The sequence below is a fragment of the Vicia villosa genome, unplaced genomic scaffold (genome assembly GCF_029867415.1).
Source record: "Vicia villosa cultivar HV-30 ecotype Madison, WI unplaced genomic scaffold, Vvil1.0 ctg.002739F_1_1, whole genome shotgun sequence".
Lineage (NCBI taxonomy): Eukaryota > Viridiplantae > Streptophyta > Magnoliopsida > Fabales > Fabaceae > Vicia > Vicia villosa.
In genome coordinates, this window is record NW_026706015.1 from 219,050 (window position 1) to 291,138 (window position 72,089).

At 35.6% G+C, this 72,089-nt stretch overlaps 3 protein-coding genes across 3 annotated transcripts; all 3 read right to left on the bottom strand.

Annotated features, from left to right (window-relative positions):
* Positions 1-7,527: 7,527 nt before the first annotated feature.
* LOC131639676 (probable 2-isopropylmalate synthase) lies at positions 7,528-30,913 on the bottom strand. The gene is made up of 10 exons (XM_058910152.1): positions 30,248-30,913; positions 28,041-28,254; positions 27,856-27,936; positions 20,589-20,681; positions 20,427-20,513; positions 20,237-20,337; positions 11,556-11,589; positions 11,397-11,471; positions 8,066-8,150; positions 7,528-7,970 (listed from the first exon to the last, which is right to left on the bottom strand). Exons 1-9 carry the CDS (start codon positions 30,790-30,792, stop codon positions 8,073-8,075), a joined length of 1,308 nt encoding a protein of 435 aa, XP_058766135.1. The 5' UTR covers positions 30,793-30,913; the 3' UTR covers positions 7,528-7,970; positions 8,066-8,072.
* A 6,445-nt stretch (positions 30,914-37,358) lies between these two features.
* On the bottom strand, positions 37,359-38,545 carry LOC131639675 (uncharacterized). Its single transcript, XM_058910151.1, has 4 exons — positions 38,503-38,545; positions 38,273-38,421; positions 37,720-38,063; positions 37,359-37,590 (listed from the first exon to the last, which is right to left on the bottom strand). The coding sequence occupies exons 1-4, from the start codon at positions 38,543-38,545 to the stop codon at positions 37,359-37,361; spliced, it is 768 nt and encodes a 255-aa protein (XP_058766134.1).
* An 871-nt stretch (positions 38,546-39,416) lies between these two features.
* Positions 39,417-42,170, bottom strand: LOC131639673 (uncharacterized). Its single transcript, XM_058910150.1, has 5 exons — positions 41,818-42,170; positions 41,589-41,686; positions 40,198-40,536; positions 39,924-39,972; positions 39,417-39,804 (listed from the first exon to the last, which is right to left on the bottom strand). The coding sequence occupies exons 1-5, from the start codon at positions 42,051-42,053 to the stop codon at positions 39,723-39,725; spliced, it is 804 nt and encodes a 267-aa protein (XP_058766133.1). The 5' UTR covers positions 42,054-42,170; the 3' UTR covers positions 39,417-39,722.
* Between the last annotated feature and the right edge of the window lie 29,919 nt (positions 42,171-72,089).

Below are 72,089 nucleotides of genomic sequence, written 5' to 3' on the forward strand. Positions count from 1 at the left end.
CTTGGATGCATGCCCCTGATTGTTTGGCATTCTTGAGAGATTCTTGGAATCTTGACCTGATTTCCCCAGATTGATTGGACAAAGCATGTCGTGCCCCTTGTACACATTGATTTTTTAACCAACTGAGTTAGGAGTATTGCTTCTGAAGTGATTTCGTCTGTCAGATAACTTTTAGTCATTACCTATACCCTGTGCAGATTTTTCTTGATGCTAACATTTGATATTATGTAGCAGAATATGTTTAATAATGAATTCATGAGATGTAATGCATATGTCTATCTTGAGTTTTTGAAAAACATTAAAATAGGAGATGTAAAAGTGTGATATTTGTAAAAACGTGATGTTTGTAAAAACAAAATATCAACTCAGCATTTGTGGTAAACCTTAAGGAGTCAGGATACCTTTTTGGTGACAGTATGCTTTCGAACTAACCATGCTTCAATTAGGACTTTCAAGGGTTGTAACGTGGCTTGGTTCACGGTTTTAAGAAACAAAGGATAATGGATCAAAGTTTATTTGTACCCATCCCAATATTTGTGATATTCTTCGATTTTATGCTCAGTTAACTTTGCATTTAAGTTCTAACAGGTCTTGAAGTCATACCACTAACATTTGATGATGGTTAAGGCGTTGTAAGTTTATTTGGACAGGCAGTCATCCTTTTTTTGTAATTTTTTTTTTGCCGAGGATTTATAACAACCTCTTTTGGTTTTTTGACTTTATTATCCCTAACTTTTGCCTAAACTATTTATTTTGAGATTACAATCAGCGGGATGTTTTGATTTTTGATAAGTCTCCTTCATAGGTTTTGACTTAACATCTTTTTCTTTTTGGTGGATATTGACTGCCTGACTTAATGGTTGCGGGGACCCATCATTATTTGTGTAAACAACAACTAGTATAATTGAGTTAACTAAGTAACTACCCTGCCCCGGGTTATGATTAAAGGGTTTCAATTTGCACGTGAAAGAAAACTGCTACACCTTAGGCTCAAAGGGGTTGACGAGGGATTAACATCCTTATATCTCCACTTTTTAGGAATTGAAACAATGCCTATACATCGTCAGCATAGTCTGTTTGAAAGCATATTGTATGAGGTTGCGGTATCATTTTCGTCATCCTCTCTCAAAAGGCATACAACTTTGCAGGAGATGAATATCACAAAACAAAGACAAAGTAAAGACAAAGTTTAAATGAGTGACAGCGAAATAATTTATTCAAGACAAACATATGCAATGCACTGATGATGATTATTAAAATAGATAATGTCTATCATGAGCCGAATGTTTAAACAAGCATGAAAGAAAATTGCAAATGAAAGCAAAGCTAATGACCCAATAGTCCATCCTTCTAAACCTTAGTCAGTCTTGTCGTGATTAGGCATGAGAGTAGTGATCACATTAGGAGTCTCAAGAGGGTTGAATTTAATTTCGCCATCATCGATCATATCTTGAATCTTATTCTTCAATGTCCAGCAATTGTTAGTGTCATGTCCAGGACTGTTGGAATGGTATGCGCACCTCGCATTGGGTTTATAGCCAGGAGTGGAGGTGTCAGGATTCTTAGGAAGATCCCTTAGAGTAATTAATTTGATCTTCAACAGATGTTGTGATGCTTGAGCCGGCGACATATTGATCTTTGTGAATTGTCTTTTGGGCGTGCCCTGTTTACGTTGTTGTTGTGGTGTCGGCGTGGAGATCAGAACCCCCTCCCCCACAGATTGGTTGCGTATACGCAACATCAGTCATCTGAGGCTCCTCAGGTGAGTTGAAATCAATGATCTTGTCATCAATTAAGTCTTGAATCATATTCTTCAATGGTCCACAATCTTCGGTATCATGACCAGGACTGTTCGAATGATAAGCACATCTTGCATTATACTTGTACCCAGGAGCAGGATTGGCAGGAACTTGACCGCCTTGCTGCCTATGTTGATCCTTCTCCTTCTTGATCATAAGTGCCTTCAATTCTTCTTGCCCCTTGGCCAAGTTAAGGAGCATCTCTTGGAACTGGTCATTTTGAGCCTGAAGATTTTTGACTGATTGCTCGAGATTCATGATGTTGAAATAAACAGCGAGAGAGAATGAAAAACCTGTTGTGGAAATTTGTTATGCGATGTTATGAATGCAAATGCAAAATTTTCAAGGATCTATAGGAATTTAGTTAGCAACTTTAGAGAGTGATTTGGTCGCATCTTTGTTCGAAGAAATTTGATTCTTGGATGTTCTTCTATGGGAATCAAGCTCACATCTCCAGTGGGTCATAGCCTCTGATTCGGGATGCCTCTGAATTTGAAGGTACATGGCTAGAGGAAAATAAATCCTCTTGCCCCTTGATAGGTACTGTGTCTTTGAATTGGAAGCCATATGGCTAGAGGAAAATAAATCCCCTTGTCCGTTGATAGGAAATCAATCCTCGATAAGAGCACTTGAAATTGTGCGCCCTAAATCCCTAAGATCCTTGAAAGGGTTAGTTAATATGTTATGTTATGATGTCATGATGTTATGCGAATGTGTGCATCAGGAAAAGTGTAAAATAGTAAGGACAAACACGTCCTACAACAAAACCTACAAGGAAATCAAAGGGTTAGCAGCACATACAAGCAAGTCACACAAGTGTCCTTAGGTTTGAAGGCTCGCATGAAGTTCGTAGGTAAGTACCCTCCCCACTGAAGTTAAGTTGGTTCAACCTGCCCTAGATAAAGATCGGGTTCTAGGTAGCTCATATCATTAACCTTTCTCGAAGGCAGTATTTCATTTCAGCAATCGAATCACCGACCGAAAACATCCTGAAAGTCCAGTCCATATGAGTGTAGCTTCGAGTATCAACCAACTTCAGTCGGAACCAAAGTCACCCATCTCGCTACTTTCTAATAGGACAAAGTCAAGTTCACCTAGGGTTCTAAGGGCAAATTAGTACTTAATGACACCACACAGCAGCCAAGTGTTTCCTCAAGTTGAATCCCAAGGAACACCAGGACAAACCAATGTGTCACACTAACGATGGCCACCATATCAACCGCAGCAGTATATGCCGTGCAGTCTCCTTGGTCTCATGCCATTTACCTAAGGTACTCAGATCCGGGTTAGGATCTTTCACACAAGTAAACCCAAACAGGCCCACAAATATAAAGCAAACAATAAAAACAATTGAAAACATTTAAAGTGAATCCTAAAATTTAAGGTAACCCCTCTTTTTATTCGAATGTGTCCCCAGCAGAGTCGCCAGTTCTGTAATACGGTGGGAGAACTGACTTTTTTAAAATATTGCGGATAGCAAGAGTCGCCACCGACTTTTATTTTATCCAATATATAGAAAGGCTAAAAGAACAGGAAAAGACCTTTTAAAAAGTTTTTGAATTTGGGGGGTAAGTTATACAAAGGGAAGGTGTAAGCACCTTCTGTATCCATGGTTATCCATGGGCTCTTAATTGCTTACCTCACTTGTTTGTTTTCAAAATGTTTGAAGTGTAGTGTGTGAATAGTAAAAACTTTGTTAAGGACTTTTGCTTGTAAATAAGTGTAGCCTTGTTTTTGAAAGTATTTGAAAATAAGTGGGAAAAAGAGTTTTGAATTTGAAAAGAGTAAGCAATCAGGAGCACCTACCCTAAGTTAGAAAAATTGTTCTTTTAGCTTTTCGGTTTGAAAAGGCTATCCATACCATAAGAGGGCAGGTAGTCCTTTCATTCGATGTGAAAAGGGTCATCGAAATTATCGTTTGCCATAAGACTTTCCCTACCATAAAGAGGGTAGGTAGTCTTTAGGGAAGGATAGAATAGTCATTTAGGCAACAGGCGAGGATACCTTAGCAATAGGACAATCATCTTTATTTCCGAGGCAGCATGGAGGGACAAAATCTTATGATGATTTCAATGAACTAAGGCAGCATTTGCTTTAAGTATCCTCGGAATCGAGAGACTTGACTATTTGATCGTAATTAAAGGCCAACAGGCAACAAGAGAGGTTACCCCAAAGGTGTGTGTTTGTGGCACAATCACGTGGTTAAATTCAAATATTTATCTTGTAAATTAGTGATGCTACTTCAATTAACAGGCTTGCACTCCCTAGGATTACTAACCACGCAGAAAATAAAACAGAATTAAATGTCCTAAACTATTACAATAAAAACCTGCGGGGAAGGGGAATTACAATAAAAACATGTAGGGGAATGTAGAAATTAAAAGGCGAAAATAAAATGCAGAAATTAAAGGCAGGAATATAAACCCTAGTTACTATTACAAGAAAACTTATTACGACCTATACATAATTTCTATAATTGAAATGGCGGAAAATAATAATTAAAAGCATGCGACATACACAGAGTATGGGATGAGAAGAGAATTCGCGCATAAAAGAAATTTAATGTTTGAAGATAAAGGTAAACTAAACCTACAGTTAATGGGCAACGCCTACCTTAAGGTTTCTAGGGTTATCTATGGTTTGTGAAGTTGAATGCGAAACCTAATTGTAAACCTAAAATTAAAATCTAAACCTATTTAAATAAAAAATTTAATTCTAATTATTTAACCTAAAAAATTAGCCTAATTAAATTAATCTTAATTATTTAACCTATTTTAATTAATTAACCCTGGTTTAAATTAATTACCTAATTTAATTAATTAACCTAAATTAAATTACTTAACTATTTACCTTAAAATCAATTACTAAATTATTAAACTAAAACAATTAACTAAATTAATTTCTTAAATCAAAACCCTAAAAAAAAAAATTCCTAAATAATAAAAAAAACTATGTGAAAAAAAAACAAGAAGAAAAAACAAACAAAAGTAAAAAAACAACAAACGGCAAGAAAAGAAAGAAAAACCAGGCGTGGATCCTGTGTGGTGATGATGAGTGGGACGGTTCTGGCGACTTGCAGGCTTGAGTAAGGAGTGGGATTGACTCCTGGTATCCTTTAGATGATGATGATGTGCTTGAGATTCATTTAAAACGGCTGCCAAGAAGATTCACACTTGCCCTAGTTTTATGAGTTTTTAAAAGTTTGAAACCTTAATCTTACTTCCACAAATCTCGTCCCCTGAGCATTGGCTTATGTTCTGTACTTATAGTAGAAGGATTAGGGCAACAAAAACTGACTTGAATCCTCATGAAATCATAGATTGATATTTGATTGAAATTGATTTTCAATCTTTCTAATTTTTGTGCAATTCCAATCCAACCCTATTAATCTTATTTGCACGAAATTGAGTGAAAAATATGATGAGTATTTGATTGGATTTGATTGGAAATTAGAGCCAAAACAAATCCCTTTCTTAATCCATTAATTATTTGATTTTAATCACCTTTTAAATGAATAAAAATTCAAATAAAATCAAAATTTTATCACAATTTCGTGGCAGTTAGATTTGATTCTTTGGACAACTTTAGCATCAAGATTGAATCTTAAAAACTTGGGCCCATTTGCAAGAAAGTCCATTTTGAAACTTATTTGCTTCACATTTTTCATCCAAAATTGTCCAACTTTGACAAGGCATATCTCCCTCAATTTTTAATATATGAGAGATTTCTAGGACTTTTTGGAAAGCTCAAGATGTCCTCTACAAGCCACTTTGGAACCTTTTTTCCATTTGGAGATTTTATCTTGGTGATATGGGCTTTGACAAAAAACTGCTTTTGGTTGACATTCAAAAATGACCTATAATCGTTTGATCCATATCTCTCAAATGAAGCATTTTTAGCCTTGGCATGTGAGAGACAAAGTTGTAGAGAATTCAATTTCTTTCAAAATGAACTTTGGATGGGAAATTTCTGATGTTCCATGTGAAAGGTATGGCTGGTCAAAGTTCAGTTGACTTTTAGGTCAAAAACCCTAATTTATGAGGCTTGATGCCTTGAGACTTGAGATTATATGTGGATGAATGAGACATATTGATCTTTTTGATACAGTGAGCATCATTTCAATCATTGATTGATCCTTTGCCTAAATCTCTTGAAGCCTTAAACCCTAATTTGAAGACTTGGTGAACAAGCAACTGCCCTGGGTATCAGCTTTGAGCTGATGATGTATATGAGATGATATATGATTTGAAATCTTAAGGGGGTAAAAATTTGGGTATGACAATCCTGACCAATTTACGGACTAACTTACTGCTAGGTTATAAAGAACTCTACAATATATCTTATAAAATTGTTGAATGGATTGATTTAATTGACTCTTGCAGGGACTAATAATCTTCTAAAAAGGCCTCAGTTCAACACAGACTGTTGAAATAAAGCCATGCATACGATTCTTAAGTTCTGTCAACATTAGCACAACAACTCATGAACACCTTCTACTCTATGTAATACATTTCAACTTTTCATCTATGCATGCTTGTCGATAACAGTGCATAGTACAAAGCTACATCAGTATATGTTCAATCAACATTTAATGTTTTTTAAACACTTAGTTCTATCTCAATTTTGTTTCTCTTTGTTCAATTCCTTTCTAATTTGTTATCCAAGTGGTTACAATTCCAACTTGGTTTTTTAAAAGCATGGGTAATATAACACGTTTTTAAATAAAATTGACCTACAAATACAATATAATGGAAGGACCAAATTGGTACTCTCCCACACATGTTCCTTCTGTATTTATATGAAATAACATTGGAAAATATGATATGATTACACTTGTAAATATGATTAGCAGATAACTACACATATTAAAAGTACAGATAATACATTGTATTCACTAGGTGTTCAATGTTGGTTTCTACAATGGCTTCTAAATGTGATTGTCGAACTCCACAGTTCACAATCCTACTACATCATATTATTCAACCACTTACTCTATATCAATCCATGTTTCCTAATTTTACAGTATACTTAAAAAGAATGACTAGATATATAAAAATTATAGTTAAAACAAATTGTGGTATGTTGTGGATCTTTCAAATAAATAAAAAAGTATGTGAAAAGTATTTAACATCATAATGAAAATACACAATTGGCTTGTCCAATCCAAAGGACATATGGCTTTTGGATGCGCTCACACTGCAAGTCAGTTTATATGTTAGTCTGAATAGTAGATAATTGCTATCAATGTATAAGGTGCTCATTTGCTCTTATATTTTCTGTAAACTTGCGAGGAGTGTGGAACATCGTTATCTTCATGCACTATGTGTGTATTCCCCTTCATTATTTATGAAATGACTGAAAGAAGAATTTTCCCTAATTGTATAACATATTCAACTTTAATTTATAAGTATTACAGAAGCAGTGATATCGGTGAATTTTCTCTATGCGGATGTATTGGTTTTTAAAATGAAGGGATAGTGGATTGACGAAGAAGTATAATATTTTATTGTCTTGAGATGAAATATTTAAGAGAAGTATAAGTTGAAAAAATTAAGAGAAACATGATATAAACTTTCACATGGGTCAGTATCACTACAATACCTATTTTATTGAAGTGGTCATGTTTAATTTAATATTTTATTGTCGTGAGATGAAATTATTAAGAGAAGTATAAGTTAAAAAAATTAAGAGAAACATGATATAAACTTTCACACGGGAGGCTATCACCATAATACCTATTTTATTGAAGTGACTATCAATTACTTATAATTGTTTATTACATACAACACTTTTCATTACACTACATTTTTTACTTGAACTTGGTAACAATAAAACCCGTGCGGACGCACGGGTCTTCTACTAGTAATAATTTAAAAAACGGTTTAATAAAATCTTTTTTAAAAATACAAAAAAAAAAAAAATTAAAACAAACAGACCCTATAAGTTCTTGAATGAATAAACACACATAAAGAAAAAAGAATAAGAACCTTAAAATATATGAACAAGTGAGTCAATAAAGTTTTACTAATTTGTATAATATAATCCTTCAATCTATGTTGCGAACATGACTCTACTTATATTTGGGTCCACACTTAATCATATGATCTGTTTCCTTTCAAAGTAATATTTTCTCCACTTTTGTATTGAGAGATTCAAAGTACCACAAGTTACCTGCATTTAGATAATGATCAATTAGTACTTTTTGTATTTTTAATGTAGCCATTGCATCAAACATTTAGTTTAAATCTAATTATATTACAAGTTACCTAGAAATCATGCAGCTTTGTAGACAAGTTCATCTTGATATGCTTCATTTGACATCAATACTTTGAGGTCTGCATTGGTTACTCTCTAACAAAATAAAACATTGAACTCAGTTAGTAGGGACATAACTATTTCCATAGAATCACATATAAACATAATTCGCATTAGATTAAGCTTCTAACTAAAGCAACCATTTAGGCAAGAAGTTTTATTAGCTCTTATTAGGTAAGTCTAGGGAATTTAATTAAGTAGATATTTATAAATTATTTTAAAGAACCTCTCAATTTTAAAAATATTTTATAAAAGCCTACAAAATGATTGGTTCTTATATCTATATTTATATTACTTACATTCACGCAAAATTATTGATGTGGTGGATGTTCATTTGTCCGAAAACAAGTTTACTTGGTTCAAACTTGATGGTAGTGTTATGAGTCGGCTTGATAGATTTATGCTTTTCAAAGGGTTGGTTGAGAAGTGGAAAATTGTTTATCGAAGTGTAGGAACAATAGACTTGTGTGATTATTCGAAATGGGGCCCTAAACCTTTTTAATTTTTTAATTTCTAGATTAAGCATGAGGATTTTGTCTCTTTTGTGAAGAGGATTTGGAATTCGTGTGTGGTTTATGGTAAATTGTGTTGGTGTTGAAAGAAAAGATGAAGATCTTGAAAGACAGTTTGAAAGGTTGGAATAAAGAGGTCTTATGTATCAATGTTTTGGAAGTAGATGTAGTTGTTAAGGATTTAAATGACTTAGATTATTTAGTTTCTAATGATTGTATGGATAAAAATTCTGGTTGTTTGGCAGACAGAAGAATTTTTTATTTTAAGAAGGTTTGGCACATAATGCATCATAAAGAGAGTATACTTAGACAAAAGTCAAAGCAAAGTGGATGAAAGAGGGGGATTCTAACTCCAAGTTCTTCCAAAATAAAGAGAGCATACTTAAACCAAAATAAAGGCAAAAGTGAATTAAAGGGGGGATGTTCCAACTCCAATCTCTTCCAAGATTTTAAAAAAATGATATTGTGAGTCTTAATACTGATAGAGGAAAGATTATTCAAGTGGATGAGGTTAAATTGAAGATTAAAAATTACTTTAAGAATATATACAAAGAACATATATTTAATAGGCCTCTTTTGGATGGTGTTTGTTTCAAGCATTTGTCTGAAGAAGATATGATATTTCTTAAGGCTCCTTTCCAGTTCGAGGAGAGGAAATTGTGTGGGAGAGTGATTGGGACAAAAGTCTCGATCTAGATGGTTACAACATGGCTTTTTTTAAATCTTGTTGGGTTTTTTTGAAGGAGGATGCATTTAAGTTTGTGAATGAATTATATCATAATGCTAAACTTCCAAAAGTAGTGACAACTTCTTTTTTAGCTCCGATTTCTAAACCAAATTTTCCTTGAAGCATTGATGAATCCAGACTCATCTATTTAGTGGGAAGTAATTATAGAATGTTATATAAACTTTTGTCTAATATAGTCAATAGGTTTATGGTAGTATGAAATCCAAATGGCAATCTGCCTTCATAGGTCAAATGTTAGATGGTATTTTGGTTGTGAATGAAGTACTGGATTTTATTAAGAGATTCAATACATAATGCCTGTAGGTGAATTAGACTTCATAAAGGCCTATCATTGCGTCTTTTGGGGGTACCTCAGGTATCTTTTGAACATGATGGGCTTCTACCCTATTTGGCCAAAAAAGGGTGGAAGCTCTGGTTTTAATAGCTTTTTGTCTGCTCTTGTAAATGGTAGTTCTATATTAGATTTTTAACCTTGGCGAGGTCTATGTCAAGGGGATCCTTTATCCCTTTTCTAATCCTTATGGCTGCAGAAGGTCTTGCAGGTTTAGTTCACAATGCAATTGTGCAAGGGGAGTGTTTAGATTTTCAAGTTAATGAGGAGATTCATTTTGAATTGCTTAAGCTTGCAGGTGATACAATGGAGATATGCAACGGTTCTTGTAATAATTTATGGATTCATCAATGCAAAAAGGTGATGATCAAAAGAGGAAAATTATTTGGATAATTTGGGAGGTTATTTGCAAGACAAAAAAATGAGGCTTGGGATAAAAAATTGTGAAACATTCAATATATTTTTTTTAGTAAGTGGCTTTGGAGGATTTTAAATGACAATGATTCAATTTGGTTTGATGTATTGGTGTTTAGATATGGTAACATTAAGGATGTGATCTTGAATGTTACGATTCCTTCAAGTGGAGGTCAAGATTCTCTATGGTGTAGAGACATCCAGGTTATTGCTTCTCATCATGTGGAAGGTAGTAATTGGTTCTTTAGTTCAATTTCTTGCGCGCTAGAAAATGGTAAGGACATTGTTTTTGGAATCTTCTTTAGCTTAGTTCTGTTCCTCTGAGCTCCTTATTTTCGTCTCTCGTTACACTCTCTGAACTGCTTGATAGCACAACAGCTGACATGGGATATTCTATTAAGAATTCATGTGTTTGGCACATTTTCTTGTTGAAAGTTGATCTTACTACATCAAAAACCCGCAGTTAGGTAATTTTCTAGAAATATTGAGCTTGGTATAGTGGATTCTTGATTTGGAGGATGTATTTGTTTGGTGGATATCCAGTTACGATTTTTCACTAAAAAGCTATCATTAAAGACTGCAGATTTTAAGCAATTATCTTATAAATGTGGATGAAGTCCGGTTGAAGTGTTTGGAAAAATTGTGAAGATTAAAAGTTTCAATTAAAATCTTTATCTTTAGTTGGCACCTTACTTTAGAAAGACTCCATACTAGGAGTGATTTGGCAAGGTGACGGATAATCCATGGTATCCATAACATGGTTTTCACCTTTGCTTTGCAACATAGGAAAGTGTGACACGCTTATTCCTTGAATGTTAAGTAAGCAAGCATGAATAGAATTTGGTACTTGTCTGGTTAGGTATAAAGGATATATTTTTCAATGTTCAATAATAGACCATTTTTCTAAGTTTTGTAGCTTGGTTGGTAAGAAGTTAAAGGAAGGTTTTTCCTAGGCTTTTGGATTTCTATGTGTTGGGTTATATGGCTCACTAGGAATAAAATTTTGTTTCAAGGAAGGATGTTGGTAGTGAAGGATATAGTTGGGAAGGACAAGTTTCAAATATAGGAGTGGTGGTTACTTGGGGTCACACATAATCTTGAGTCCCATTGGGTGGATTGGGAAGCTAAGTCGCGCCTTTGCTTGAATCGTTGATTTTGTTTTATGATTTTTGTTCGAATTTTCCTTGTACCCTGGGTGGAGCACCCCTTTTTACTCTTTTTATTTTGAAATTTCATTTGGCTTATAAAAAACAAGAAAAACAAAACTAGTTCTTAACCTTTTTTGTCCCAGCCAATAGTTTGAATTTCCAGAACAGAGTCTCAAGTTCATCATCCTTTAGTATATAACCATGCTGAAATAACACATGATAAGTTGTGAAACAAACTTAAGAAACATATACCATGCCTTTATTGTTTATCAATGAAATTATTATTACCTCTTCAAGTCTCTTTCTCAATGCCTGGCGTCCACTATTATAATTAAGATAAAATAGTCAATGAAATATAGAAAATATGTCACAAATTAATCAAACAATTACTAATTAAATTAACCATTTTCAAACTATAAACAAAATATAAAATTAATATTGGTAAATAATCAAATAAATAAGTCATTTTGATAATGTTACACCATTCAAAAACACTTTGACAAATACAACTTTTACAATTTATTCGGGGTAAATTTAAAAACTAGTGATATTAAGTTTGTGTGAACTTTTATATACAAATCTAATTTTAATAATACTAGTTTGACATGTTTTAATTCTTTTTGAGGAAAAAAAATAAATAATTTCTTACTTTGTTTCCATTGGACTTAATTAGGATGTTAGGTGATGATTGTTGTACATTTTAATATTTAAGGTAACTTTGACATTCCAAGTCTTTTTAATGGAAAAATAAAATAATATAAACAATGGGAAAAAATTTAATAAGGTATGAGAAGAAGTTCTATAGCACAAAATGTACTGATATGATAAAGAAAACAATAAAATATATACTCAAGCGCAAATAAAACAGCAGAAGAAAAGGAATTAAATAATAGCTCAAAACAACCAGAAAGATACTTCAATCACAAAAATAATTTCCCTACAAAGAATAAATTAAAGAGACATATATGAATATCTCACTAAGTTTAGTTTCTTGGATTTCCCTAAACTCTAAAGGGCTAGACGAAATAAGCTTTTCATTGTATTCTTTTTAATCCTACTACTAAGTTTCGAATATTAAAGAGAAAATCAACATCATAAAAGACTCCTAGATAAAAAATAGTTTGAACTTGAAAATTTTCAAAGAGTAAACTTCTATTAGACATCACAAACTTTGCAAATCAATAGCATAAACTCTACAAATCAACAACAAAATTTGAAGTTGCAAAGTTATCAAAGAGCATACTTCTATTAGACATGGAGTAGGCATATTTTAGAGGAGAATGACTCTGACAAGAATTCAACCTTTAAAAGGAGAAATATCTAATGGCAATGAATACGAAAAAATTCTTTGGGAGTTTCATGAGGTAACATTTAATCTCTAGTTGGTTAATTGTCAATGTAATTTATTTACTTATGATATACCCCTGATAAATATTTTAATAGCTTTAGTTTTCACTCTATTGGTATAACTCTCGATAATTTTTTATTCAAGTCTTGGTGACTTGATATTACTTTTAAGAGTCCCGCATCGGGCAATATATGCCCTGAACATGTCCGTATAAGTGGGGACAATCCTCACCCTACAAGTCGGTTTTATAGTGTTGAGTTAGGCTCAACCATATTTCTTAACATGGTATCAGAGCCTCGCTTAAGATCCGGTGGGCCACCTACTATCAGGTTTCCACTATCGGGTCACCCACCGTTTATTTCCATGCTCCAGTTGTCTAGTCCTGGACGTGAAGGGTGTGTTAAGAGTCCCACATCGGACAATATATGGCCTGAACATGTCCTTATAAGTGGGGACAATCCTCACCCTACAATTCGGTTTTATAGTGTTGAGTTAGGCTTAACCATATATCTTATCATGGTATCAGAGCCTCGCATAAGATCCGGTGGGCCACCTGCTATCAGGTTTCCACTATCGGGTCACCCACCGTTTATTTCCATGCTCCAGTTGTCTAGTCCTGGACGTGAAGGGTGTGTTAAGAGTCCCACATCGGACAATATATGGCCTGAACATGTCCTTATAAGTGGGGACAATCCTCACCCTACAATTCGGTTTTATAGTGTTGAGTTAGGCTTAACCATATTTCTTAACATGGTATCAGAGCCTCGCTTAAGATCCGGTGGGCCACCTGCTATCAGGTTTCCATTATCGGGTCACCCACCGTTTATTTCCATGCTCCAGTTGTCTAGTCCTGGGCGTGAGGGGTGTGTTAAGAGTCCCACATCGGACAATATATGGCCTGAACATGTCCTTATAAGTGGGGACAATCCTCACCCTACAAGCCAGTTTTGTAGTGTTGATTTAGGCCCAACCACATTTCTAACAATTTCAATGCACTTTCTATTTTATTTTTTGCCCATGTAATTTTGTTTGATGGAAATTTAATTTGAATGTCTCGTGAGAATATCCTCTTGTGATCATGAATTAGATTTATATACACCATGTTTCAGTTGTACATTATCCATTTGATTCAAAATATTTTCCTTGACTATTTTCACTTGTTTTCCTTAACTTTTGTTTTCTTCTACACTCCTTTATAGACCTTGGGTAATATAGTTTCTCTCACATCACATTTTAAGTAGAATATTCATTTGTTAGATATGGAATGAGCATATGATTTCTCAAAGAAGAATAGCCTTCTACTACTGGTCTCTTCTTTATAAAATCATAATCCTCTCCACTTCTAGCTCATCACTTTTCAAATAAGAGGCAACCTAAATTTCAAGTAACCTAATTAACTTAGCTCTCCTACTTTCTTACTCACTAGAAATCCATGGGGCAAGAATTATCAAATTAGATAAATGTGAAAAAAGAGGACGAGAAGTAACTTCCAAACAAATAGATAGAATAAGGTACCATTCCCCGTCTACCATGCCAATATGATTGTTTGGGGAATCCGAATCTAAGAGACATTAAGACCACATATCCATCAAAAAGCATAAGGAAATGAGGGTATGAATCATTTTTGTCATATACCCAATGTTTCTTTTAATTTTAGTTGATGTGTGACTTAACCACTCACACTTGATTCCCAATAATATCCCACTGAAGCATTAGTCACCCACATCACTAGCCTTGACACATACAAGGATCCTACTTTCGCTTCCTTAACGAGCCCAACCACGACTTTAATACTACTTCTTGAGGAGTTCGAGGAGCGCCAGAAATTTCAATGGGCTAAACATTCAGGAACCAAGAGATATTTGTTAGCGTACAAGGTGATGGAAACAAGGAGGAATAATAAAATGACGGCTGCTATTAATGTGTAAGAGGAATTACATAAATGAAACCTACAGTAGCCTATTTATACATAAAATAAAATTGCCACATAGGCCCTAAAAGGAAGATAAACTTAATGTCTAAGTTATGACTAAATTAGAAAATACTAAATTACCCTCTAATACCATCCCTTAATTTAGTTATTTATCAGAAACTAACAACACCAATTTCATTCTTCAAACGAAGAAATTGGTCTGTCTTGATTGCCTTCGTCAGAATATATGCCAGTTGCTTCTGAGTGTTGCAGTGCAGAACTTCTAACACTCCTTGTTGTACTTGACTTCTTAGAAAATGATACTTTGTCTCAATATGTTTGCTTCTTCCATGCAACACTGGAATCTTGGCAAGACTGATTGCAGACATGTTATCAATCATCAACTTCAGAGGTTTATCTATCTTAACCTTGAGATCTTCTAATAGGTTCAGCAGCCAAACATCTTGACATGCAGCTACAGCGCCTGCAATGTACTCAGCTCCACACGTTGATAGAGCAACAACATGCTGCTTCTTGGAACTCTAAGAAATAGGACCTCCCAGAGACTTAAACAAGTATCCAGAAGTACTTCTTCTATCAACTCTATCTCCACACTAGTCAGAGTTAGAATAACTGGTCAATTCTGGTTCTGACTTTCTCTCAGAAGGAAATAACACTCCATACTTCAGAGTTCCCTTAATATACCTCAGAATCCTGACAGCAGCTTGGTAATGGGACCATTTTGGTTTACTCATAAAATCTGCTGACCATCCCAACTACATAACAAATATCAGGTCTGGTATTACACAAATTCCTTAGAGAACCAACCAACTTTTTGAAGTTTGTAGCATCCACAAAATCACCATTAGAGTTAGAATCCAATTTATGATTGGTTTTTGACGGTGTAACAGCAACCTTACAGTTCTGTAGCTTAAATCTCTTTAAAATTTTAAGTTCATACTTCAACTGATGTAGAATGATACCCTTCTTTTAGTACAGAATCTCCATCCCTAGAAAATATACCATCTTTCCTAGATCTGTCATCTTAAACTCATTCATCAGAACTTCATCAGAACTTCTGGACAGCTTCCTGTTAGCAATATATCATCAACATTGAGACACACCGGAATCATATTGCCATCAGAGTGCTGCACGTAAACACCATATTCCATCTCACACTTTTGAAACCCTTGCTTCTTGAAAAATGAATCAATCTTCAAATTCCAAGCTCTTTGTGCTCGTTTCAATCCATACAAAGCTTTATGTAATTTGTACACCATCCCTTCCTGATTCTTTTTCATAAATCCAGGAGGTTGTGACACGTATACCTCTTCCTGTAATGGACCGTTTAGAAATGCAAACTTTACATCCAGATGCATCAAGGGCCAACTTCTGTTTGCAGCAAGAACAATCATCAATCTGATTGTTTCATGTCTGGCTACAGATGCAAACACTTCGAAGTAGTCTAGCCCAGGTTCCTGAAGAAAACCTCTAGCCACTAACCTTGCTTTGTGCTTACCAACTGATCCATCTAGCTTAAGCTTCACCTTGAAAACCCATCTAACGCTAATGGCTTTCATCTTCTTCGGAAGCTTAATCAACTCCCAGGTTTTGTTTCTTTCTATAGCCTCAAGTTCTTCTTTCATGGAATTCAGCCAAACTTTCTTCTTGAGCGCTTCTTCAATACTCACTGGCTTAGAATCTACCAACATGGCACACTGAACGACTTCTCCTTCAGAATCTACTTCAATATCTTACAACATTTTGAAATCTGCAAACCTTCTTAGTATTTGTCTGATTCTCTGTGGTCTCTGAACTTGTTCTGAAACTTCTCCACCTTGTCCATAACTGCTTCCTTCAGAATTACCACCTTCAGAATTACTTCTGGAAGCTTGTCCTCCAGACCCTACGTCTTCAGAGTTTTCCTTTCCATAAATATGATCACCGCCAGATTCTGGATCATCATCAGAATATGGATCAGAATCAGATTCATCATCTTCATCTTCAGAGTCTTCAGACTCATCTTCTGACTCTGACTCTTCTTCAGAACTTTCAAATTTTGACTCATCTTCAGAAGTTACTTCTAGTGTTGGCACTACACTAGAGTTTGATTGAGATTCACTCCAATCCCAAACTTCTGATTTTTTCACAATAAAGTCTCTGCTTACTTCAAATTTATTAGTTTCTGGACAATAAAGCTTATACGCACCTGTACTATGGTACCCCACCAGTAACATAACTTTGCTTCTATCATCCAACTTCAGTCTTCTAGCTTCTGGAACATGTTTGTAACATACAGAACCAAAAACCTTCAGATGACTAACACTTTGCTTATCTCCAGTCCATTTTTCTAAAGGAACAATTTCCTTCAACTTCTTAGTTGGACACCTGTTCAGAACGTATGCTGCCATGGCAACAGCTTCTCCCCATAGAGTATGAGGTAGCTTCTTCTCTTTCAGCATACTTCTGGACATATCAAGTAAAGTTCTGTTTCTTCTTTCAGCAAGACCATTGTGCAGAGGAGTATATGAAGCGGTAACCTCATGTTCTATTCCATTCTCCTCACAGAACTTCTGGAATTCTGTAGAGTTATACTCTCCTCCACCATCCGTTCTGAGAATTTTCAGCTTCTGACCATTCTGCTTCTCAACCTTCACCTTGAACTTCTGGAACTCAATAAACACTTCATGCTTGAACTTGATGAGTGTTACCCATGTCATCCTTATGAATTCATCCACTAAAGATACAAAATATTTGTTTCCTCAAGTGAAGGTAGTGGAAATGGTCCACATACATCAGAATGTACTACTCCCAAAGTATGCTTTGCTCTTGGAACAACTTCTGATTTGAATGGTAATCTGGGTTGCTTGCCTTTCATGCATATCTCACATGACTTCTCAGGCTTCACAATTTTCGAAATACCATATACAAGCTTCTTAGAACTTATATGCCTTAAGCTTCTATAGTTCAAATGCCCCATCCTCTTGTGCCACAACTTACTTTCACCTTCAGCACCTTCTGCACTAAGACACTCTTCTTCAACTGTTTCTACATTCACCTTGAATGTTCTATTTCTTCCCTTTTCAGACTTCATAATCAACTTCTGATTGAAATCATGCAACGCAAAGAGGTTTTCCTTCATAACAACTGAGAAACCTTTCTCAATGAGCTGACTCACACTCATCAGATTGCTTTTAATGCCTGGAACATACCAAACATCTTTGATCAAAATGTTCTTCCCATTTTTCACTGACTTTGACACTTCCCATACCTTTTGCATGAAGGTATTTGTCATAAGCACATCTGATCTTTGTTCTCCTTTCTGGAGTCAAAATCTATCAGCCATTGTTTGTTTCCAGTCAAGTGATATGAACAGTCAGTGTCCATATATCACCAATCTTCTGAACACTTTTCGTTAGACTCAAAAGCCATCAGAAGCACAGGTTCATCATCTGAATCTCCTCTGGCTATATTTACTTCTTCTGATTTCCTTCCCTTGTTTGACCTACAATCTCTAGCAAAGTGGCCAAGCTGTTTACAACAGTAACATTGAACCTTCTTCTTGTCATACTTCTCCTTTCCCTTCTGATATTTCTTCTCATCAGAAGTTGAGATTTTTGACTTCTGGAATCTATCACCACGTATATTATGCTTCTGGTCCTTCTTGACAAAAGAAGCCTTCAGAGCTTGCTCAACTTCTCTTTCAGAAGTTCTCTCAGTCAGACGCAACTCCTGTGCTTCTAGACTATTTTGCAACTCTTCTATTCTCATGGTTTCCAGATCTTTAGAATGTTCAATAGAAACAACAATGTAATCAAATTGAGGAGTAAGTGACCTCAATACCTTCTCTATAATTACTTGTTCAGAAAGGGTTTCTCCATAAGCCTTCATCTCATTAGTGATCAGAATCACTCTGGAGATATACTCTGAAACCTTCTCATTGTTATTCATGTTGAGATTCTCATATTGCTTTCTCAGGGACTGAAGCTTCACCTTCTTCACTGATGTGTCACCACCATAACATCTGACCAGTATATCCCACGCCTCCTTTGACGTTGTCTAATCAGCAATCTTCTCAAACACATTCGCATCCACACACTGATGGATGTAGAACAATGCTTTCTGATCCCTCTTCCTTGTAGCTCTTTGTGCCTCTTTCTGTTATTCTGTTGCATCAGCTGCAACCTGAACGTATCCTTTAGTGATAAGATCTAGAACATCTTGAGCACCAAATAATACACGCATCTGAATCATCCATTTGTTCCAGTTCTTTCCTTCAAACACTGGAAGTTTGGTATTCAAACTACTTCCTCCACTCATCTTAAACCTTGTACAGTTCACACTCAGATCTCACACACAGTGTTTCCCCTAAAACCCACAGAATCAGAAAGTACGATTATGTTCATATTTTGTTCAAAGATTCAATAAGAACCCATAATCAAAATCAAACACACAACTCACAATCACTCGTGTTTCCCATGTATTTCCCAGTGGTTTCTGAATCAGAATCAAGAGCTCTAGATACCAATTGTTAGCGTACAAGATGATGGAAGCAAGGAGGAATAATAAAATGACGGCTGTTATTAATGTGTAAGAAATAGGAATTACATAAATGAAACCTACAGTAGCCTATTTATACATAAAACAAAATTGCGGCATAGGCCCTAAAAGGAAGATAAACTTAATGTCTAAGTTATCACTAAAATAGAAAATACTAAATTACCCTCTAATAATATTGACATCACATATTCACCAAAACCTTAAGGAAATGAGGTATGTATCCTTTCTATTATATTCTTAACATTTCCTAAACTTTTAGTTGATGTGGGACTTATCCACTCATACTTGATTCCCAACACTATCCAAGCAATAAATATGATGACTTGTCACTTTCTACAATCTACCACACTTGTCCACCTACCTCAACACAACCATGCTCTCCAACCATAGGCCAACAAGAGGAAAGTGGAAATCTTCCACCTAACTCATTAGTTGGTGAATTCAAACTTTTTGAATCATCTTCTTCCTCACTCTCAAAACCAATACAATAAACATTCCATTTAAAAAATCCTAAGCGGTCACCAAGCAATGTGATTAATGAATGTATGAAAAAATGATTGAGATACCAATTTTTATATGCATAAGCAATACGCAAGAAAATGAATGCATATCACTGTAGAAGATTGAGAACCAATATAACAATGACAAATGAAAAAAAAGGTGAGAATGTTGTGTATTATGAACGAATTCATGGATATGAGTCAACTATATGAATGTTAGATTTTTATGAATGAATATATCATATAAGGTTGAATTTCAAGAATGGTGGTTTAAATGCATGATGCTAATGTGTTTAGGAATGAGGATATTCATATATGGTTGAATATCATTAAAAACCTCTATGGATACATGATATAGTTTAAATGCATGTCATCCCAAATAAATGTTGTACACTTCCTTTGTTTACTAATTTAGAAATTTTTTTTCGAAATGTTGTTTATTGATTTTACATTTAGACTTGAAAAAAGGAAATAATATAAGCACATGTATTATGTTATTTTTTGTTTTTGTTGTTGGATTTTATTCATCCCATTTTCTGTAATGTTTTTTTTTGTTTGTGACTAAAACCTAAGGTTCAAACTTTTATAAATACTCATAAAGTTCACATAAACCTAAAAATATTTAAATTTAAAAAGGCAAATGACATACCTAAGTTTCCCTAATACAATACTAGCCTCGGTGGATCTTTCAAGACCAATATCCTCAGGAGATATTATTTCATATGTGCCTTTATGTTTTAACATTCCATCCTATAAAGCATAAGGTGTTAATCAGAAGAAAAAAGGTAACTTTTATGTGTTTTCATAAATATTATAGGTATTGATATCACAAACCAAACCTGATGAATTCCACTCTCGTGAAGAAAAGCATTAGCACCAACAAGAGCTTTGTGCGGCTGTAGAAGCATCCCAGAGTACTCTTCAACCTAATTACAATAATTATGACATCTTAAACTGAAAAGGGGAAATTAAAAAATAAATAAAAATTTCAAATATGTAACCATTTTGCTTGTCCTTAATATTTGTCTTGTATTAATTCTTGTATGTAGACCACCTAAGATATCATTACCCCTGCATGTCAAGGCCATTACAACCTTGAAAGTACAAAGAAAATAGATAATGAGTGGTTAAGTAGTATTTTGAATAATAATTTAAATAAAATGAGAGGTAATTAAGTATATAAATTTATTAATTTTAATATGAACTTCAATGAAGATGAATTGAGAATGAAGAGGGTACACATTTTTATTAATTTGGCTTGGTAACAATTAATTATTTGCATTCCTACAATGATGACTTTGGAGATAAGGGTATGGCCAAATATAGATTAATGTTGGTGTCTTTCTTCTTTATATTTGACCTAGTAATTATTGATGGAGTTCTTTTGGTTCTGGTCTTTTTGTCATTATGATATTTTTGTAGTAATATGGGGGTTTGGTTTTAGGACTCAAGTTATCAGAGGATGAAATCCAAGTTAGGATTGGAGCTATTGCAGAACTTTGGTCTTTACTAAGGATTAAAGATTCTCAATTGTTTAAGAGATACAAATTTAAGTGGCTTAAATAGATAGATGCTAATATGGGTTTTTTTTCATCCGTCTCTCAAAATTAAGAGTATTAAGAATGTTATCTTAGCCCTTAAGTTTGATGACGCTTTGATAGAACGGGTGTCTGATATTTGACAAGAAGCGGTTAATTATTTTTCAAATCTCTTTAAAAATCCAATGGATGATAGGCCTGTGCTTTAAGGGGTTACTTTCCACTTTCTTACTAAGGTTGATAATCCTTATTGTCATTTTTCTTCTGTCGAAGTTAGATAGTTTAGTGGCTCAGTGTCCTTACTGCTCCCTTTCTTCTCCAGAAGTTAGATAGTGTTGTGAGTTCTTATATAAATTGGTAGCCAAAATATTGGAAACTATATTATTGATAAGCTTATCCCCCCGAATCAATCTATTTTACTCAAAGGAAAATTATTGGTTGACAATGCAGTGGCGATTAATGAGGTCATTAATTTGGAAAAGAAATTCCGCAAGGCTTATCTCGTTTTCAAAGTGGATTTTGAAAGCGTGTGATTTATTTAGTTGGAGCTTTCTGGATTATATGTCCATCATATTCGAGTTTAATGGTAAGTGAAGATTTTGGATGATAGTTTGTGTATTTATTGGTATTGCCCATTAAGGTTTGAAAGAAGATAGCCAACTCCAAAGGTCTTGTGGGGTAAGGTGAAATTTGACTCTAAAATTTCTTGGGTCAAATGATCTGATTTTTGTTAACCTAAGAGTCAAGGTGGCTTCTATATTACACATATTCACTTTGTTAATTTGGCCTTATTGGCCAAATGAAGGTAAAGGTTTATTACAGCGGCTTTCGGTCTTTCATGTGATATCCTAGCGTCTAGATAAGGTCCTGGTGTTGTAAATTCTCTAAGTAGGGGAAAGAGCGTAATATTATGGGCTTTTGATCTATCTCCACTTGGTGGAAAATAGTGTCTCTTTTGGGATCCAAAGAAATTGATTCTTCCAAATTTTTGGTGGAAGGTCTTTAGACCTATTTTTGGAGTTGGCCCTTGGATTGGAGACTCTCCCTTGAAGTTTAGTTTCCCTAGGTTCTATCATATTGCTTTGCAGCCAAATGGAGCATTGGGAGAGAATGGTCGGTGGAAGGAAAGGTAAGTAATCTAGAATCTGAGGTGAATGAGACCCTTATTTGTCCATGAGAAACCTTTCCTCTTAAATATTCCTTTTGTTCTCCATGGTTCAAATCTCAACCAAGATATGGATAAATGGTGATGGCGTCATACAAACAACAAGATTTACAATGTTTCCCTTTCTTTATAATCTCCTCTTGGATCTTAATAATTCATTTGATATCTATCTCTCTCTCTCATATATATATATATATATATATATATATATATATATATATATATATATATATATATATATATATATATATATATATATATATATATATATATATATATATATATATATATATATATATATATATATATATATATATATATGAGAAGCGATATTCTTACTCCAAAAGTAAGCGTAGAAGAGTTACTCCAAATCTTAACCATTGATTAGTTTACCCTCTATAGAGAATATGTTTAACATAAGAGTGATTTTTAACCTAACTGCAGGCTCTTATCCTTTGTGTATGGATGTGGTTGAGTATGTTTCCCATTTTTTTGTTACATTTGAGTTAGTTGCATCAGCATTGTTATAAATCTTTAATTGGTTAGGTTGGGTAGTGGTTCTTTTGAGGGATCATATGCTTCATTTTAAGTTTTTTTGTCTTTTTAGGTGTTCGACGAGGATTGAGGGTAGTTTTGCTATGATTTAACATTATGTTGTTCAGACTATTTAGAATGTTCAAAATGATATCATTTTATCTATCTCTTCAACAACCATGAAATATGTGAAATCCAAGAGCATTTTTTTAACTTAGAAGTGGTATCTTGTTAGATTATTGGAGAACCCGTGCTTCTTCTCCGATTGGCTTCTAAATTTTATCATATATCTGAACCAATAGCGATTTGAGTGTCTGTGTTTAGGTTCCACTTTTTAGATAATGGTTTCTTTTTGGAGGTATCTATATTTGTTTAATGGTGGCCCAAGTAGTTTTGAGCTCTAGCCTGTGCCTTTTAGGAGTGCGGTTTGGGTTGTCTGAGCCTCTCTTCGATATTGTTTTGCTGACTTTGTTGTATTTTGGCTTTCGCTGCCCATTTTATTATGTTTTTCTCTAAATATTTTTAGTTGGGCACATCTTATGCTAATTGAGTTCACTTTTTTGTACTTTTGAGTTTTTATCTCTATGTCAATATATAATTTTGTTATTAAAAAAGGTTGTTGCATGCTACACCAACATATGCTTTATGATGGATTTAATGTATTTGCATTATTAAGGATCTCTTAATTTCCTAATTGCTTAGGATATCTTAATTTGGAGCTAAATTAGACATATCTTATACTAATAGCCTTTTGATTTTAATAAAAGTAATATTTTAAAAAGCAGAAAAGAATTTAAAGGAACAAAGTTGTAATACATTAATTGAAGGGGCATTATGATAAGATATATAATTAAATTGTATATTTGTAACAATTAAAATTCTTTAAAAATTTCCTATCACTTCTTCCAAATACACTCTTAGACTCTCATGAATTTTTGGAACAATGTGTATTTGATTAAAATTAACTCTCAAAGAGACAAGTTTATTATAATTTGTCAGAGGCGTTTTATACTTAAATGGAGAACGTAACGCTTTGCAAGGATAAATAGGAAAGGCTTATTTTCTTAAAGTATATTTTGAAAAGGCCTTTTATTCTTTTTCTTGGGACTACTTGCTATACATTCTGAAAAGGACGGATTTATGTAGTAACTTGTTAAAGTGGATTAGCGCATGTGTTTGTTCTTCTTCTTTCTCGGTCTTAATTAACAGTAGTTCTACGATAGAATTTCAAGCTAGAAAGTGTTTTCGTCAATGGGATCCTCTCTCCCCCTTTCTCTTTATCCTGGCAGTAGTGGGGATTGCAGGTTTCTTGAGGAATAGGTGTTCAAATCATTGCAACCACCCTTTTGCTTTGAATGATAATCTTCACATTGATCTTCTCCAATTTACTGGTGATATAATGATTATGGGACAACCATGATGGGAAAATATTGAGACTATTGAAGGACAACCATGATGGGAGAATATTGAGACTATTGAAATGTTGCTTCGTGGTTTTGAGCATTCTTGGTTTCAATGTGGGGTCAGAGTTTTTAAAAGATGCCTCTGATTATCTTGTGGTTGTTGTTAGTCCCTTTTCCTTTTATTTTCTTGGTATTAAAATCGGGTGAAATCCTAGACGGTGCTCTGCTTGGTCTTTGGTTCTTGCCAAGGTAAGGAATAGATTGTCCTCTTGGAAAGAGAAAATTTTATCTCTAGGTGGGAGAGTAACTTTGGTTAATTTAGTTTTGAATTCAATTCCTCTTTTCACATTATCCTTTTATAATGCACTAGAAGTAGTTATTCAATATTTTATCAAGATTCAACATGCGTTCTTGTGAAATGGTCAAAAAATCCATAGAAGTATCTTAGGTGGCGTGGTCAATAATTTATATGTCGAAAGCAGAAGGAGGGTTAGGCGTGAAGCATTACGAATTTTTTTATATGGTCATAATTAGTAACTGGGGATGGAAGATATTGTTAGAGGAAGATTCTCTATGGCACCCGGTTCTTTTGTTTAAATATGGTGACATAAAGAATGTGATTCAAGATTATTTTTTGTTGGTTAACAATTCAAAATCTTTGTTATGATGGAGGAATTTTAGGCTTTTGTTGGGCATTGGGTCAGGTCTGTTGATATTAACTCGTTCAATTCGAGTTCATCGTGCAAGTTTAGAAATGGCTTCGACATTGAGTTTTGGAGGGACTGGTGGATTGGGTAAGATATTTTATGCATTCAATTTTCGATTATGTTTGAGGATTTAGTAAATCGGTTCATGGTTTTCGAATCATTGGAGATGGAGGTTGTGTGCGAACCTAGAGGATTTATCGGGCGTTGCAGTTGCACTAGAGTATGACAGCCTTATTGTCGTTCTGCAACATCTTTCCTCGGTTCCTTTGCAGTCATATCAGTTTATGTGGCGGTGTGCATCAATTGGGTATTCGGTTAAATCTGCTTATGACTGGTTGTATTTGGGTGTGGTTCAGAAATTATAATTGAGTAGTAATGTGAAATCGGCCTTGAATTGTATTTGGAATACCAATGTGACTTCAAATGTTCAAGTGTTCGCGTGGATGTTACAAATGAGGGATGAACTTGCTAAGAGAGGAGTCATTTCAGGTGTTCATAATCTTATTTTCCCGTTGTGTCTTGGCCTAGAGGAGTCTTATCATCATTTTTTTATTGTTCTGTTGTTGCTGATGTTTATTTCATGATTATGGATTGGGTAGGAGTGTTTTATTCTAGCAATGGATCTCTCAAATCCCTAATTCTTATACAAAAATGTAACGCCCCAGACTGCTTTCAGAATGATCGACTGACCCCACAAACCAACACGAGTCTTTTCAGCATGCTTTGACCTCACTCGCACACTTTCTGGGAAACTTCCCAGAAGGTCATCCATCCCAATACTACTCCAAGTCAAGCACGCTTAACTGTGGAGTTCTTATTGAACGGGCTCCCGAAAAGAAGATGCATCTTGTTGGTATAGGTAGTACTCATCAATCCTTATAAGCTTTCCTTCAACCATGCAGTCCCATACCTGCATGATCTCAAGATCCCTCTCATTCCGATGTGGCGACCACCCTAGCGCTCATTGGCCTCAAGTGTTACATGCGGTGTAACCACCCCCCGCCTTCTTCGGCCTCGGGTGTTACATGCCCACCAGCTTCTGCATGGTTCGTCCTCCAACCACATCGTACTAGGAGAGGTCTGGCTCTGATACCATTTGTAACGCCCCAGAATGCTTTCAGAATGATCGACTGACCCCACAAACCAACACGGGTCTTTTCAGCATGCTTTGACCTCACTCGCACACTTTCTAGGAAACTTTCCAGAAGGACACCCATCCCAATACTACTCCAAGTCAAGCACGCTTAACTGTGGAGTTCTTATTGAACGGGCTCCCGAAAAGAAGATGCATCTTGTTGGTATAGGTAGTACTCATCAATCCTTATAAGCTTTCCTTCAACCATGCAGTCCCATACCTGCATGATCTCAAGATCCCTCTCATTCCGATGTGGCGACCACCCTAGCGCTCATTGGCCTCAAGTGTTACATGCGGTGTAACCACCCCCCGCCTTCTTCGGCGTCGGGTGTTACAAAAAAATTCTATTATTATTAGTATTATTATTATTGTTATTATTATTATTATTATTATTATTATTATTGTTATTATTATTATTATTATTATTATTATTATTATTATTATTATTATTATTATTATTATTATTATTATGATAGTGAAACTCATTTTGGTCCCTCATAAAAAATACACAATTCAAATTAGTTGTTCACATTAAAATGGACCTGATTTAATCTCTTACAAAATTTAACCAGGCTATATTAGTCATTCCGATATTATTTTTGTCAAATCGATTTTTCTATAATTTTAAATCGTGACTGGACTGCCTCGTTGGGTTTTTACTAACAATAGAAATTGATTTGTCTAGTTTTTATTGATAGTCATTTTACTAACCGTGAAAATTGATTTGTCTAGTTGTTATTGACAGTCACTATACTAACCGTAAAAATTAATTTGTCTAACTGTAAATGATAGTCACTTTACTATCAATAGAAATTGATATTTCTAGTTATAAATAATCACTTTATTAACAAGTAAATGATAGTCACTTTACTAACAATAGAAATTAATTTGTCTAGTTGTAAATGATAATCACTTTATTAACAAGTAAATGATAGTCACTTTACTGATAATAGAAATTGATTTGTATAGTTGTAAAGATAATCACTTTATTAACAAAAGAAATTGAATTGTCTAGTTGTAAATGATAGTCATTTTACTAACAATAGAACTTGATTTATCTAGTTATAAATGATAGTCACTTTATTAACAATATAAATTGAGTTGTCTTGTTATAATTAATAGTTATTTTACAAATAATAGAAATTGATTTTTCTAGTTGTAAATGATAGTCACTTTATTAACAATAGAAATTGATTTTTCTAGTTGTAAAGTGAGTATCATTTAACGTGAAGGGACTTGAGTTTGAGACCTCATAGGTAAAAATTTATGTACAGAATTTGTTAATATTAGTATAAATCATGAGAATTATTTGTCATGAATGTACATTGGCCTAGTGGTAGTAAAAAATAATTTTGGCTTTTTTGATACTAATTCATAATTGTTTTTAAATGAAATTAAAAATAAAAATCAATTTAGTATTTAAAAAATAAAAAAATAAAATCTAACGTGGTAGTCCAGTCATGGTTTAAAAGTATGAAAAAAACGGATTTAACAGTTGAAAAAAAATCGGTTTGAGAAAAATATTGGCAGGCTAATATGATCTGGTAAAATGTTGTAAGGGATTAAGTTGAGTCTATTTTTTTTTATGAGGGACTAGTTTGACTTGTGTAATATTTTGAGGGATCAAAATGAATTTTCACTCTATTTTTTTTAGGGACTAGTTTGACTATTATTATTATTATTATTATTATTATTATTATTATTATTATTATTATTATTATTATTATTATTATTATTATTTATAATTATTATTACTATTAATGAAAAATAGAAGATGAACTCTCACCTCTTCTAATGAAGCATTACCTGCCCTTTCACCAATCCCATTAATTGTTACTTCTAATTGTCTAGCACCTGCACGAGCACCCTGAAAACAGAGAATGAATAGATAAAATCTCTATTTTAATTTCTGATATTATATGTTTACTAAGAACAAATTGAATGGTAGAATTATGATTTAATGGTAATTACCTCAATGGTGTTGGCAGTAGCAAGTCCAAGATCATTATGACAATGAGTTGCGATGATAACATTTTCAATTCCAGGAGTATTCTTCTTTATATCAGCAATGAGATTTCCATATTCAAATGGCATTGCTATGCCCACAGTGTCAGGTATGACTACTGTTGTTGCCCCAGCTTTGATAACTTCTCCCAATATTTGATAAAGGAATTCCTTCTCCGATCTAGTTTCACATTGCACAAGTATCAACACAAAATTCATCACCATATAGACTTTTGTAACATGCCAAAATAGGCCAATTCTATGGTTTACATGTAATAGTGTGATACCAAGCACATATTTACATTTATCCATTGAATCAATAAGTTCCACAATAGAAAAATAAATGAATTAAATAAAATAAATATTATATAATAAAAAATACATATAGTAGAACATAATGGAAAAAGAGAAAAGAAGTCGTGCACTGCACTGTCAACTAATCAGAACCATGTATCCAATTACACCCTACTTTTATTTTAAAAAAATTTTAATGACATGGCATTTTATTGTTTTTTTATTGGTTGAATGTGTAAAATAATTTTACACTGACAGTGTATGAATATTATTCTCATGAAAAAAATATGGTAAACGAGGGTGCCCATCTCTTTAATAGGATTTTAAAAAATATTTTTATTAGTATATATAACGAATATAAAAAACAATATTGAGATTGAAAATTAATCGGAACAAAGGAATGATTATCCTACAATCAAATGACAGATGACATAACGAATATTTGAACTCTTTCAATATTATCTACTTTTTATTATAGATACATAGATTTCAACATCTTTTCTCTATGCTATGACTTGATATTCTCTCTTAAAAGATAAATAGATTTAGAAGCATACTATAGATTTTTTTTTCTTTTTTTATTGCTAGTGTTTTTCATGTTAAGTTTGATGGTGATCATTCATCTTCTAAACTGATGGTCTTTTCGGGACAACTTTTGGAAGATAGACACTCTTCTTGAGATAATTAGGCTAGAGAGGGGGTGATTAGTGATTTTAGTGATATATCTTGTCTTTTTTGTGGGAATTCGGTTAAGTTAGTTTTCCATCTTTTTATCATTTATGAGTTAACTTTATCAGTATGGTATAATATTTTTCAGTGATTGAATTAACATATGGTTCTTCCTAGTGACCATAGCTAGACTTCTTTTTTAGTCCTTCCTTTCTTTAGACGACAGAGTTAAGTCTAAGGGTGATTTGGTTATGATATGACACACTATAATCTGAATCATTTGGAAAGTACATAATTATACTAATGGTGTTATAAAAATTGTGAAAGAGATGGAGGAGAAGATAAGTTTTTTTGCTTATGAACAATTCTAGGTGAGGTGAACTCATACACGTACTCTGATTAGCTTCACAACTATATCATCTTCATTAATCGATAGAGGATAGATTGTTTGCCTTAGTGCTAGGATAAGTTCTAATATGTGGTGTTTTTGTTCTATTGGTGGATTCTGATCTGATGGTGGTGGTTCTAATAATAAGAGCTCTAACCTGAATCTTAAGGGGTCTTTAATTACTTTTCTACTTTCCTTTTTGTTAGGTTTGTTATTTTGTTGGTTTATTGCAAAGTCGTCTCAAACTTTTGAGAGATCCTATGTAAGAAGTTGAAGTTAACTTCAGTTGACTTGTGACATTTTTTAAAAGACTCTATTTAATCGTAAATTAATTGTGGAATATGTGCATGGAAATTCTATATACCATAACTTAATCATAAAAAAGTGTGAGGTTCTGTGTTGCAGACCGTCTTACACATCGTCAAAGAGGACTCTGAATTGTTGGTTATAAATTTTTTTTTTGTTAAACCTATTACATTATTATTTGTGTGTTTGAGTTTTTCGCGTATTCTAGTTGCCTATCTTATTGGATTCCAATGAATTTTTTTACCTAGTATGATGTCTAACATTTTTATTCTATTAATTGTTGGCCTTTTGGAATGTTGAAATTCAAAATATTTAATTTCTTTTAATTATTAACCTTTAGGAATAGTTCTATTATTCCATAAATTTAAAATTCTTTTATTTCAAGCCTGTTAAATTCTTTTATAACTAAAATATTACCTTTTACAAGGCAGATGAGCAGTAGTAAAAAGAAATGTTAGCAACACAATTTCTAATACTATTTCTACAATTATTACTTTATGAAATGAGTAATTGTAACCTGACAGCATCTTCGGCACCAAATTGAATGTCACAACACCCTAAACTTCGTGCAAACTTCACTGTATCACGAGCAATCTTGAGTACCTGATCTTTGGTTTTTTTAAGTTTGTATTCCATGTGAATGGGACTAGTGGCTATAAAAGTACAAATTCTCGGCCTTTTAGCATGTTTTACAGCCTCCCATGTAATGGCAACATCCTTCTCATTGCATCTACACATACCACCTATAACCGGAACATAACCATCATTATCAACATCATTGCCAACATCTTCTGCAATCATTTTAACTGCGGTGAAGTCGTCCTTGGAGGCAGAAGGAAACCCTGCCTCAATGACGTCAACGCGCAACTTTACTAGTAGGCGCGCGATGTCGAGTTTCTCTTTACAAGACATCGCGGCCCCGGGGGATTGTTCGCCGTCGCGGAGGGTGGTGTCCAATATGCGAACATAGGTTGGTATAGGAATTTGGTTTGGAATGTACAAAAAGTTACCGTTTGTGCCTTTTGAGGATTTATAACTTGAAATAGAAGGTTTTGCTGCCATATGAGATTTTTGTTTGATTTTTTGGGTTATTGGAAACAAGTATAATCAATGAATTGGAGAAGTTTTGAAGTTTTATATCTATGAAGCATGACCTCAAAGTTTTATCTCCACTTGATATATATTACATAAATTAAAAAAATTCTACTTGTTAATTAGTACCACTATTTTTCATAATACTATTATTGTTATTTTATTCTATTGGCTGAAATTATAAAATTTTAAAACCATACAAAGGTTTTTTCTCATCATTATAATCTACCAATTGCCCCCTCTCTCTAAGTTGGTTAAGGGTTAATATGCGATTGAAAACTGCGGAGAACCAACTTTGCTATGAATCATGTATATATTTAGTTAAATCTAATATATACCTTTAAAAAATGTCTAAAGGGGATGCTTATCAATATGAGTAAATTGTACTAATAATATATTTGTTATTCTTTTTGTTATAATTAAAAGATTCATTTTTTTTATTTAGAAAGTTAAAGGTCCACCTCAAAAATATTTTTGACAGATCAATATTAAATAAATTCTTATATTTTTTTAATGTTAATTTTTTTTACTTAAAATAAGATGTCGTGTCAAATTGGATTTTAAAAAAAGGAAACTCATATTTTGTTTATAGACTTAAAAACTATTTAAATAAAAGTCGGATGAGATGTTAAGACCGGATAGAAGACATTAGATACTACAACAACAACCAAGTCTCTCAAAGAGAAGTCTTTACGTCAGGTTATTCAACCGAGTTGAACTTCCTCTAATTCTTTGACTCGGAAAGCCTTTGTTTTTTAAGAGAGGCTTAAGTTTTTAGAGTGTGCTTTGAAAATTTAGAATAAAGTATTTGGTAATATGGATTTTCAATTGGATGAGTTAAGATAGGAGGTTAGTCTCTAACATCTTAGAGCCGACTATGGGTTACTTTATCATGATGAAATTTCTACTAGGTCTAAAGTTATTTTAGATGTGCGGCCATTGCTTCAAACTAATTAAGGATTCTCTTTTGTTCTAGAGATCTCAGAATATGTGGTTGAAGGAAAGAGGTGTTAATACTGCTTTTTTCCATGCATATGATAAGAGTAGGAATATGTGGAATGTTATCTTGGTTGTTCGAGTAGGAGACAGTTGGATAAAACGTGTCGGTGAGATTCGCCTGAAAGTGACTAAATACATTAGTAATCATTTTCAGAAACCTATTGTGGATACGCCTCAGTTGGATGGTGTGTCTTTTTTTTCTCTTTCATATGTAGACTCTAAGATGTTGTATTCTCCTTTTCTCCAATCAAATATTAATATGACAGACTCTCTCTGTGACGTGACTAAGAGCCTTGGTAAAGATGGCTTTATTTCTATTTTCCTAAGGAGGTTTTGGTACCTCGTGAGAGAGGATATGAGGATTTTGTCTGACCAATTCCACTCTCAGGCGACTCATCCCTAGAGTTTTTCCTTCTACTTTGTGACCTTGATTGCGAAAGTGGAGCCTCCATCCTACTTAGGGGGATTTCCAACTTATTTCCTTAGTGGGATCGCTTTATAAGATAGTCGTCAAAGTTATGGCTTCTAGGTTGGGTAATATTATGGAGAAAAGTATCTCTCTGAATCAATTTGCCTTTCTTAAAGGAGGACTAATGATTGACGATGTTGTAGTAGTTAATGAGTTAGTTGAAACTACTAATAGATCTAAAAAATATTGTCTCATTTTAAATATGGATATTGAAAATGCCCAAAACTTTGTAAGATGAAGCTTATTGGATTATAAGCTTTATATCAAAAGGTGGCACGTCTATATTCGTGACTGTGTTTTTTCAGAAAAGATAGTTGTCTTAGTTAATGGGAGTCTGGCCCAAAAGATTATTATTAAGAGAGGGTTGAAGAAAGGCGGCCCTTTAGCTACTTTCCTTTTCTTACTTGTGGTTGAAGGATTTAATGGGATGTTTGATATGGCTTTAAATTTGGATCAGGGTTCAGAGTTTAGTCTTATGATTTGGATTTAATGGGTGATTTTCTCCATTATAGGTTGGATAATCTTTCGTTCAACTATCTTTCTCTACCACTTGGTGTTAATCTTGGTTCTGAGTCTTCTTAGGAACATGTGATCAGGGTTATCTCTAGGAGGTTGGTTACCCGGTGTCATAGGTTTGTTAGTTTTTGTTTTTGGTATGGGGATGGGATAGTTGTTCTCCTAAACTCGATACTAAATTCTATACGAGTATTCTATCTTTCTTTTTAGTATGTTTTACTGGCTTAATATCCTTTTTAGTCCCGTATTTTAGCCTTATGGTTCATTTAGATCCCTTAATTTAAAAAAGATCCATATTGATCCCTTAACTCTTCAAAATGTGTCATGTTAGTCCTTTTTGTCTAATTAGAACCAGGAAAAATTAAAATTCGGTCGCTAAATTCGTTGCTAATTTGACGAAAAATTACTAACTTGGTACATTTTGAAGAGTTAAGGGACCAATATGAACTTTTTTTAAAGAAAGGGACCAAAATGAACCTCGAGGTTAAGGTACAGGCTAAAAAGGGTATTAAACTTATTTTACTTGTCAAAAAGTTCAGGGCGTGTGTGTTCCCCCTGCAAGGGTGGGGATAATCAAAGGTCTTTGTAATTATAGGTATATAACACGTTTTGGTAGTGAGGGCTTGCTAACGATAGCGAGAAACCCTGTGTAGTGGATTTTTGAGGTTGTTTAGAAGACCAACTCACATGAGGTGAGAGGCCCTGTTGATAGTCGGCGCTGCTAACTTGCATGCAGGCAGTCAGGTTGATAGTGTGTTAGGGTTACGGGGAGCATAATGCTCTTTGAGTAGTGGAGAGTGTGTATGACTTAGAGTTGTCTTTTCCCCCTTTAGGGATAATATATTAAAGGAGTTCCCAGCACCTAGGGTTTCCTTGAAAAAGACCACCATCCCCTTAGTCAAATGGTGGATAGTTGAATCCTTATTTTCAAGGGAGACGTGAGCCACTAACAAACCTGAATTTCTCTTTATCCAAGACACGTCCTACCCCATGTTTTTTCCTCCATAAGAGAGGAAAACTCAAGGCTGAGGAAATACCACCCTTTAGGCGACCTTTTGTTGTCGCATTCTCTTAGGACGGTCCCAAGGCATCGCCCTAGGCAAGGCCTTTTTCAAATATAATACTACATAGTCCCTCAAGCACGAGGCTTTGGCAGAAGGAGAAATAGTTTTTACTCGCGACTAATGGGAGTATCTTGAGAACTAGTGCTTCCCCCTACGAGGTTTTAGCTTACCTTAGAAGTCCAACCTCTTCTAGACACAATAAAGTGTGGCTAGGATAGTTGGGCACTAAGCCACTATGACGAAGTGGCTTAACCTTTCAGGAGGGACTTCCATCAAGCCCTCTAGCAAGATTAGAAATCAATTCTTTGAGGATTTACATAGGTCGTGCCTCTTAGGCGTGATTTATTGAAAATGATTTCGACCAAGGAGATACTAAGCTCCTCAAGCGAGACTTTAATTAGTTTGAGAAACCTAAGTTCCTCAAACGTTGTAATGCATAGCCCTCGAGCAGGGCGTGTTAACCTTTCAGGTGGAACGTGTTAACCTTTCAGGCAGGACTTCTATGGAGCCCTCTAGCCAAACTAGAAATCAAGTTTTTGTGGTTTAACATAGGTCGCGCCTCTTAGGTGTGATTTATTGGAAATGGTCCTGCCCGAGGAGATACTAAGACCCTCATATGAGAATCTGATTATTTTAAGGAACCTAAGTTCTTCAGACGCTGTAATGCATAGCCCGACTAATGAGACACTGAGTCCCTCAGTGCGGAGTCTTATCCTTTCAGGCGGAACTTTCACCGAGCCCTCTAGCAAGACTAGAAATTAAGTCTCTGGGGCTTGACATAGGTCGCTCCTATTAGGCGTGATTTATTGGATATGATCCCGTCTGAGGAGATACTAAGTCCCTCAAGAGAGAGTCTAATTAGTTTGAGGAACCTAAGTTCTTCAGACGCTGTAATGCATAGCCCGAATGACGAGACCCTGAGACCTTTAGGCGAGGCGTGTTAACCTTTCAGATGTGACTTCCATTGATCCCTCTAGAAAGACTGGAAATCAAGTCTCTGGGGTTTGACATAAGTTGTGCCTCTTAGACGTAATTTATTGGAAATGATCTCGTCCGAGGAGATACTAAGTCCCTCATGCGAGAGTCTGATTAGTTTAGGAACCTAAGTTCTTCATACATTGAAATGTATAGCCTCAGATGATGAGACACTGAGTCCTTTACGTGGGGCCTCTTCCAAAGCTACACCCTTTCGAATATTGGTTCTTTTTTGTCACCCCCACTCACCCGAACGAGCACGCCACGACTTACGCTGTTGAGGACGGAGTGGAGGGAAGATGTGTGCAGTTGAGAATTTTTAATCAAAAGAATAGTCCATACTCAAGTAAACATTATTTTAAATCTTAAACCTCTCACTTATAGACGTCACTATATTTACTTTGCGAGTTTTGTGAAGTACACCACCCCATCAATGGGCATATTCACGAAGGATTGTCGTATTAGAGTTCATCATCAACGCGATCACCTTCCAACAGCATTTGGCACCGCCTATGAAAATTTGATTTTCACGTTTCTAATTCAACGACTATCAGCTAGAGCTCTGAGGCTTCAAAGGGACCAATGTATAAAGGCCACGCCATTTGGAAGGATCTTTCTTCCCATTATAAATATCATTATGCTTATCGTTCTTATAAGTTAACCATCATATGCCTTACCTTATGCTACTTACTTCTAGTATTGCAACCCACGTGTTAGGAAAAAAATTAGGATAATCCCAAATCACCAGAGATGATGGTTAGGGGTTGGAGAAATGATAGCCTACGGCCGAATGTTAGGATATCTAATGAGGTGTTCACGCCCTAACAATGTATGAGATAAAGTATGGCTAAACACCTTAGAACTATGAGATGATAAGGACAACTATATCACTTTACATCTGTCCTTATAGATAGTTGTCCCTAAGCAAGATTCTAGGGCCATTAAATCCTAAAATTTTGACTATAAAGCCATATGAACAATTCAGACTCAGTTATACACTATTTTAGACCCAAAACCTCACAATTATGATTGTTATTGACTTGATCGATGATGTTTACTGATACACCCCCGAGGTTTAACCCACTTAGTATTGGGTCACTTGATTTGGGAAGTTGAGCTAAATTACAAGATGGTCGCACCATATTCGTACACCTAATCATGTTCATCTAACTACGAGATTATTATATTCTCTAACAATTGTCATATGAGGCAATTGTCCCCAAATAATAATCTAGAGCCTAAAAGTTATAAGGTTGTCATGCCACAATATCATACGAGATCAAAGTCGTTTAAACATTTGAAGACCATGAGATGCTAAGGACAACTAGATCCTCATACACCTGTCATCAAAGATATTTCTCCCAAAAGAAAATTCTAGAGCCTTTAATGTCTAAAATTGAAGTACACATTATTATAGGGCCTATAAATCTTAAATAAAAGTCTAAACTCAAGTACACATTATTCTAAATCCTAAACCTCACATTTACGATTGTCATTTATTTAATGGTAAAAGTGTTTGCATGTATACCTCCCACCACCATGCATATTCTTGAAGGATCGTACTCGGGGGAGCTCACCAACAACATCATCAACAACACTTGAAGGAAAAAAAATCCTCCTAGATCATGCCCGAACCAAAATAAATAAAATAAATTAGACATTCTCTATCCACCCAATGGGGTGCTAGTTCACCCAATGGGGTGCTAGTTCAGCACGGTGAAAAGTCAAAAATACCTCTAGATTCCGAGGATGCATCTTTAGATGCACCCATATTAAACACTCCACACACTTTCTTGAGTGAGTCACCGCGTGTTACCAAAAAAATGTTCAGAGATGCGTCTCTATATCCATATTAAGGTTATTTTTATATCTTGTCAGATCAATACACGCCTAATTATAAGTACTTGCTATAACATGATCATTTATGGAAGCACGTCCATTTTTACGTTGGTGTCACATCGCACACACAAGGAACAAGAGCAATGTGAATTGCATCATAATGTTCTTTTTTCCCATATAGAAATGTGTATGATTCCATATGCGCCTTCAACTCTTGGAGAAGTTGTTAGAAGACAAATGTGTGGTTCTCCTCTCCTTTTTCGAGCAAACCTGAAACAACTCAAAAATTGTTGTTGTCGTCACCTTTAACATCTATAATCCGCTAAATGTATTTGTGCATAAAAAGGGACATCTCTATGATATAGATGATTTTTTATAACTTTGGCGAGTGAGATGGTTTGCTAATGCGAGCATCCTTGAAAAAAATTGAAATTTAGGAGTTGGAGAATCCGGAAAACGTGAGTCAACATGTTCAAAGTAAGAAAGAGACTGATTTATGGAATTGTCACTCTCTATTAGTATGACCTTTTTAATAATTTACAACATCATTCCAAGCATCCATTATTTTTTTCACTACCACACCATCTTTGACAATTTTCCCATCTTCACCCTTAATTTGTTTGGTCCCTACTAAAGGATTAGCTATTTTTCTCGCATTTTTGGTTATGTGATACCTACAAAGTAATGCATAGAATGTAGAAAACATCTTTGCAACCAAATTCATCAATGTTGTATCGTAATCGGTTATAATGACCTTTGGCATATTTTTCTTGGTCCTTCAACATAGTCTTGCACCCTTCCAAAGACCGTGTAACGTTGTCCTCTTTTTTGCTTTTCAAAAATGCAAAACCTCCTAACAAAGTCATCTTCGCTGAAGTAACACCAACAATTTCCAAAAGTGGAAGCCTATACTTGTTTATTTTATATGTTGAATCAATTATAAGCATAACGTAAAATATGTTGAACAACTTGATGGAATTAGGATGACTCCAAAATATATCTCAAATAGTGACTCCATCCTTACACACTATGTACCTAGAAACATATTCTTCATCATCCAGAAGCTTCAATAGTTGTTGCATTTTAGTTCTTGGTCCTCTTATCGCCTTGTACATTTTCTTGATATTTGAGACATTTTGAGGTCTTTTATGTTTCAACATTTCAAGTATGTGTTTGGGCGACACCATATTAAATATCATGTCATAAACAAGTTCTTTCTCCTCAAGATTAAGGAGACATACAATAGATTGACCGGCTAGCTTGTGACACGAGTAATTAATATGTATACTAGAAACCAAATTAAATTTCCATGTATTATTCTCCTTACGGTATCCACAAACCTTAAAAGGACAAACACGCTTTCTCGATCTGGTGTCATCCTGTTTCAAGTTTCAAAAATGTTGTTAGTATGTTCCACGTCTTTCGCATCTCATTCTTACAGATACATGTCTTCTATCATAACCATTACCAGACCTCCCAATTACAACGCTGAGCCCAATTTTGACGGCCTCCATGCGGGGATCCTTTGGATCATATGTTCATGCTCTACAAACTCCTATTTAGTTGTAAATTGTTCATGAACATCTACCTCCGCAATAACCGGTTTAACATCCACCTCGATATTAATTGGTTTAACATCAACATCGACATCACTTGATTTAACATCACCTTCCACTTCATTCGATTTAACATCCACATACACATTAGCTTTAGGGAAAGTATCTGGGTGCACCATATCTACAATTAAGCATAACATAAAAACGAATTTAATATTCAAATTTAACTTTAGAACAATTTAAAAGTGCATATCTGGATCACATGCTACATAATCTGGAGATGCATCTCCGGACTCAACGTTCATTATTACAAGCAAAAATAATATTAATGCAAGTAATATGAAAGGAAAAACATGTTCTTTACCTTAAAGTGTAGCTTCTTTTGCTCCTTTTGATGTGATAAAACGCAAAAATGCTATTTTGGAGTGCAAAAGTTGATTGAGAATAGAAGAATATTTTTTAAGAGTTTTGAAAAAATAGTGGTGTTTGATCATGAAGAAGAACATGTAAGGGTGATGTTTTATTAAATTTTCTGCTTGACATTATCAGATATGCATCAATGACATACATCACTGATTTCGAAGATGCATCTTCGAATTAGTTTTTGACATAAACAGGATGTGGCTCACTTTCAACACCTTTTTGTGTATATTAGATGTGCCCGAAGATGCATCTCCGAAATATTAAAAAAAGGTAGAATCAAATTTTTAATGTGTTCACTCTCACCACATAAGATGGATAAAGTAATGTTAAAATGATTGGTTTATCCATTACTTATAGACACTAAAACCGTTCATTTGCCAAAGCCTAACGATTCTCCAAAATTATTCAAGTTTAAGCATGATGCCTTGCTACAAGATTAGTGCTCACGAGAACATTACTCCACATAAGTGAAATGTTTACTCTTACTTATGTGAGTATGACACTTTTGTCAACAGTGATGCAACACAGCTCATCCCAACTTTTGCATCCAAAAACTTATTTGCTGAGGGGTTATTGTTAGAAGCCGATCAGGATATGGGTTATTTGCTGAAGAGATTGTAAGTGTCATAAAAATGCAAGGTTGGAAAAGCTTATATCAACACACCTACAACTTCAATGCAAGGTGAGAAAGATAGTTCTGTTCAAACCTAATCAATCACACAACAAAAAAAGTTAGCTACTAAAGCTATTAAGTCATCCAAAGTTACAAGTTTATTCAATCTCACCAAAATTTACCACCCATATGACTGGTGTAAAGGAATATTACAATAATTGTTGTGAAATCATGATATAATTGCTTAATTTGAAACAAGATTTAACTGTTTCAAGCTAATCTCACAAAAAAATCTACTGAAAAAAAACAGCTTCTTGATACATGTTACAGTTCATTTGGAAAAAGCATTTTGAACCCAAGTCCATTTTGTATCTGACAAAACTTAATCATTTGCTGCAAAAGTTCTGCCTTGCTTAGTTTCACTTCAACTAAATTTCAGTTATCAATCAAGTCTCATCGTTCTTCTTACTTTTCTTCTTTCTAGAAGCAAAGCTGCTGGGTCCAATTTCTATCGACATTCTTTTTGTTCTGCAAAGTATAAAGAAAATAAACTCAACGTATAGTTTTGAAACATCGGTAATTTTTCTGGTTTGTCCTAATGTTTGAAAACTAATTTGTTTCATGTATTCTTTGCTGAAGTAAAATACCTTGACGATAACTCTTCTGACTCATTGCAGTCCTCATCAGCAACACCATCTACAAGAAAAATGTCATCTAATCAGCGGATTTTTCTCGTGCAAGTAAAATAGGAACCATAAGACATATCACTTATCTCACTATCAATTGAGATAAGGAAATAAAGAAATAAATAATGTGAACATGTAAGCAAAAGCATCTAAGCTATAGTATTGAATTCACAAGTTATCTAAACAGTGAATCTCATTTGAGATGAGAGAAAATGGGTTATGAGAGTAGACGTACCAATTACATCCCCCTCTTCAGTTTCCTGTTCTGACTCGGAATCAGAATCTGAACACCATCGATCTCCTCCATCATCGTTGTCCCAGCGTTCTCCAGCAGGAGGCATCCAGAACTCGTCTTCTTCTGAGTCTGTTTCCTCATTACAAGACTTCCTAACTTCAGAAATAATCTCTTCAACTTTCTTATCCTTCTTCTTCTTTGTCCTCTTCTTCTTCTTGTTCTTCTGCTTGTTCTTCTTCTTCATTTCAGCTTTAGTAAAACAATCTACACTTTGCTTCTCTTGTAAACTCTCGTCATTTTCCTTTCCTTTGCCTGACAACTTCCCTTCTTCTTGTTGATCTGTTTATGAATGAAAGCGAAAATGCATAAGCTAATAAAGCTCTAGAAATACACTCATTCAACCATCATATACTCGACGAACAAATTTTGAATTCTCTACTGCAAATACAATCATGCAGTTGTTGATCTCTAACATTAGATGAAGATTGGATAACTCGTATTTCAATGTGTATTTTAAAAAAAATTTGATCAAGTCAATTTATGATTCACATAACATTCAGCAGTCGAGATCCCTTAACTGTGTGATTGTGTGTTTACCCCAACGGAAGAGATTCCAGGTCCATACCCTAATATTAGTTGAAAAACTGAACCTCGTCATATTATTTAAGCATCCACATCATTCCAAACAAAAGAAAAGAAAAAAATAGTGAACCATAATTTTGATCCTTCAATTAATAGCAGATAGACAAATCAATCTTCCAACTTCACAGAACAGCAAATGGTCCATGAAATTGAAGATTGTCAATCAAATCAGTCTCTATAGTCTATAGCATGTAACAAAGCCCTAAATTTGTTTAACTAGAACTCCCACTGTTCTGTGTTTTGCATCATAATAAACCGCGAGACTGTTTGTGAGAACATATAGAAATGGATTATTTTCATAAACTATCTAAGTGTATGTTTGGTTTCACGGTTAGAACACTTGGAATTAATTTTGGTTGAGTAGAATTGATTTTGACACACTCCATTGCTCTCAAGTAGAATTGATTTTGCTTTCTAGAATTGATTCTACTTGAAGATAGAATTTATAGCTTTTGAGTCTAACGTGATTTTTACACGGTTCACCTCACTTTTGCATGAATTTATCCAAACATAAATCATTTTACCTTCAATTCACTTTAATCAAAATCAATTCACTCAATTAATTTTTTTTCACCGCAGAACCAAACATATTATATTTCATTTATACAAGCATAAGCGCTTAATTAAGTTGTTTACCTAAACATTGTCATACACTAATTTTTCATTTAGTAAACTTAGATGATCAAATTGCTCGAACTAAAACAGAACGACTAACCGAAAAATCGAATGAGTAAAAAAAAATGACAAACCTAATTTATTGAGAAATCTTTTCCCAGTCATATGCTTCCAGATATGTTCTTCCGATTTATTAACATTGTCTCCGGTTAACTTACATATCAATTTCGAACTGCAAACAAAATCAAACAAATATCTAAACCATCAAATACTAAAAAAAAAAAAAAACAAAACACAAACATTGAATCATGCTAAAACAACTACATAAAAAAAACAAAAAGGTTTAAGGAATGAATAAATTACCGACAGAGAGGGTCTTGATTGAACATATTGAGAGGTGATTTTTTATTAGAGAGAGCGAAATCGATTAGACCCAATCGACATTTTTTGCTGTTGGAGTAAAAGGGTATGTCTTTGGAGAGAACCTCGTGACCTGTCTCAACGCATTTGAATCGGCCGTTTTCAATCTCTTTGAATGTTGGTGAACCTAATAGGTTGTAGCCTTCTTTCTTTTTCGCACTCTCTTCCGTCGTCGCCATAACCTTTTTTGCTGGAACCTGAATCGAGGTTTTTTTGTTTTGGTCAGATAAAACCCTGAGCTCTTTGTTGCGACGACGGTAGTAGACAAAACCTGTGGATTCAGGATACTACTCATTTGCTTAACGGCGTCGTTTCATTATAATTTTTTATATAAGAAAAAAAACATTTTTATTATATTTTTTTTTTTAAGAAGCTAAATATATTAATAAATTATAAATCCCACACTAAGCACAAGAAGTGCAGCATGAGACCACAACACCATTACAAAGAAAGTTTGAACTGCAATAGACTAAGGGTGGCAAAATGGGCCGCCCGCCCCGCCCCGTGCCTGCCCCGTCTAAAGATCTATTTTTAAATTTATTTTTTTAATAGTTTAATAGTCTTTTTTAACTTTCAATTAAATTTTTCACTTATTTTTCAAAATAATTTTTTATAAAACATCTTTTAAATAAATTTTACCTAAAAAATATTGCATATATTTACAAATAAATATATAAAATAAAATCATCAAAAATTTGAATTACTAGAATTAACTAAAAAAGGCGGGCTTAAGGCGAGACGAGCTTAACGAATAGGTGAGGCGACCTTTAGCGGGCGGCGGGCTTTGGCGGGGCGAGCTTAGGAGAGCGGCGGATTTTGGCGGGGCGGGCTTTGGTGGGCGGCGGGCCCAAAATCTCAACCCAACCCGCCATTTTTCGGCAGGTGCGTGGGTCGGCCCGGCGGGCCACCGCCCGTTTTGCCACCCCTACAATATACCATATCAGGGGCAAAACAACTCTACCTGTCAAAATAACTAAACCTGAACAGCCAGGGTGTAACCGAATAAAAACAAAGTCCTAGCAGCCAGATGAAAAAAAAAAACACTAAAGACTAACCGTAAAAAACAGACTACAAGACAGATTGTTGTTGAAAGCCACCAATGTTGTAATTGTTAAAATTTCCAGCAGGATTAACCTGCTTCAGCATGCACAAGTTGTTTCTAACAACCAACCAAATTTGTTACATTGGCAAGAAACCCAAAATATCCCGCAACAGGACTGAAGCGGTACCGTCTCGCAGAAAAAATTGCACTGCAACACAGAGCTGCTCGGAATAACTCTGCGCTTGAACCCCAAACGGCTACATTACTACTGACCTCCAATCCACGCCCCCTTGCATAAAATTAATCTGAGATTTACATACCATTGCATCAGCTCACAGCTTTGTAGTTTACAGCTCAACCAATTCCATGAGGTCCTTTGGAAAGCTTCAAATGTCTGATTAGCCGATTCAGCAATGTTTTTGAATACCATTTTATTCCTTTCTTTCCAAATGCCTCAAATGCAGGCAAACCAGACCACTCTACTCTGCTCGCTGTATTCCTGCCACTGCCGAGTAATGCTTCAAATTGTTCAAGATAATCCTTGCACTCTTTTGGCAGCACCGCTTGCAAACCTAGCCACTTGATAACCTGAGGCCAAATTCCTGCAAAAATAGGACACTAAAAAAAAAGGTGAGAAGCCGACTCAACCTCTCTGCACCCGCTAGCGCACCAAATACTATTCTGACAGATGATACCTCTCTTAACTAGGTTATCTTTCGTCGGCAGTCTATTATGGAGTAGTTTCCATGCTAGGAACGATACTTTTGAAGGTATTGGTTTGTGCCATATCATAGACCACGTCTTTCTGCATGCAGTCTTGTTCTCTTCCCTCAGCATCTTGTAACTCTCCTTCACTGAATACTATACCGAGTTTGTTAGACGCTGGCCTAAGGATCTAGAGGGGGGTGAATAGATCTCTCAGAGTTTTTAGGAGTTAATTGAACTTTAAGCGAAAGCGGTTCTGAATCGACTCGCGTCTATTCCGAACCACTATTGAAACGATTGTATATGTGTTAAAACCACTAAATAGCTTGAGATAAACGATAAGAGAATACCCTATAGAATCAATATGTCGCTTAATGAAAATCGATTAACTTCTTATATGATGAACGATGTTTACAATGCAGTAATAGTGAAAGAAGCAAAAATACAAACACTTGGTGATAATGATCAAATTGATAGTGATTCAATGTGTGATGAATTATGATGTTTATACAAGTTCTTAATTCACAATTTTAACACTTGAATCGTTGATCAATTTGCTATTATAACCAAATATGAACAGAACGTAAATGAAAAGATAAAGGCGACAAGAACACGATATTTGTTTAGGCAGTTCGTCGATCGTCCTCGCTACGACTACGTCTGCCCCCAATTCCAAACTGAAATTGGGAAATCTTCCATTAATGTTGAAAGCAGTTTATACAAAGAAGATAACAAAACGATAAACGATAAACCAAATTTGTCGATCCTTTGAATCTTCTTCCCCCTTAATCTTGAGTCAGATTAAGGTCTTCCAAGAGCTTCACTTTGATCCCTTTCTGCAGTGTCTTGAATTGCTCGAACACTTGTTCTTCAATCTTCACACTCAGTTGGATCCTTGATGAAGCTTCTTGATAAAAACCCCCAAAATTCACCTATCTTGGAGGACAAAACCCTCAGATTTTATTCACCAAAAACCCCACAAATCTTCACCCACTAGGAATCTTCAATTCCGTTCCATGGACGTTATCGAACTCGATCACTAACCCTCAACACAAGAATGATTATGTGTAATTGTGTTGGAGATGACGAAGAACGAAGATGAGAAGCCTTTGTGTATCTTTCAGTTGTTGGTGTTGAGAAGCAATAATGAACCTTGGACAATATATATGAGAGCTTATCAGTTGGAGCAGAGAAAACCAGAAATTTTGGTGTTTTTTGATCAATTAGGTCGACCTCTTGTCGTGCTTAGGTCGACCTAGCAGAGGTGCATTAGCTTTGAATGATATTTGCTCCCAGTTAGGTCGACCTGTTAGGGAAGTAGGTCGACCAGAATTCTCTTCAAATGCGTTTTGGGACATTTCTTCAGTTTAGGTCGACCTAGTTGATGTGTGGGTCGACCTAGCAGAAGTATATGAAATTTTCTCCATTTTAGGTCGACCTGGGTTGACAGTAGGTCGACCTAGCTGCTGCTTTTCTGCATTTTTCTTGTTTTGCTTGTGTTGAGTCGACCTATATGCATAGTAGGTCGACCTGCTCTGTCATAAGTGACCAATGCTTGCTTTTCTTTGAGTTCTTCTGCTTGTGCCTTGTTGCTTGTATGCTTGTTGAGTTTGCCATGAATCAAAAACATCTTTGTGAGTGTGATCTTGTATTCACATACTCCCCCTTTTTGATGATGGCAAACTGGTAGTAGAAGCTTTGGCAATAAGTGGTAAAATCTCCCCCGTACACTCAGCTGAGCTCCCCCGTACACTCAGCATCTATTCACTCAGCTGAGCTCCCCCGTACACTCAGCATCTATCTCCCTCTTTGACAACATCAAAAGAGATACAAGAAAACAGAAGAGGAGAGTAACGAGAGAAACATAGATAAAACGCTAGCATTCATAGTATAATAGATAAAAGGTAGATAGTGATAACATGAGAGCCAAACATGTTTAAAGGTACACTTTAACATACATGATAATCCAAGAGATTAACAAACAAGGCACAGTACGACAATATGTAAGAATATAACATAATGATAATGAAATGAAATGCAATAATATGATGATATGATGGAGAATGCATCCTAACGCCTGCCCCTTCTCCCTCTTCCTCTTTGAAATGTATGAGGATGATCCTCTTCAACTTGTTCCAACAAATCAAGCACAGATAGATTGAGAGTGTTGAAGCTTTGGCTTATGTTGGCATGACGATGCAATGCCGTTTCCTCAAACTGATTCTGTCTTAGAGTCGAGTTGGAGGCAAAAGTCTCAAAATCGCTTTTGTGGTCTTGAACCAAGCTGTACAACGATTGATATTGTCGTTGTTGTTCGTCATAGCGATCTTGTTGGAGCTGTTGCATTTGTTGGAATTGGAGCTGTTGTGTGTCGAAGTGTTGTTGTTGTTGGAGTTGCATATTTTCAAGCATGGAGATGATGTTGGACTGATCCGGCGGAGGTGGAGCCGTGTATCCCCAAGGAATTTCTTCCTCTTGAGGAGGGACATAATGCCAATTTGGATCCGTGTCATGAGCTACATCTTCCATGGTGTGATCCTCATCATTTGCTATTTCTTGATAATTTCCTTCTTCTTCATTTCCTGCAATGTGACCAAATTCCGTAGGATCATCATAGTTGTAGATGATTTTTCCGGTTCCCTTTTGAATGAGATAGTAGGTTTTCTTATTTGGATCCCAATGGTATCCCATGAGGGTTAAGGTTGTTTGGGAGAAGTCTTGATTCTGTTTCATGTGAATGTAGGACAAACCATCGAGTTTCATTCCGAAATGGTTCACGATTGTTTGAATGATCGAGCCATAACATGGAGCAGTAGTCTTCTGCTGTACCTCTTGAAACTTGGCAGTTAGAAAGTGTGGCCAGTGCACACGCGTCCTGTTTTGAATCAGGTACATTAACACAACCTCATTTCGTTCAATTCTTGAGAATCCTCCTGCTCGTGGTCGAATGACTCTTGAGATAATCCAGTTGAGGAGCCTAGGATCTCTTTTTAGGTGACCGGCTATGATGGATTCATTTGTCTTGTCAAAGATGGCAGGGTCTTTGAGAATAGATTTCATGTAGGCGACATGATCATAGTTGGCTGGAATGTCATCGTCTTCTATACGGACTTCATCTCCCAAGAGTGTAAGACCAAAGATACTTATCCAGGCTCGTTTGTCAACAATATGGGATCTCGACCCCATCTTAAATCGAAAATTACAACCTTCCTCTCTTGTGAACTCTGTATAGAAAGCCCTAACAGTATTCTCACAGTACGGTGTGGCACATTCCAAAAGGGGATGAACATTTTGATGCTGAACAATACTGACAACATCAGGAATGTGCATATGCTTAGCAACATGTTGATTAAAGATATATTGCTTGACTACCTTCCTCTTCATTTGCCATTTTTCAAAATTTTCTTTGCAGTCGGGATGAACAAGGGCTACAGCACTTACCGGTTGAGAGGATGATCCAAATGCGATTTCCTTTCCCTTTCTTGATTTTGGAGGCATTTTTGCTGATGATTTGTGTAAGAGGGATGATTTTTGACAACCTTTGGACTTGAGGAATTAGGGTTGGCCGTACACAATGATATGAGAATGAGTGGGAATGGAAAGAGGAAAGATTAGTTATGTATGGGGATGGGTCGGGTCGACCAACAGACCCAATTTTGGGAATTGTTACAGCAGTGGGTCGACCTAAATGAAGGCTGGGTCGACCTAACAGAAGCAATGAGAAAAAGCATCAAATTAGGTCGACCTAAAATATGGGTAGGTCGACATAACTGAGCATTTTTGGTTTTTGTTGAAAATTTTCTTCTGTAGGTCGACTCAGATGCAAGGTAGGTCGACCTAAGTTGCTTCAATTGTTTGAAATGCCTTAGGGATGTTACTATATGATGGATTTATGCTTAGTTACTTGCTTGTATGCCCAAAACATGATATGTTATGAATGGAGATGATAGACACATATATGTAATTGAGATATATGGATAAACGTACATGAAGTCACTATAAGCATGTTAATTGATAGCATATTATAGTATCAATAAAATTTTTGGAAGTGAACAACAATCACGTTACCGCCTTCTCAATGTGTAGGTGTCACCGTTTAGTGGAAGCCTTTAGTCAATGTGGAATAATGCCTGGCTTGATAATGAACTACCTTTATATTAAGAGAAATGTTAGCTTGAGAATAACCAATATATAGATATAAAGTAAAGGAATAACTTTAAGAGAACAACAAACGTAATTAGCCCAAATTAGAGATATCTAATATCCCTAATTCCCTACGAATGTTGAAGTATTGCTTCGTTGCTAGAGGTTTAGTGAAGATGTCCGCTAGTTGCTTCTTGCTTTCTACATGTTCAAATGTAACGTCTCCTTTTTCTACATGATCTCTTAGGAAGTGATGCCTTATTTCAATATGCTTGGTTCGTGAGTGTAAGACAGGATTTTTGCTCAGGTTTATGGCACTTGTGTTGTCGCACATGATAGGTATCCGATCAAGCTTAATACCAAAGTCAAGAAGTTGTTGCTTGAGCCATAATATCTGTGCACAGCAGCTTCCAGCAGCTACATATTCTGCCTCAGCAGTAGATAATGCAACCGATACTTGTTTCTTGCTATGCCAACTTATCAATGAATTTGAGAATAGATGACATGTTCCACTGGTGCTTTTTCTATCGGATTTGCAGCCAGCAAAATCTGAATCGGAGAATCCTACCAAATAGCACTCATTTCCCTTTGGATACCATAGGCCATATGTAGTAGTTCCACGTAAATATCGCAGAATTCTTTTGACAGCTTTTAAGTGAGATTCTTTTGGACAAGATTGATATCTTGCACACATACACACACTAAACATAATGTCTGGTCTTGAGGCAGTAAGATACAATAGTGAACCTATCATACCTCGGTACAATTTCACGTCAACCTCTTTACCTTTCTCATCTTTGTCTAGGTTAGTATTTGTTGCCATAGGTGTGTCAATTTCCTTCGCTTCACTCATTCCAAATCTTTTGAGCAGCTCTGTACAGTATTTAGTTTGACTTACAAACGTTCCATGACTGAGTTGCTTGATTTGTAGGCCAAGGAAGAAATTTAGCTCACCCATGAGACTCATCTCAAATTCACTCTGCATAAGCTTAGAAAAATCTTTGACAAGTTTTGCATTAGTAGATCCAAATATAATATCATCTACATAAACTTGGACTAAGAGAACATCTTTATCTTTTCTTTTAATAAAGAGAGTAGTGTCAACTTTACCCCTAGAGTACCCTTGACTAAGAAGAAATTTGCTCAAACGTTCGTACCAAGCCCGAGGGGCTTGTTTAAGACCGTATAGAGCACGTTTCAGCTTATAAACATGAGTTGGATACATGTAATTCTCAAAGTCGGGTGGCTGAGCAACATAGACTTCTTCATTTATATAGCCATTTAGAAACGCACTTTTAACATCCATTTGGAATAGTTTGAAGTCTTTAGAACACGCATAGGCAAGTAAGAGACGAATAGCTTCGAGACGTGCTACAGGAGCGTATGTCTCTTCATAATCAATACCTTCCTCTTGATTATAACCTTGGGCAACTAATCTAGCTTTGTTTCTAGTAATAACGCCGTTTTCATCAAGTTTGTTACGAAAAACCCATCTAGTGCCTATTACTTGATGATCTCCCGGATGAGGGACTAAGTCCCAAACATCATTCCGTTTTAATTAGTTTAATTCTTCTTGCATGGCCATTAGCCAATGCTCATCAAGTAATGCGTCCTTAGCATTTTTCGGCTCAACTTGTGAAACAAAAGCAAAATGATGACAAAAGTTACTTATCTTTGAGCGTGTTGTAACGCCCTTTGAGATGTCTCCTATTATGTTGTCAATTGGATGGTCTTTCACATTTGTCTAGGCCTTAGGAAGTTTTTCATTGTTTGAGATGCTTTCATTTTCATTTTCATCATGAGACTCGTCTTTCTCTTTCTCAGCATCTTTCTTTACAATATTTTCATTCTCATCTTCCTTATCTTGGACAATGTCTTCAGTGGATGGACCTGCACCATTAAACAAAAGACCTTTCTCGACATATTTTGTATAAGATTCATCAAAAGACACGTGTACTGACTCTTCTACTATAAGTAATCTTTTATTATATACCCGATATGCTTTGCTAGATTGTGAGTAACCAAGGAAGATGCCCTTATCAGCTTTAGCATCGAATTTACCAAGATTATCCTTACCATTGTTCAAGAAAAAACACTTGCAACCGAATAAATGGAGATGAGATACATTTGGTTTTCTACCTTTTAGTAATTCATAGGGAGTTTTGTTCAGTATAGGACGTATTATTATCCTATTCAAAACATAACATGCGGTGCTAATCGCGTCAGCCCAGAAATACTTAGGTAGACTACCCTCATTCAGCATTGTTCTTGCTAACTCCTCTAGAACCCGATTTTTACGTTCAACCACACCGTTTTGTTGTGGTGTTCTAGGAGCTGAAAAGTTATGCTCAATTCCATATTTATCACAGTATTTTTCAAAAAGATAGTTTTCAAACTCTCCACCGTGATCACTTCGAATTACAACTATTTTGGTGCTCATTTTATTTTGACATAATCTTGCAAATTGTGTGAAAGCTGGAAAAGTTTGATCCTTACTAGGTAGAAAGATTGTCCAACAAAATCTAGAGTAATCATCGACAATGACAAAACCATAGATGTTTCCACTTATGCTTTTAGTCCTTGAAGGGCCAAAAAGATCCATGTGAAGTAGTTCAAGAGGGCGTGATGTTGAAACCACGTTCTTTGATTTAAAAGAGATTTTTGTTTGCTTTCCCTTTTGACAAGCATCACATAGATGATCTTTTGAAAACTTCATTTTAGGTAAGCCGATTACTAAATCTTTTGTGACAACTTTATTAAGTAAGTCAAAATTTATGTGGGCGAGACGTCTATGCCAAAGCCATGAGTCTTCGCCTAGAGCAACTAGACATTTGGTACTAGACTTAGATACCTCATCCAAGTTTAGCATATAGATGTTGTTTACTCTTAAGCCGTTAAACATAATATCTCTTTTCTTAGTATGTTCTATTGTGCAGCCAGAATTTGTAAACATTACTTTAAAATCTTTGTCGCACAATTGACTTATACTTAAAAGATTATGCTTAAGGCCTTCTACTAGCAGTACATCAGTTATAGTAGTGGTAGAGGGGTTACCTACACTTCCTTTACCAAGTATGGCTCCCCGATTGTTATCTCCATAGGTGACATACCCCTTTTTCTTTGCGTGAAACTCAACGAAAAGAGATATGTCTCCCGTCATGTGTCTTGAACATCCGCTATCAAGGAACCACAACCTTTCACCAATGTCAAGACACTTTTCCTGCAAAATTAATTTAGAGAGGGAGGTCCCCAATTTTCATTGGGTCCTTGGTAGTGAGTACATAATTTGTTGCACTTGGGCAACCATTGAAATACTCCTTTAGGAACTAAAATCCTCCTAAATTTGCATTTTTCAATGGTATGACCCTTTTTGCAACAATAATGACAGGTAATATGATGAGAATATGCTGTTTTGCTAGTTGATACTTTTGGTACAAAAGTGTATTTACTATATAAAGGAGTATACGATCTTTTGAACTTATTTGGATCAACCGCAAAAGTCACTTTTGGTTGTAGAGCCTTGTCTAATTTGGATTTTAGATCTCTTACTTCTTTTTGCCAAATGTGACATGTCTCACAACCAAACCATGATGTAGGATCTATTTCAACTTTATCCTTTTGAATGTCTAGCATAGATTGTTTTAAAGCTTCCATATCCTTTTCGGTTTTCTCAACTTTTGATTCAAGATATGAAAAGATTTTCTTATTTGAGGCCAAAAGTTTGAAAGCTTCAATTGCATCTCTATGTAATTCTTCAAAAGCAAGTTTTAGTTGAGAATGAGATACCTTATCTATGAGTTCAGGTTTAAGATGACTTACAGTTTTCTTTTTCTTGTGTTGATGAGCCATAAGGCATAAGTTTGCTGATTCTTCTTCATCGCTTGATGAGATTTCACTAGATGAATCACTTTCCCATGCTATGTAGGCTCTTTTAGATTTGTTATGACCTTTGCTTTGGTTCTTCTCTTTTTCCTTCTTAAGATATGGACAATCCGGTTTGTAGTGACCGGCTTTCCCACAATTAAAGCAAGGGCCTTTGATTTTTCCTTTGTTGTTGTCATCTTGTTTGAACTTGTTTGATTGCTTTCTATAGTTGATCAAGCCTTTGTCAGAATGCTTTGCTCCATTTTTCTTTAGATATTTGTTATATCTTCGCACAAACAGTCCCATTTCCTCATCATCGGAGTCTTCGTCATCACTTGTATCACTATCCTCTAGCTCTTGTCTTGAGGTCTTGGAACTTGAAGCCTTTAGAGCTATTGACTTCTTCTCTACCTCTTTCTCCATGTTCTTCTCTTTCTTTGCCCTTTTCTCATGCATGTCAAGGCATTTAAGGTGTTGTTCATGTTCCTCTAGTTTACCAAAGAGAGTGGTAATGTCTAAGGTGTTTAGATCATTTGCTTCCTTTATTGCTGTAACCTTGGGTTGCCATTCCCTGTTCAAACATCTTAAGATTTTGTTAGTAGCAACTGCATTGGAAACAGGTCTATCAAGAGAATTTAAACGATTTTTCAAGTGAACGAATCTCTTCTGCATGTTTTCGATGGATTCACCATCTTCCATGTGGAAGAGTTCAAATTCTTGAGTTAACGTATTGATTCTAGCTAGTTTGACATCATCCGTTCCCTCGTGGGCAACTTGCAATGTGTCCCATATAGCTTTAGCGGATCTACAATGGGAAACGCGATAGTGTTCATCAACTCCTAGAGCTGAGATTAGAATGTTTCTCGCTTTCCAATCGTATCCATATCTCTTTTCATCTTCAGCATCCCAAGTATTTTCTGGTTTTGGAACAACTGCACCAGCTGCATTTGTCATGGTGATCTGAAAGGGACCATTGACAATAGCTGTCCAGATGTTCCTATCAATTGCATTGATGTGGACACACATACAATCCTTCCAATAGCCATAGTTTTCACCGTTGAAAACTGGAGCTCTATTGTGAGCCCCTTTAGGTCCGGAAGCCATCTTTCCAATAAGTGTTTCACGTAGCACGGAATAAACCAGAGCTCTTGATGCCACTTGTTAAACGCTGGCCTAAGGATCTAGAGGGGGGTGAATAGATCTCTCCGAGTTTTTAGGAGTTAATTGAACTTTAAGCGAAAGCGGTTCTGAATCGACTCGCGTCTATTCCGAACCACTATTGAAACGATTGTATATGTGTTAAAACCACTAAATAGCTTGAGATAAACGATAAGAGAATACCCTATAGAATCAATATGTTGCTCTAATGAAAATCTATTAACTTCTTATATGATGAACGATGTTTACAATGCAGTAATAGTGAAAGAAGCAAAAACACAAACACTTGGTGATAATGATCAAATTGATAGTGATTCAATGTGTGATGAATTGTGATGTTTATACAAGTTCTTAATTCACAATTTTAACACTTGAATCGTTGATCAATTTGCTATTATAACCAAATATGAACAGAACGTAAATGAAAAGATAAAGGCGACAAGAACACGATATTTGTTTAGGCAGTTCGTCGATCGTCCTCGCTACGACTACGTCTGCCCCCAATTCCAAACTGAAATTGGGAAATCTTCCATTAATGTTGAAAGCAGTTTATACAAAGAAGATAACAAAACGATAAACGATAAACCAAATTTGTCGATCCTTTGAATGTTCTTCCCCCTTAATCTTGAGTCAGATTAAGGTCTTCCAAGAGCTTCACTTTGATCCCTTTCTACAGTGTCTTGAATTGCTCGAACACTTGTTCTTCAATCTTCACACTCAGCTGGATCCTTGATGAAGCTTCTTGATAAAAACCCCCAAAATTCACCTATCTTGGAGGACAAAACCCTCAGATTTTATTCACCAAAAACCCCACAAATCTTCACCCACTAGGAATCTTCAATTCCGTTCCATGGACGTTATCGAACTCGATCACTAACCCTCAACACAAGAATGATTATGTGTAATTGTGTTGGAGATGACGAAGAACGAAGATGAGAAGCCTTTGTGTATCTTTCAGTTGTTGGTGTTGAGAAGCAATAATGAACCTTGGACAATATATATATGAGAGCTTATCAGTTGGAGCAGAGAAAACCAGAAATTTTGGTGTTTTTTGATCAATTAGGTCGACCTCTTGTAGTGCTTAGGTCGACCTAGCAGAGGTGCATTAGCTTTGAATGATATTTGCTCCCAGTTAGGTCGACCTGTTAGGGAAGTAGGTCGACCAGAATTCTCTTCAAATGCGTTTTGGGACATTTCTTCAGTTTAGGTCGACCTAGTTGATGTGTGGGTCGACCTAGAAGAAGTATATGAAATTTTCTCCATTTTAGGTCGACCTGGGTTGACAGTAGGTCGACCCAGCTGCTGCTTTTCTGCATTTTTCTTGTTTTGCTTGTGTTGAGTCGACCTATATGCATAGTAGGTCGACCTGCTCTGTCATAAGTGACCAATGCTTGCCTTTCTTTGAGTTCTTCTGCTTGTGCCTTGTTGCTTGTATGCTTGTTGAGTTTGCCATGAATCAAAAACATCTTTGTGAGTGTGATCTTGTATTCACAGAGTTCAGTCTGTCACCTATGTCTATATGTAACGCCCGATATTTAATTATTTATGTTAAATATTTTTGAATATTTTCCCGATTAAATTGTCGAAGTGTGAGTCATTGTGAAATGCTGATTTAAGTTGTGGTGTTATTAGTTGAATTAAATTGGTTGATTAAATTGAAGAAATAGTATTAGAATAATACTATTATTATTATTATTATGGACTTTGAATGGTTAGAAGTAGCATTATTAGGGGTGTGAATATTAGGCCCAATGAGAATGAGGTAATAACAATGATATTATATTGATTAAGTGGAATAATAAGAAAACAGAATTAGAAGTAGCAGTGAGGGTTTTCTTTAGGTTATCGGAAAAGAGGCACAAGGATTTGGTGAAGAAACGAAGAGTTGCGGTGAAGATGAAAAGTTGCAGAAGAGGCAAAGGTTGGAATCTACGGCGAAGCTCGGATTCGATCAAAGAATTATAGAGCGGTCTCCAATTCAAGGTAAGGGTGGAGTTCTAACTCTATAACCGGGAATATGATGGATGATATGTGGGGTCTTGGGTCGTTAAAATTTATACTGTGGTTGGTATTGATGTTGTCTGTGTTGGTGTTGTTATTGTCTGTGTTATTGTTGCTGTTGTGATGTTCTTTTTAGAAATCGATAAGAAACTGGTTTTGTTAATTAAATATTGTGGCAAAAGAAAATTGTCTCGTGTCGGTTTAGTACATATTAAGTCTCTGTAATGTAATATTGAGTGTAATAATAATTTGGTTCGATGGAATTATAAAAGAATGAATTCTAGAAAAATTAGGGGAAGAAGAAATAATGAAGGAAGAAGAAGAATTGGGATGGGGGGCACACCAATAAGGGGTGGGCTCCATAAGGAAGTACGGCGGGGGGGCCGTGTGCAAGGGGTGGGTGCCCCAGATTGTGAATGGAGAGTGGGGTGGGCGCCCCAGTTAGAAAAAGAAAGGGAACCACTCAGTTTGTCCTTTTCTTAATTTAAGTTGATTTCCTTATTTTTGTTTTAATCTAATGGTAATTATACTAACAGGATACATTTTATGGGAATATCTTAGCACGATTTCAGAAATCGTATATTAGTAACAGGAAAATAATTTGATAACAGATTCAAATAAAATAGCAGAAGCATATCGAAGCAGTTAGTCACCTCTCCATACGATAGATTGAAACGATTAATATTCTTTTCACAAACTTTGCAAGCTCTTACACGGGCTAAAACCGGGCTAACCAATAACCTTTGAGATTTTAATACCAGGCTAATCTCGAACCTTATCCAAGCTTTTAGTATCGGGCTAAGCTTTAACTTCATCTTGGTTTTATACCGGGCTAATCAAGAACCTATGAGATCTTAATACCGGAATAATATTGAACCTTATTCAAGATTTTAATATCGAGCTAAGCTTTAACCAGATCTTGGTTTTATATCGGACTGACCAAGAACCTATGGGATTTTAATATTGGGCTGATCTCAAACCTAAAGAGAGACTGGATCACACAATCCCCTAAATCTAAGTTTTTACGGGTTTAGCTACTAACTGTAGCAACCTGCCCTAAAAATTAAAGATTTAGAGTCGCCACCTATTCTGAAGGGCGAATAGGAAACCCTACGCAGTATAGAGATCAGGGTAAGATACTATATTCAGGTCGAGGGAAGGTGTTAGGCACCCTCAACCCTTTCCTAAAGGCTAACATTCAAAGATAAAGGTTTGTAAGGTTTATAAAGAAAGATGGCAGAAAGTAATAGGGCTAATTATGTTGACATGATTAGAGTTTTGAGGGAGGGGACTCGCCTTGTTGCCAAGTGCCTACGTATCTCCTTATGGAGAATCAGAGTCAACGTAGTTCGGGGCACAGGATTGTACGCCTTAGAATTTGATTTGAATGGTTTGAAGTTGATTTGAAATTGTTTTTGAAATGCGAAGTTCGAAGGTATTTTGAATTACCTTATCGTAGTTTGAACATCGCAGAATTGGAGAGATGAAAATCCGTGGTTTGTGATTTGATATATTTTAAGTGTTTTGGGCGTACAACCCTGATTTAATATGGCACTATTAACCGCAACGATCAATAGATTCGATCGCCATAGTTAACAGATTAGTAAAGGATTGCTGGCAATTCTAATCGATTGATTCGATTATCACTTTTAGCAAATTGATGTATTTTAATTATTAATTTATTAATTTATCGTTACCCCTCATAACCGATAGTTTCGATTACAAATAATAACGAATTGATAAGGGGAAATATGCTAATCATCATAACCAATAAGATGGTTAAAACCATTTAGCAAAATAAATTTATTTGAATTTTAATTTATAGGATTTGATTAATTAAATTAATCGATTATTAACCATCGCGACCAATAGATTTAGTCGGAACGAATAATAAATTAAATCCTAATATCTTTGATACTTTGGGCAAATGGGATGGAGCAAACCCTAATGGTTAATAAGGGTTTCTAGGGTTGTTGCCATTTTTATAATTAAAATTAATTAAAATATATTGAATCGATTTAATCGGGAAAATGATCCTAAGCCTAATTCTAATTTAATTATATTATCAATTCAATTTAACAATCAATTTATATATACATATAAATACATTGATTTAATTATACTAATAAACAAATAAATAAAATAATTAAAAAAACCTGGCCTTGATCATGTACGGCGCTCCCTTGAGAGTGCATGGTATACCTTCAGATTTGCGTACGTTAGATTGGATTGTAGGAGATCTGAAGGTAGTGAATGAGGGTTCACCGTGATCCTTTTCTGAAGGCGCTGTACTGAATCATTGAGTATGATTGTGCAACGAATTTAACCAAAATAAATGGAGACGCTGGGTATCGAACCCAGGTCCCAATGGTTGCATGATCTTCACATTTACCAATTCAGCTGCAGTTGTTAATTGTAAACAAAACCAAACAGTTCAAATAAATAAAATAAAACACACCCGATGGACAGTGCAAGTCAAACCGTGGGTCCCGGTAGCTTTTGGTGCGGCCACTCATGGAGGAGGTGAGTGGAGAGACCTTTTGACCGCCCAGTAGGTACAAGCCACGCGTAGAGAGAGAGTATGGGAGCATTGACGAACCAATGGCAGCGTCCCACACGTAGTCAACAATTCCCATGCCACTATTCATCATCTTCTTCCTCTCACTTGCAGAATTTCCTGCGATTTTTCCCACCGCCTTTCCTGCGGATTTTCTTAGGAAAATCCTGCACTCTTGAAACCTGCAAAAAATCAATTCAAACAAACCAAAGAACAGCCCAGATATACTAATACGAACCTTGTGAGTTCAATGGAGGCCTCCTACTGGCCTGTAAACGCGCACAAATATGAAAACGAAAGCAAAGCTTTCATGAGCCCTAGCTATGGTGGTTCGAATTACACACGTAAGAACCCTCATCCAATGATCCAGATCTTCTTAAAATAACATCATAAACTCAAAGAAACCGTTAGATTAAATCAACATATCGTAATTAGCGAGAAACGAAAAGGAAAAGAAAACGAATGTGAACCTCATGCAACCATGGCCTCACGTCCTCAAAAACTTATGGTTTGGCCCTAGCTCACCTTTTGACGCCTCCTCCGAATAAAGGAATGACTGGCTTCAGCTTTTAAGTGGCTGCCACAAGGGGACGAATTTCTTCAGATTTGTATGAAGTTGGAGGCTTGAAAACCCTAGCTATTTGGATGCGATTTTTCGTCCCCCCTTCTTCTCCATGTTTTTTAGAATATATATGATCTTCTTAGGGTTTCTAAATGGGCTCTTGGATCTCTTGTATCAGGTGAGAAAGAATTCTCTTAAAAAATCATGAAACTTTCTATATTGAGACCCTCCTTTTTTCTAACCAAATGCCATTGAATTTGGACCTCTTGTATTTGTTATTTGGGCCCCTTGGATGATCTAAAATGATTCATGCACTTCAATCCATTTATTTGATATTTTTCTAAATTTAATTTATATTTAAATGGATAAAAATCCATAATATATATAAAAAAAATAAAAAATCATGAAAGGGTGGGAAATCCTTGGGATTGAAGCTTGATAATTTCCATGGAGATACCTTGAGACATCTGAGACCTTAGAAATTCAAACTCCTTTGATAAAGTGCAAAACCCTAGTCTTGGATATGAGAAAATGACTTGAGACAACCTTAGAGCCTTGAGTTATCAGAGATGTGATGAAGAACCTTTGATTGAATATAGGAGGGCAAATTTTGGGGTATGACAGCTTCCCCTGTTCAATCTTCTTAAACCTGAAGAGTCAGATAGGCACGTCTGCCTATCGTGATCTAAAGGTAGAAGATGATTGGACACTGAAATGCCCTAAAATTTGCATTTGTCGAGAAGGACTTCTGAGGGAGATGGGCTTACAGATGCCACCCAGGGAAAATGTTCCTCCTTCTTCCTTCTCTCTTTTTTTTGTAAGAGCTACGCATTCAGATCGTAGCGTGGCCTAAAAAGGCAACTTTGACTTTATGCAATGTTTATGATGCATGCGATGCATGATGCAGTGCGCTTCTCAAAATAAATGAGAGCCATGTATGTATATGCGTAATGTATGAATGAGGTTAGTTAGTTGAAATGATGCATGATTGTTAGTTACGTTAATCGAAGTATGTTAGTAATTCTAAAAAGAAAAGGTAGCACCTTTGATTGTTTGTTGATGATGTTTTGGAAGATATCACTGCCGAGGGACTAACGTGATAAACCCAATTGAAGAACGGTTTAAAAATCTTGTGTGCCTGAAAAAGCTCCTAGAAAGGATGGAATACGCTTTAAAGAAGACTGCCTGAAAAGGCTCCTGAAAAGGACTGCACCAACAGGGTTATTTGCGAGGGTTATCGCAAAATTTACCTGTACCAACAGGGTTATTTGCGAGGGTTATCGCAAAATTTACCTATGCCAACAGGGTTATTTGCGAGGGTTATCGCAAAATTTACCTGCACCAATAGGGTTATTTGCGAGGGTTATCGCAAAATTTACCTGCACCAACAGGGTTATTTGCGAGGGTTATCGCAAAATTTACCTGTACCAACAGGGTTATTTGCGAGGGTCATCGCAAAATTTACCTGTACCAATAGGGTTATTTGCGAGGGTTATCGCAAAATTTACCTGCACCAACAGGGTTATTTGCCCTGGTTCGGACAAATTTTACCTGCACCAAAGGAATTATCTGCCATGGTTCTGACAAGCGTACCTGCATAAAAGTAATCGTTTGCTATAGTTCTAGCAAACATACCTGCATGAAAGAGATTCACCTGTTTGGAGACTCACGACTCAAGGGTCGGAGAAAATACACCTTTCACAACACGAGGGTTGGAAACTCACGACACGTGGGTCGGACAATACACCTATCACAACACGAGGGTTGGAGATTAGGCTTTTGTAGCGTGATTTGAATTTTGATGTAATAGTCAGACGGGAACTGACTACCAAACGAGAATTGGATTTGATGGTTTTCCAGTATGAGAACTGGACTTTGTAATGATTTAGATTGCCAATAGAAATTGGGCTTTTTGTATACGTTAATGCTAATGTGTATGTATGTATGCTAATGCCGATGCAACCCCGAGATTTTATCTCCTTAAACCTATTGAACTTGTTTAATCCATGCTTGCACCTACACCATGACTATGCTTATGTTGGCTTTGTAATGTGGATAATGCTTATGCATATACGTATGTTTTGTTGACGTAATGAGTGGAACGAAGTAATGTCTTCTGTAAGATTACCTGAAAAGGTCTTTTGAATGGATGTGAATGTTTGTCTTAAAGAAGACTATCTGAAATGATTTTTCGACATGGTAGCAATTTGTCTTAGAGAAGACCACTTGTAAAGGCTCTTAGCGTAGATAGAAATTTGTCTTAAAGAAGATCACTTGAAAAGTTCTTAGCAAGGGATGAAGAATGTCTTTAAAGACGACTACCTGAAAAGGTTGAAAGATGTCTTAAAGAAGACTACCTGAAGAGGTTCTTGAGAGGGATGACGAATTGTTTTTTTTTTTTTGAAAGGGACTACCTGAAAAGGTGCTTAGGACAAGAATGTCTCGAAGAAGGCTACCTGAAAAGGTGCTTAGAAAAGTAATGTCTTAAAGAAGACTACCTGAAAAGGAACTTAGAAAGAAGGGAACGTCTTGAAAAAGACTACCTGAAAAGGAACTTAGAAAAGTAACGTCTTGAAGAAGACTACCTGAAAAGGTATTTAGAAAAAGAATGTCTTGAAGAAGACTACCTCAAAAGGTACTTAGAAAAAGAATGTCCTGAAGAAGACTACCTGAAAAGGTACTTAGAAAAAGGATGTCTTGAAGAAGACTACCTGAAAAGGTACTTAGAAACAGAATGTCCTGAAGAGGACTACCTAAAAAGGTTTTTTTTTTGAAATGACGATGACTGTCTTAGAGAAGACTACCTAAAAAGGTATGGAGTAATGTATTGACCAATGTATGTAATGCATGATTTGTATGTATTTGTATGTATTTGCATGATACTCCGATGATAGGTTGTTGATAACCTAAGCGTATATAACTCGCTGGAGTTGCAGGTTTGTTTGATAAGGTGGGGTGTGATGCTAGCGCGATTCCCCGATACCTGTTTTTTAGGATCATAGTTAGGAGAAATATTTGATCGAGGTTGTAAACTACGAGAATGCCTTTTCCTTTTGTTGTGCGCCCTATGGGTTTGATATCCATTGCCCCCAGTATTTTTGTGGAAAAAGATGCTTATGAGGGAAGTGCCCCAGGAAATAGTCTTGTCGTATGTTTCGACGTTCAGATTGAAGGGTGTGCCCCTGACTTCCCAGATATGGGGGGTTATCCACGGTGTTCTATCCATTTGAATTTATCCCATGTTTGACATGTCCCTGATTGAGATTGCTTCGAGATGTAACCCAAGTCAATTGAACCTTAGGAAAAATGCCCCTAGTTAATAGGATGTTTGGTTGTATGCCTCTGTTTAGGAAAACCCTCTAGACGTGGTTTCCCCATTCAAGAGTCTTTATCAGAAATGATCACCTTTGTGCTAAGTGTATATTCGTAGACGGTGTTGTATCTTTTGAGAAGTAACTTCAATGTAATGCAAATGCAAGTTTTGAAATCGAGGTTCGTTATGAATTAAGATTGAATGATTAGAAATGACTGCTTGAAGAAGCGTAGTGATTAGAAATGGTTTTAACAAACTTAGGAGTCAGTATAACAAATCCTGCTTAATATGCTTTCATGGTTAACCTTGCCTCAATTAGGACTTTTGCGTGTTGTAACTTGGTCTGGTTCATGTTTTAAGAAACAATGGTTATAAGGCTCAAAAATTTATTTATCCCACCCCTTTCTCCTTGATGTTCTCCAGATCCTAAGATTCGCCTAATCCAATGAATGTGCTTTTTTGGCAAGAGAATCGTTTCAGTTCTGATGTTGAGCAGAAGCCTTAGTAAAGATCCAAGTACTGATGAAAACTGTTTGTAAAGATCCAGGCATTGATGTGAAGCTTTGTTGGTTTAGCAGTCACAAGATTATCCTTTGTATTTCACCTTTGTTTTTTCTATCCCTTATTTTTGCATGAACCAACTCCTTTGAGTTTGATCCATCGGGATGCCCTAATTTTTGCCTAAGTCATTATTGTTTCCTTTCATGAAATTTTCCATTTTGACTTAGCGGGCGTTTTTTCTTTTTTTTTTTTGAATACTCCTTTGGAAATATTGATCCTAGGATATTGAATGTTGTGACTGCCATGTTGACTTGATTTGTAAGCTTCACCTTTGATACTTCCTCGATCTTGAATGATGTAATGAGGAAGAAGGTTTTGTGAATGTTATTGTTATCTCCATTTTTTCCTCATTCTTGGATGAATGTGAGGAAGAAGATGTGCCTGAACCTTCGCTTGAATCCTTGCTCGGATTGATTGATGCTCTTGACAACCAAAATACACCATTGAATTAATTGAAATCTACCCTGCCCCTGGTTAAAATCAAGGTTTTTTTTTTGAAAAAGTAGAAACAAACTCCAACTCCTGGCTCGAGGGGGTAACGAGGGATTAACATCCTTATAGCTCCACTGTTTGGGATTTGAAATAATGCCTGTACATCGTCGGTTCGGTCTTACCTCGAAAGCATATGTTTGACGAGATTTAGTTATTTTGTATTCGTCATTCTCCCTCAAGTTTGTTAATAATTGGGAGTGATAATTTGAAATGGAAAGTCGTAGTAATGCAAGAGCGAGGAGAAAGAATTGATTTCAAAACATGCATGATCATTTTATTGAATTACTATTCGATAGGTACAACGTTTTGCATCAAATAACACTTTGTGATCATAGAAATTACAACTTGAAATGGTAAAACCTATTGATCCTAAGGGCAATCTTCTTTGTGAATCCATTGACCTCGTTTCACTCCTTAGTTCCTAGACTTATAGAAGTGCAGGGTAATCTCGAATTCTCCTTGGGCACGTCAAGCCTGTCGGGGATGAATTGTTAGCGGTGGGTTTTCGTCGTTTCGGAACTTCACGAGTTTCCTTAAACTGAACCTCTTTTGCTTTTCCATAGGATAGTATCACACCATTTGCAAACCTCAGAGTTTGTAAGTTAATAAAGATATCCTATGACCCTTTTGCCCCTTGGTGTGGAGTTAATATATGTCGCCTTCCCTCCATCGTAGTTAAGCATCTTCGTTCAGGGTGTTGCCCCAGTTGGACTAATCCTTACTTGGTGATAACCTTTGTTGTATGTACAATCCTATTACGAAAGGGCATGGCCATGTAGATGGAACGGCGAAAGGCATCATTTTTCTCCTTGTGAGACCAAGTTCGTTCTCGATAATCTATCCTCCTTTCTCCATAGTCTACGATCCTTTTTCTTTCTTTGGGAGTTTCGAGAAATCGGCTAGCATGGCAAGTTAAGATGCGGGCGAAGGTAGAAATGCAAATGTAAATGTAAATGTATGGATGTATGAAAATGCGAATGCACGTGTATGCAAAGGACTCCTTTATTTTTTGTATGTTATGACTCCTTGTATGCAATGCAATGCGGATGTGTGATAGATATAATCCTAAGGATAAACTGTGCGGATTTAGGGACGACATTAGACTCTTAATGAGACACTTGCAAGCTAGATATTATGACACATTAATGGGAATCCTTTAGACTAAGGGGTACGCGGAATGTAACAGCTGACGACCGTTCACGACAGTTACCAAGTCTCATGGCCATCTAGAGGCCGTTCGACGTGTACCAATGAAGTTGTCCCTCGTGGGAAGGTTCTCTATGCGGAACACAACCTATCTAAGGACGATATTTGACGCAGTGACATCCCTATAGGCTAGGGACGAAATATGCACAGATGGAAATCCAAAACCCTACCAGTTAGAGGGTGCGCGGGAATAAACACGGGTTGACCGTTCTAGACAGTTACCAGCTCTCATGGCCATCGTGAAGCCAATCGACGTGCGTTAATGAGGATGTCCTTCAAGAGAAGGACACATTGTCGTAGAAACACATGAACGTAAAAGAAAATCCCTATGGGCTGGGGAATGCGTAGATGGAAGCACGGGGTGACTGTTCAAGACAATCACAAGGTCGCATGGCCATCGAGAGGCCAATCGACGTGCATAAATGGAAATGTCCTTCGTAGGAAGGATACGTAGTTGTAAAAACACAAGGATATGAAAATAAAATCCCTACAGGCTAGGGAATGCATAGATGGTGATGTCCTTCGTGGGAAGGACGTAGTCTTAGAAATTAGAGTCCCTACAGGCTAGGGACTACGTAGGGATACCTACAAAATTGCCACGCATAGATATTCACAGTATATAAATTGCAAACATATAGAGAGCATAGAAGCACAAAAGTCCTAGGTTCATAGGTTCGACGTAGCGGCTCTTGGGAGCCAACCTTTTTATAGGGGATTCTAGAAGGTCTCATGGGGTCGTTCGTAGCCTCCGAGACTTTTTGTCTCTTTGGGTTTTAGAACAACTCATTTTATCCATGAGGTTCGAATTTTTGGGGTAGGTTCTCGGAGAGATCAGCCAAGTATCCAGTCCAGTCCTCAACAAAGTCAAGCCTCGTTTTGGACCTTTCCGAATACTCAACCCACTCCGAGTGGAGTTATCAATGAGATTCGTAGGAGATTCGTACTCCCCTATTGATCTCAAAGTTAACTCCCACACTTAGGGTTTAACAACAATGTATAATAACCCAACAGATATAATAGAAAAATAGCAAAAAATATTCATTTAAATAAATATTTAATTAAACTGCAGTAATGAAATTGCAAAGGAAGATAAATAAATAAATAAAATTTAAATATTTAAAACTAACCTAGAACTCCAGCCGCTTGCAATTTAAAATGCGATACACAGCAAATATTTAAATAAACAGATATTATTTAAATAAACAGGTATTTATTGAATTGACGTAAAAGGATGAAATTATAAATAAATAAAATAAAAATTTTAAATATTTATAAAAAATAAATAAACCCTAAAATGACAAATTAGCCAAACCCTAAAAAGTTTGCCACAAACCTAAATGTTTCGCCAAAAACCTAAACTCTGCCAAAACCTATAGGAGCATAATAATTCACCATTAAGTGATTCCCCAGCAGAGTCGTCAGCTGTAGCAACCTGCCCTAAAAATTAAAGATTTAGAGTCGCCACCTATTCTGAAGGGCGAATAGGAAACCCTACGCAGTATAGAGATCAGGGTAAGATACTATATTCAGGTCGAGGGAAGGTGTTAGGCACCCTCAACCCTTTCCTAAAGGCTAACATTCAAAGATAAAGGTTTGTAAGGTTTATAAAGAAAGATGGCAGAAAGTAATAGGGCTAATTATGTTGACATGATTAGAGTTTTGAGGGAGGGGACTCGCCTTGTTGCCAAGTGCCTACGTATCTCCTTATGGAGAATCAGAGTCAACGTAGTTCGGGGCACAGGATTGTACGCCTTAGAATTTGATTTGAATGGTTTGAAGTTGATTTGAAATTGTTTTTGAAATGCGAAGTTCGAAGGTATTTTGAATTACCTTATCGTAGTTTGAACATCGCAGAATTGGAGAGATGAAAATCCGTGGTTTGTGATTTGATATATTTTAAGTGTTTTGGGCGTACAACCCTGATTTAATATGGCACTATTAACCGCAACGATCAATAGATTCGATCGCCATAGTTAACAGATTAGTAAAGGATTGCTGGCAATTCTAATCGATTGATTCGATTATCACTTTTAGCAAATTGATGTATTTTAATTATTAATTTATTAATTTATCGTTACCCCTCATAACCGATAGTTTCGATTACAAATAATAACGAATTGATAAGGGGAAATATGCTAATCATCATAACCAATAAGATGGTTAAAACCATTTAGCAAAATAAATTTATTTGAATTTTAATTTATAGGATTTGATTAATTAAATTAATCGATTATTAACCATCGCGACCAATAGATTTAGTCGGAACGAATAATAAATTAAATCCTAATATCTTTGATACTTTGGGCAAATGGGATGGAGCAAACCCTAATGGTTAATAAGGGTTTCTAGGGTTGTTGCCATTTTTATAATTAAAATTAATTAAAATATATTGAATCGATTTAATCGGGAAAATGATCCTAAGCCTAATTCTAATTTAATTATATTATCAATTCAATTTAACAATCAATTTATATATACATATAAATACATTGATTTAATTATACTAATAAACAAATAAATAAAATAATTAAAAAAACCTGGCCTTGATCATGTACGAAGCTCCCTTGAGAGTGCATGGTATACCTTCAGATTTGCGTACGTTAGATTGGATTGTAGGAGATCTGAAGGTAGTGAATGAGGGTTCACCGTGATCCTTTTCTGAAGGCGCTGTACTGAATCATTGAGTATGATTGTGCAACGAATTTAACCAAAATAAATGGAGACGCTGGGTATCGAACCCAGGTCCCAATGGTTGCATGATCTTCACATTTACCAATTCAGCTGCAGTTGTTAATTGTAAACAAAACCAAACAGTTCAAATAAATAAAATAAAACACACCCGATGGACAGTGCAAGTCAAACCGTGGGTCCCGGTAGCTTTTGGTGCGGCCACTCATGGAGGAGGTGAGTGGAGAGACCTTTTGACCGCCCAGTAGGTACAAGCCACGCGTAGAGAGAGAGTATGGGAGCATTGACGAACCAATGGCAGCGTCCCACACGTAGTCAACAATTCCCATGCCACTATTCATCATCTTCTTCCTCTCACTTGCAGAATTTCCTGCGATTTTTCCCACCGCCTTTCCTGCGGATTTTCTTAGGAAAATCCTGCACTCTTGAAACCTGCAAAAAATCAATTCAAACAAACCAAAGAACAGCCCAGATATACTAATACGAACCTTGTGAGTTCAATGGAGGCCTCCTACTGGCCTGTAAACGCGCACAAATATGAAAACGAAAGCAAAGCTTTCATGAGCCCTAGCTATGGTGGTTCGAATTACACACGTAAGAACCCTCATCCAATGATCCAGATCTTCTTAAAATAACATCATAAACTCAAAGAAACCGTTAGATTAAATCAACATATCGTAATTAGCGAGAAACGAAAAGGAAAAGAAAACGAATGTGAACCTCATGCAACCATGGCCTCACGTCCTCAAAAACTTATGGTTTGGCCCTAGCTCACCTTTTGACGCCTCCTCCGAATAAAGGAATGACTGGCTTCAGCTTTTAAGTGGCTGCCACAAGGGGACGAATTTCTTCAGATTTGTATGAAGTTGGAGGCTTGAAAACCCTAGCTATTTGGATGCGATTTTTCGTCCCCCCTTCTTCTCCATGTTTTTTAGAATATATATGATCTTCTTAGGGTTTCTAAATGGGCTCTTGGATCTCTTGTATCAGGTGAGAAAGAATTCTCTTAAAAAATCATGAAACTTTCTATATTGAGACCCTCCTTTTTTCTAACCAAATGCCATTGAATTTGGACCTCTTGTATTTGTTATTTGGGCCCCTTGGATGATCTAAAATGATTCATGCACTTCAATCCATTTATTTGATATTTTTCTAAATTTAATTTATATTTAAATGGATAAAAATCCATAATATATATAAAAAAAAAATAAAAAATCATGAAAGGGTGGGAAATCCTTGGGATTGAAGCTTGATAATTTCCATGGAGATACCTTGAGACATCTGAGACCTTAGAAATTCAAACTCCTTTGATAAAGTGCAAAACCCTAGTCTTGGATATGAGAAAATGACTTGAGACAACCTTAGAGCCTTGAGTTATCAGAGATGTGATGAAGAACCTTTGATTGAATATAGGAGGGCAAATTTTGGGGTATGACACTAACCCAAACAAAAATTCCTAAATGAAATTATGTTTAACTAAGGTATAGACAAAGGTTCCTTGGGGAATTGACAATTCTACCCTTCTAGGATTACACCTTAATTCTCACTCATACAAGAACGTTTTTCACAAATGATCTAATGCTAAAATATTAGTGAGAGAAAGTAAAAAAATAAGTTTAGAGGGAGAAAGGGAGAGAGTGAATTGTGTCAAAATATGATTCTAGATGTTTTAAAATGAGGGAATGAACCTATATTTATAAGCTAGAGGATGGCCTAAAAAGGAATTTCAATTTATTTCTTTTTTTGACATTCTAATCAATTAGCACATGATTCCAATCGATTAGATGTTAAAAATATAATCGATTGCATGTTCAAAATAAGAAGGAAAAGATATCCAGTTGTTGCATATCATTAAGGCCATGTCCTAATCACTTGAGACTTAATTTTGAACTGAGCTAATCGATTAGATAAAAGTGCTAATCGTTTAGTAAGGTCAAAATTTTTCCAAAGCTATTTTGACAACTCTCAATTCATCCTAAACAACTTCAAGATTTTTTCTTAAAAGAAATTAGTTTGAAAATACATTGTAGTGTGTGCGCTTTAGCCATGCGCTTTTACAATAAAACGCTCTTGTTTTATAAAGTGTTCACTTATTAATAATTTTGGAGGGCTTCTTAGCACTTCAAGACCTTGTCAGATACTTTCTCTTTTTGTAGAGACTTGCTTGAGAAGCAAGAGATGAGGCTTGAGTTATATTCCACTTGATTGCCATCATCTGATAGTCAAGTCCATCAAACCCTAACGCTTATGTTTGCATCTTTATATGCTTAGCCGCTTGTACTTGACTTGTCAGTAGACAATAGTTTTCATCATGAAAAGTTGATGTCCTTATGCAAAATAAGGTTCCACAATTTGTTCTTGTTGGCTACAACCTGAAGTTGTCGAAGGACGTGAAAAACTATTACTAAGTGTGCCCAATGTGTTTTTCAATTAGCATTATACACTAATATATCATCAAATAACACGAGGACAAACCTTCTCAAATAAGGTTTAAAAATTTCGTTCATCTCAAATTGAAAGGTAGTTGGAGCGGTGGTAAGCCTGAACAATATCACCATATACTCGTAATGGCCTTCATGACTACAGAAATTTATTTTATGAATATCTTCCTCTTTCATTTAAATTTGATGGTACCGGGACTTCAAGTCTAATTTGGAAAAATAAGCCGAGCCATGCAACTCATCTAATAATTCATCTAATAATTCATCAACCATTAGAATCTAATACTTCATCAACCATCGGAATAGGATACTTATCTTGAATAGTGACCTTGTTCAAAACACGATAATCCATGCACATCCGCCACGACTGATCTTTCTTCTTTAACAAAATGACCGGACTCGAAAAGGCACTAGTGCTATTTCGAATCACTCCCTGTTGCAGTAGGCTCTGGATTTGTTGTTCAATCTAATCTTTATGATGGTGTGGATACCTACACGGCCTCACACTCACGGGACCAGCTCCATGAGACAACACAATAGCATGGCTAGTGTTTCTTGTTGGAGGTAGGCCCTTGATCTCACAAAATACTCGTTGTCCCTTTTAAATGTGGATTGTGCCTACTAGGTTGAGGTTGTGTTGCTAGCTCCTGACCTCAATGAGGTTTCAATGTTTGATCTGTCCGTTGTTGTTTTGAGTTGAGTTTAGTAAACACTGTTTATTGTTCGTGCTGAATCTGAAGTGGCCCTACTAGAAATTTGCTGTGTCCCATTTGCAGCTTTGTCCCATTTGCTTGACCAATTCAAAAGACATGGCCTTCGGTTGTGGGCATCAGGTAAATACTTTTTTTTTTACTTCTTCCATAACACAGCAGACATCAAATAGGATATGTTAATTATATTTTTGTTTTTTTGTCTTATTTGTTTCTTTTGTCTTATTTGTTTCTTTTTGGCAGACTTGTTGTGAATGTGGAAAAGTTCTTAAGTCTTACCTCATTTAAAGGAGCCCCATTAACACAAGAATTAAGCTTTACTAACTATCTGCAACTTAGTTATTGATTTTTATTGTTATTGTTGTGATATATATTTCTTTGAATATTGGTTCAATTGATCACATGTCTGTTTGCAGATAAATAATAACTTGGAATTAGCCATTCATTGAATATGTATCCATCCATTTAATGAATCATATAGTACCTTTTCTTTCTACTATTGCATTTCTTTTCAGAATTGTTTTGAGTCTACTCTTATCATTGAATTATAAAATCTAAAGTCACATGCCATTGAGATTTGAGATATAAATGTGTTTTTTGATGAATGTTGTTAATGTTGATGTAACTCTAATATATCAAGTACCAATTGTTATTTGGTCTACCGGTGATTGTCATTAGATTTGATAGGGAGGACCACGGTCCGATCCTCGCAACCTTAATCGAAAGAAAATTGGAATCACTTGATGTCACACTTGAACTAGACTATACCGGTGGTGAAAAAAAAAAACTCTATAATATCAAGTACTTTAAGATTTTATATAATAATTTACAATTTAAACCTTATTTTCATAATGGATTACAATTTAAAATTATGATGTTTAGTATTTGAGTTTAACTATATTTTTTTCACTTAAAATTATTTTTCTCTAAATACATTTTAAATATAAATTATTTTACATTCAATTCATTTTTAAATAAAATCAATTATTTTTTTTAAAATTATTTCTAAAACAAATATTTTAGTATGTTTGTATTAACTACCATTCCTCAACGTAAGTTTGACTATGAATTTTGAGCATTTTAAATTCTCTACGTTATTTTATCCCCCCTTTTTTACTCTCCCTCTATTTAATTATATTGATCTTTATTTCTCTCAATTTTATTTTCACTTGATTATATTTATGTCATCTCTTTATTTTCTTCCACAGAGTATCTTATGAATAAAGGCAAAATATTCATTTTCGCCACTTAATTATATTTTTGGTCCTTTAATTTTTTTTGTCACTTTGGTCACTTAATTTTTAAAATATTTTATTTTACTCTTTCTTGTCTAATTAGCGACGGAAAAACTTTGAAAAACGGTCTCTAAATCCGTCGCTAATTAGACAAAAAGGACTAAAATGAAATGTTTTGAAAGTTAAGGGACCAACGTGACACGAAAAAAAATTAAGGAACCAGTATGAACTCAAAAGTATAGTTAAGGGACCAAAATGAATATTTTGCCTATGAATAAATTAATGTAAATATTTTCACTTTCTATAATTCTCTCTTACTTTTTTCCTCTCCACACTCAATTACTCATTTATTCACCAATCTTGTGATTCCAAGTTCTAACATTTGACATTAAGAGCCTGGTTCAATCCACGTACCTCCTAGAATGCAAATATAAATGTTGTCTCCAGAGTAAGAATCCCTGTAAATTTGTCCATCCTTGATGCGAAGAATTACGACAAATGGTGCAAGTAAATGAAGGTCTTGTTTGGCTACCAAGATGTTCTTGATGTGATCAAGAACGGTGTGAATCCTTTTGTTGAAGGTGCTACTTCGAATCAAAGAGCATCACATATGAAAGAAAAAAGAAAGATTACAAGGCGTTGTTTTTAATTCATCAAAACGTTGATACGAATAATTTCGAGAAAGTTGGTAATTGTCAATCATTGAAGCAGGCATGAGAAATCTTCGAGAAGACATATGCAAGGCTGATAAGGAGAAGGTTGTGAGGTTACAAACTCACAAATGTCAGCTCGAGTTTATTCAAAAGGAGGAGAATGAGACCATCACCGATTTCATAACGAGAATTACTCGGTTGGTGAAGCAAGTAAAAACATATGGAGAAACAATTATGGAGCAGTATGTAGTTGCAAAAATCTTGCATTTTTTACGGTAATGTTAGATAACATAGTCGTAGCGATTGAGGAATCGAAGGATCTTGCGACGATGAGAAAAGAAGAGCTGCAAAACTCTCTTGAGGAGCATGAGAAGAGAGTGGAGAAAATGAATGATGATAAAGCAAATGCGGAGATCGCCTTGCAAAACCGTTTCAACGAGAGAAACAAGAAGGCAAAATGAAAGTTTCCCATGAACAAAGGTAGAGGGAACTTTCAAAATTTTGTTGGAAGAAAGTCCCAAAGTTCCAAGGATTCAACATTATAAAAGGGTGAAAGTAGTGGTAATAGGGTTGTTGGATTAAACAACTTTAGAGGTGGAAATCTAAGAGGTAGAGGTGGAAGAATAATGGTTGACAAGAGAAGCGTGCAGTGCTATAGTTATCAAAAACTTGACCATTTTGTAAGAGAATGCAATTCCATCTAGAAAACCTCAAGAAGATGAAGCTAGAGTTGCAAGGCAAGAGTTTGATGATGAGAACACACTCTTGGTCATGATCATAGAGGGAGAATGCTGCAACAACGTGTTACAAGACAGAAGCAGAAGCAGTTTGAAAAATGTTGAGGAACCAAAATGTAACCGGTTGCACAATTATGTTAACTGGTT

Excerpts from the sequence above, each read along its gene's own strand:
- LOC131639676 (XM_058910152.1), bottom strand. The coding sequence starts at position 30,792 with ATGGCAGCAAAACCTTCTATTTCAAGTTATAAATCCTCAAAAGGCACA. Across the intron at positions 28,255-30,247 it reads GGTGCCGAAGATGCTGTCAG|ATCGGAGAAGGAATTCCTTT; the intron begins GTTACAATTACT and ends ATGTGAAACTAG. Across the intron at positions 8,151-11,396 it reads TATTGGCTGGGACAAAAAAG|AGAGTAACCAATGCAGACCT; the intron begins GTTAAGAACTAG and ends TTATTTTGTTAG.
- LOC131639675 (XM_058910151.1), bottom strand. The coding sequence starts at position 38,545 with ATGAACGTTGAGTCCGGAGATGCATCTCCAGATTATGTAGCAT. Across the intron at positions 38,064-38,272 it reads TTAAACCGGTTATTGCGGAG|GATGACACCAGATCGAGAAA; the intron begins GTAGATGTTCAT and ends AACTTGAAACAG. Across the intron at positions 37,591-37,719 it reads GATGAAGAATATGTTTCTAG|GCTTCCACTTTTGGAAATTG; the intron begins GTACATAGTGTG and ends AAACAAGTATAG.
- LOC131639673 (XM_058910150.1), bottom strand. The coding sequence starts at position 42,053 with ATGGCGACGACGGAAGAGAGTGCGAAAAAGAAAGAAGGCTACAACCTA. Across the intron at positions 41,687-41,817 it reads AATCAAGACCCTCTCTGTCG|TTCGAAATTGATATGTAAGT; the intron begins GTAATTTATTCA and ends TTTTGTTTGCAG. Across the intron at positions 40,537-41,588 it reads AAGATTTCTCAATAAATTAG|ATCAACAAGAAGAAGGGAAG; the intron begins GTTTGTCATTTT and ends ATTCATAAACAG.